A 72,089-nucleotide genomic window follows, 5' to 3' on the forward strand; every position below is an offset into this window, starting at 1 on the left:
TTATAATTGCTTCATTTGTCCTTAAAAAAGAAAGATGAATAAATGCATTTTAAAGGAACCACTAATGAGTAAAACAGCATTTTAATTAATGTGACTTTAATTAAAAAAATAAATTTATTCACAAGATCCTAAGTGACTTTTTCCTACCTCCTCAAGGCTACAGAGCAGTATTAAATATTTCAGCCCATTAGGTTTTAAAGTTTAAAGTGACTAAAATGTTGGATTCATGAGTCCATATTACATTTCACCCACAATGGGAAATTAATAGCTCATAAATAAACCTTCTGTTAAAAACAAATCACATCAAACATTCCCCTGGAGTAAGCATATTTAAAAATAGAACTTATTCAGTCTCTGTTCTCTGTCCCAGGTGAACACAGCCCAATAAAGGAACAAAGCAGGTGCTATGGGCCAGAGCAACTTGGGAACCAAAGGTACATGCACTGGCAGCTTCGACTTCTCATTCACTGTATTAGTTTTTATCCTAGCCCAGGGCATAAAGTCTTGCCTGAGCAAATGTGACATGATTCCACAAAATTGGATGAGAAAAATACAATTTAAGAAAAGTGACAAATAATAAGCAAATAATAGTTTCAAAGAAGATATTTCTGTGAAATGGGACTAAGTCAAGTTTCTCTTTCTGCAGATAAAGCCAGAACATGTACTGTAAGAATATTGTAATAAGCCCTAGCCAGTTTGGCTCAGTAGATAAAATATTGGCCTGCGGACTTAAGAGTCTCGGGTGCAATTCCTGCCTAGGGCACATGCCTGGGTTTCGGTCTGTACACAAGTTTCAGTGTGTAGGGCCTCTTCTTTGATAACTCAATTCCATAGTCTATCCTCGACACATAAAATAATAAACATAGTTATTGTCAGGGAGACTATTGCTCAGGTTGAAGGAAATTGGTGTGCAGCAACTGATATCACAAATAGCCTTTGCATTATCTGTCTTCACCCTAATTATAATGATCAATTTGAATTTATGTGTAATGGCTTACAATATACAATATGCTTCAATGTCTTCCCATAGACTATCTCAAATAGCCTGGTTATCTGTCATCAATAAATAGACAATAACCTGGGAAAAGTTTCATTATCAGAGAGAACTGTAGCCTTTCACTATATGACATCTGCTAGCGGGCCCAGTCAAGGCCATCACCTCTTAAGGACTAGATGCCATCTTTACCCACATGCAATGATATGACTAGATCATTAATATAGATAAGGTTCAAGAACCAAGAACCCAAATGAAATTCATGGGCATAATCTGGGAAGAGGCACAATGACTCTTCCAGAAAAAACAAGCATTTGGCTCTTCCTGCTCCCACAAATAAAAAAGGAGAAGAGCCCCCAGTGGACCATCTAAATTGCTCCCCTGCCCAGGCCCTATCAATGATCAATTTCTATTTGAGTTACAGCTTTCAGTGATGTCTCGGTTTGCCAGTTGAAGCTTATGGCAGAAGTACACTGCCACAGGTTAGACTGAAGTGCTTTAGGAGTTGTATATTTTCAGAGTCTGTTTAAAGGTACACATTCTTTGATAGACACTTCTTGGCCTATTACTGTACTGTGGTGAATACTAAGTTCATAATCAATGGCTATGAAGTAACCTGGCAACCAGAAATCCCAATCATGTTGTAGTTCCAAACAGAATCCTCAGATCTCTGGTAGGGCAACTAAGAAATTCTCTCTCATGAAATGAAACTGGTACATGAAGAAATGAGTGACATCCAGACTGGGCTGGGGTCTCACAACATCCAGAATGTCCCTCTGCTTCCAAGCACATCGCTCAAAAGGACCTGCACCCTCCCTAGCTTAGTGGAAACTTTCTAGACCACATATTGTCTGGTTGACTGATGTCTCTTCAAGATTAACTTCTACTAGGAGGGCAAAGAATACAAGTGTCATCCAACTGAGCAAGACCATTCCCTTACTTAGAACAGTAAAAGATGCTCCGCACAATGTCAGAACCTTATGAGGTATGGATGGGTCCCAATAAATAAGATGTGCTCTATTTCACTGGCCCCTGAGGCTGTGGCTGATGGTCTGGCTGTTTGGTCAAGCCACTATCAAGTCTCAGACTGCTATATAAATAAGTCCTCCAAATCCTGTGGGGATAAGAGATCTGGATAAAAATTAGCTTTGTTTCTAAAAAGCTTTTTGTTACCTGTGTATATGCTCACTAGAGAAGCTCTGTCAAAGGGCAACATAATCAATGTGCAAGCCATGTTTGTATTAACCCAGAAGAAGCAGGTGTGAGAACTATTGTCTCTTAGATCCATGAGAGTTCATGGAGATCCAGACACCATCCTAGAATGGCCTGTCATTGTGGTCTGCATGTCAAACAGCATGAAAAAACAGTTTCTCTGTGGAAAGAGCTAAAAAATATTGACCAGGGACAAATCTCTGAAGTCAATTCTTGACAAATATGTCACATTGGGCTTTATCCTATCCAGAGCATTCCACCAGATCTTCACTACATCTAATACTTTCTCCAGGTTTGGCCGAGGCATCCTGTGCATTCCAATGACTTGAGTTACACACGATCATATTTGTTTCTTGTTCATCCTGAGCACAATGTATCTCATAATGGCCCCAAATTATAGGGCAAGTTACACATCAGTGGGTCCAATCACAGGGGATACAATCAATTCTTCATGTTCTCTATCACCTCAAGTTGCAGAGGTGACTGAGCATTTTAATGTTCAATTAAAAGAGGTGCTTACGTGGTGAATGGGAGGGATAAAGATAATTCCAGCCTGGACTACAAATCTCAGGCAATCAGTCTGGAGTCTCAGTGCACCAATTCCCTGAAAGGGTGCTTCTCATTTATGCTCTATGATTTACCAGGTTTCCTGACCTCTTCCTGCAATTGTACATCCTTCTTTTATAATTATTGACAGCTTGGTCTCTGTAGGGAAGCCTGCAAGAACCCTTTGACCCCTACCTGAAGATTCAAATCAATGGGATATTACAATGGCTATTAAACAATGAGGAGTGTGAGACAGTAACCTCCTACTCCATTTATCACCCAGGTGCAGAGGATGAATTCTTGCCAAGGACTTCAAAAGTAATGATCATCAATTTGAGGTCTCTAGTTCCACATTCTTCTTAAGGTATCCCTGACACTTTGCTCCATGGAGTCCCATGAGATCAATATCAGTATATAAAATAGAAGTATTTATTGAACCTCGTAATCATTCAAGCCAGAAAATTTGGAGACATCACTCCAGAGGATAGATTAAGAGTGCTATCCTTGCCAATGGTAAGGATATGTTATCCACGACCCAACTCCACAAATAAACATTTGATTGCTGTGCCACTGAACACCTGGAACAGGCATTTCTCTAACCACCGACCTGATACTTCAGGTGCCCCAACCTTATTAAACTGCACTGATGCTTTACCACCACTAGACTCTGACACTGCAAAAGTGACATGCTTCTCTAAATATCCCTAGTAACAAATTTTTCCTATCAGAGGTAGGAGCAATTGGAACATCTAGGAAAGGGAGCCTAAATTTCGCTGTTGAAGTTGTTTAGGTACAGAGAATGTCAGTTTTCTCCTGCACTCACTCCAGCTCTACACAGACACCTCAATTTCACTCAAGAATTCTGCCTTCCGGGGGGGAGGGGGGAGTTTTTAACTGGTTTATCCTCATAGTAGTCACTGGTTCTACCCTTTCAACATACCCTCTTGGGATATTATTTTGTTTGCAAAACAAAACAAAAAAACAGACCTTCGCCTGTCTTCCTCTTATCAATGTAATATGTACAAATGAGGCATTAGTAGGAGACATCCAAGTATTAAAAAAAGTTCTCCACTGTGCTGAATTAGGTGGGAGCTCCAAAAGCAGACAGATCCCAATTATTTGAGGGAATTGAAAGGTAACATTTAGCAACTCTTTGATTACAGGTGTGCTCTATATGGTTATCCTCATTGTCAGGATCCTTCACTTAAAAAAATGTTTTGCAAACTTGTCCCTGACCCTTGCTGAGGTCATTAATGATACTATTTCAGCAGTGGCCAGCCAAGGATGGGTGGTCTATGTAATTTACAGCACCTCATTTTTCACCTGGATTTATAAAACTGGCAAACTCTTATGAAACTTTCATGGGCATCTCTCCCTGACTTGGGAATGTTTGGGGTTCATGACTATTTGCACTCCTCCAGGAATGTCTGATCATTCTGTTTCAAGAGGTCCTGATCATGGCCCTGGCCCACTGATGCCTCAGAATAATTAACCAATTATTGTCACACCTGCTTAAAGTCCAACCTACTTGGGCTCATAATGGGACAATCTATCTTTCTTGCTCTGACCCAGAAAAATCAAGGGTGAAGTTGAAGAGTCTGGCTCCAAGCCAAAATCCTGTGTCATTGTTAAGGCCCGACTTTCAGGTTTTGTTATGTTTTTACCAATGGCACTAAGAATATTCCTAAATTGAGGATGATATCTAGTGTATCAGCTGATATCCATAGGCTCCAAACATATTTCAATTGGGGGTAGAGGTGAACATTTTCCAGGTCATTACTTCTTCAACTAGGTTATCATAAAGCAAACTTATAAATATTGAAGTTCCAAGAAAAGTTTTAGGCTGTAACTCTGACCTGAGGCTGGTTGACATTGTTAACAATCTGTCTTTATCTCCATTGCTGCCAGACCTATTAGCTATCCTGAAAGTTTTTCCTCTACCTATATGTTAGGAGTTGTGTTTGACTTCAAAAGGCTCTGATAAAGTTCTGCTTCTTAAATGAGACCACGAGAAACTCCATGGATCTGGTAGTTTCCAGTGAAACTGATGAAAATTAATTTTAAGACCAATTATTTGAAATCTTTTAACAGTACAAAAGACAGCAAATTAAATTTTTTTCAAGACAATCTACTAAAACTTGGTAAGAATTTTGAGGGTTTGTGGCAGTTGAACTGAGATCTGTATCATTGTTTCCCATCATGTTTAGTAAGATGGAAACTCCTTTTAAGATGGTGCAGCCAAGAGGTCTATGACCCTACATATTTGAGATTAAGACGTTTATTACTATACTAGATGCCTGATATATGAAATTCATGCACTTCAAATGTCAGTCAGACATCCCCTGAGGGACGCAAGCCTAAGCCGGCAGTCAAACATACTTAGAACTGCCACAGAGTCAGAAGAGGCTCCTGTCACCACTGCTGCACACATGACCCATAAGCCCAGTTCAGGGCTTCTGGCTGAGCAGCGCACCCTATGTGGAAGCACATTGACCACCAGGGGGGCAGCTCCTGCATTGAGCATGTGAACCCTGGTGGTCAGTGTGCATCTTAGTGACCAGCCCTTCCACCATTCAGTCGATTTACATAGTAGCCTTTTATTATATAGGATAATATAATGGGAAAATTATATAAGATAATAGGTATCTCATTTAATGTTTTAGTCTGAACATTCTATTTTTTCCTCATTTTACTATTATTTTTAACTCTTATTTGTCAACACTTACCTACTACATCTTTCACATCATTCTTTTCAATTAAAAAAATTATCTTAAGTGTGTTCTATTAAATAGCATATGTCTTCAAGATGGGATAAATTTTAAGAGTTTAGACAGAAGAATGGATCCTACTTAGATCTATATTCTGTGCTCCAGCTGCTCACTCTAACCTCTCTGGCTAATATATAAATGTTTTAAAATGTTCTGGTCTGCTAATGGTGCCCTGTCTTGTTTCTGGCCCCATAATGGGTTTATTCTAGAAGGATAAAAAGACAAGCAGATAAAAATATGTTCTTCCTTGATATCCTATATAATAAAAAAAAAAGCCTAAAATACAAATTGACCAAACAGTGGAACAACTGGTTGCTATGAAGTGCACTGACCACCAGGGGGCAGATGCTCAACCTAGGAGCTTCCCCTAGCCTGAAGGCCCTAGGCCAGCCAAGGCAGGTGCCAGTGGGTGCCCCCTGATTGCCCCACCAGTCACCCCACAGATTGGCCCTGATCGCTGGCCAGGCTAGGGACACTATCTGTGCATGACTTTTGTGCATGGGACCCCTAGTAGATATATAAAGACCCAAATATTTTTTCTGTCGATTCAATACATTGAGAGGAGAAAAGAGAAAATAGAGGGACTTATTCTATCTTCTTGACCTACTCTCTTAGCTCTTCCTTGAAAAATTATGACCTTAGGTTCACAGAGAGAATAAATGATTGTCCAAATTTACAGAGCTAATTAATATTGGAAAGAAAACTAAAGCAATGGGCTTTTAATTTCTATCCAAGAGCCTTTCAAACTACAGTGTGCTTTTAATCTTACATCTTTAAAATGTATAGCACATAAAGAATTAAATAAAAACATAGTGGTTTTGAAAAAGCCTTTCTAAATGACTTGTGTAAGTAATTGAAATGTAGGAATTGTTATAAATGCTCTCTACTTACAAAAGTAGAAATGGCTCCCTCTTAATAAAACCAATGCATTAGAAAGTCAATATATGTCCTATTGATGTGCTCGTTAGAAGTAGAGACTGAGTTACAAAGATCAATCAGCAACTATTCAATGCAGGGTCTCAAGTGGACATCATTAGCCCAGCTTCAGCACACCAATCTATAGGTCCTCTGCCTCTAAATCACCCACAATGCTCAGACTTTTGTTTCTTCCTGAATTAGCTAAACTTTCCTCACTGTTTCATATTGTTTTTAATCAAACTTCACTTCTATTTATCTCTAACCTGTTTATTGACCCTGAGTTTATAGGAAGGACTCAAATATGACTGAAATTGAAAGCCACAGGAGGCGGCAAAGTTGGATCATTTTTATTGAAGCACTCAGAAGATTAACCACATGACCCTATGATTTATAATAGCAGTTTGTAAGCCAAGGAGTTTCATACAATTGGATAGATTTCACAAATGTCCTCCATGTCAGAATTCACAAAAGCTGTCTTTTTCTACTAATCATTTTTACTAGTGTAGTTATTGTTAATGGACAAATAAAATGAAAATTACATTGAGATTAACATGCCAGATTTTAGCTCTAAACTTTTTATGTTCCAGAGACTAAACTCTCAGTAGAAAAAATCAGTTCAGCTTTAAAGTATAAACTGAACATGGCAAATAAATAAATATCCTGAGTAATTTTTTCTAAGGAAAGAAGTAAAATTAAAATGACCTTGTGAGATTGGAAAATGTCCCACAAAAGAAGGATGCACTTAAAAGGAAAAAAAAAAATGTCAAGAGATGTTTCTAGAAGCAAAGAAAATAACAAAATATTGTATATATAAAATATAACCTAGAAAAAAATGCGAGTCGGTCCTTTTTTCATACACTACTGATGTCCAAAATATATAGAGAAGAAAAAAATATATATTTTTTCATGGAGTAATATTACATATGATTCTTATGTCCCATGTCAATTCACAAACAAAGCCAAAGTTACTGTGGGACTCACAATAAAGCCAAAGTTACTTTGTGCATACATACAAAGTAACAAACATGGAATATTTACAAAGTTATTTTTACTCTTTAAATATTAAAAAACTGACTCAAATTTACAATGTATCTAAGAAAAGGAAAATGAACATACAAAATTTCAAATGAATAGTTGTTTTTGTTTATACTTGTCAATTAATATCCTTCCTATTTACTAAAGAACTGAAAAACCTAAGCTGCCCAATAAATCATATGTAACAAAAAATTGTAAAATACTGGTGGAATTCTTTTTTTTCTCAACCCTCTCCTCCCACCCTTGCCAGAGATATTCACCCTCCTGTAGCACAGGAGTTGCACAGTTGGTGCACTGGATAGTGCAGGGACAGAAAAATGTTTATAATAGAGCATCTATATTCCCAACCCCAGAGTGTGAGGAAGCCCACTGATTCCATGAGACACTCAGCATGCTTCTAGGCTCTGTGGAGGCTACATTAGATATTTATTTTTACTACTAGAGGCTCAGTTCACGAAATACGTGCACAGGTAGGTTCCCTAGACCTAGCCTGCAATCAGGGCGGATCAGGGCCTTCTCGCTGCCTGCTTGGGCCTTCCTTCCCTGGCTGCTGGCTGCCAGCCAGGGCCTTCCTTCATTCTGCAAGCGATCAAACTACAGGTCTGCTGGTCAAACTCTTGAGGAGACACTTTGCATATTATATATATATATAATATATATATATATATATATATATATATATATATATATATATATACACACACACACACACACATATATATGTATTATAAAGGGAGGAAAATAAGAAAAGATTTTGAAAAGAAAGGCTACTGTTAGGAGCTGGAAGTATAGTTCTTAGTCCTCTCTTGCCTCCATTCCATCTCCCTGCAGAATGGGAAAACGGCATCAGCTCTATGTCTCCTGATAAATGGGGTGAAGTTGAATATAGAGAGTGGGGTCTGATTCCTCTGTTGGGATTCCTGAAGGCTGACAATGTATTACTCCATGGGAGGTAGGAGAGAACATAGTACTGGCCAGGTGGCTACTGAGCCAAGCACAAAAGACCAACTCAGAGAAAATTTTTAAGGGTATGTTGCTGGCAGGGTCCAAAAGTAGACACAGCTGTCTCTTTATCTTTCTGTAATAGAGAGGAGGGCCAAGACAAAGCTGCCCAAGGAGACACCAACAAATGCCTAAACCAAGACCACACCAAACGAGACTGAGTCAGAGGATCTCTTTCCTCACCCACTGCCCATCACATGAGCAGATACTTCTTTCATTCTGCCGTCCTTCCTATAAGCAAGATGAAAGTGACACCAGGCGTATAGAGACTCAGAATAAAGACATGCCAAAGTTCAGGAAAGAGAGACGTTGAAATCTGAAGAGCGAGAAAAGTAATAATTATATCAAACATATTACTATACACGTAAGAGAAACATAAATTTTAATAACTGAATTAATTGTGGCTGTTGTTGCCATGGAAAAAGTAAATTATATAGTGATAAAGGCTGTGGATAAAATATAAACTAGAGCAGGATAAGTTGAATAGATGTCGAGAAGGGGAGGGGAAGTGGCATACCAAAGTTTTGCTTTCAGAACTATTTTCCTTGATAAAAAGTTTCAAAGTAAGGCTATTTCAGACATTAAAAAAATACTAAACTTCTTTCTTTCTCACTCCTTTCACTATCCTAATTTTCCTCAAGCAATATACTGCCTATGCCTGCTGAAGGGAATTTTACAAAGAGGTGTGGAAAAGAAAACCCCACAGATTAATATTTCAGCATGCACTATATCAATATTACACTTTATACCAAAGAAGTAGATCTCTCACAAGTGTTAATTCCATCATTCATGCTCACTGACATACTATTATTTTTAAAAAACTCTCTCCAATAAAGATAGAAAAACTGTATGTGTGTGTGTGTGTGTGTGTGTGTGTGTGTGTGTCTAGTGACCATGAGACATTTGGAAATGACAGCCAGCCTTGTTAGTAAGGTGACTGTATATCTACATTAACACCATCACTTGATATAGCATCAATGCTAAATATAATGGCATCAACCTAAGGAAAGATCTGTAAGAGAGATCTGAAACCTGCCCTGAGCATCTGCCATAGAATCATTCCAGAAAATAAGCAAAATAAAACTTGGAGCCCGGAAATATCTTGAGCAATAAAGGAATCAAATGGCTGTTTTTGAAATGCAGCACTTTCTTTACAGATTATTGTAAACTAGAGTGCTACCCTGGAAAAATGTATTGAAATGGAAACGTTGCCCTCACTCTCATACCCCTCCCCATTTCTACTTTGTAAGCCTTTGCCTCAGAGGTGTGGTGTGACAGAAAAGCATAAAGTCTGTGCTGTGTTTCAAAATTCCCTTAGCCTTTGACAAGAAAAAACTAACGGTGTGTGCATGCATGTGTGTGTGAGTGGGTGTGCACATATGTGCTTGGGTATGAGTACAGGAAGGCGATGGGAAGGCTTTGTGATGGGGGTCGGGGGGAGAGAGATTAATCCAGCCAGTAATGAAGTGGGCAGCGATGCAAGAGTAATGAGGACCCAGGTTCTGATAAAGGACAGAAGTCAGAGGGAATTGCTGTGTGATGTACATAGGAGTCAAACTTAAGGGGGAAAAGTCTCAGTATCATCAAATATTTTATTCCACTAATGTAAAGTGTGTCAAAATATAATTTTTAGATGTTAAGAAATATAAATCTCACACGTGTGTCAACTCATTATTAATAAGGTTGTCATCAGAATGATATAGCTGGTTCAAAGTATGTTAAAGAAACTCGTGCACACATAGTCAATGAAGAAATGGAGAATTCCAGAATAAAATTGCTGAATTACAAAACCACTTAATGTTGGCTCGCAGGACATTGAAGAGCCATCTGTAGAATTGCCTTCTTTATGAAACAGAAATACTTTCTATCTCTTTACAATAGAATATTTTCATCTTACTGGATATTTTATATTTTATATCTATTCTTATGAAGTTGTAAAAGGTCCTATTCAGTAGAAAATGCTGCATCAAATAAATGTACTTCCTTCTGGAGAATCAAAAAACCCTTTTTAAAGGGTGGTGAACACACTATACAATATACAGATGATCTATTGTCAAACTGTATACCTGCAAGCTATATCATTTTATTGACCAACATTACTCCCAATAAATTCAATAAGAAATACATTTTAAAAATATATATTTTATTGATTTTTTTTTTACAGAGAAGAAGGGAGAGGGAGTTAGAAACATTGATGAGAAACATCGATCAGCTGCCTCCTGCATACCCCCTACTGGGGATGTGCCTGCAACCAAGGTACACGCCCTTGACCAGAATCGAACCTGGACCCTTCAATCCGCAGGCCAACACTCTATGCACTGGGGCAAACTGGTTAGGGCTCGATAAGAAATGGATTTTAAAAAAAAAAAAGAAAGAAAGAAAACCCTTTTTATAAAAAGCCCTAGCATGACAATGAAGGTCATGTAGTCATCAACTTCTTTGCCTTATTTCCAAGTTTTGTACAGGTAGTAGTTATAGACCCCCTCGTTGCTATGGAAATGGCTACCATGGGCTGTAGCTATAGTGGGCAGGTCAGCAGAAGGCACTTTAATTAAATACGTTTGGATGGATAGCTAGAAGCCTTGGCACGATCCCAGGAGCTGGACTGAAAAAATAACCAACCGACCGCTGTTAATTTTTTTTACAAGTCCGGCAAGATAGGATTTGGATATAAACTTAGCAAAGGGTAATAACAAGTAAATGTGATACTTTCTACAACCTACTCTTATGTCTGAAATATATTCTCAATAACCCAATTAAATGCCAAAGGTGTGCAAGAGAAACATAAGGACTGAGAAGAAAATCAATATAAAATTTTTACTTTCTTAAAAATGATGGTATTTACTATAGATTGTGGTTGTTACTATTACAATGTGGACTGAGTGGGAATGAATTGGAGAACACATCATGATATGATAAAAGCAGTCCAGCCTATCAGAGGTTGTGAAAAGTCTGCTTCTTTGATTTTGGCTCACAGCATAACAGCCTGACACTATGACAATGGCATTCATCAGCTTGACAAACATTTTCCACGTTTCCGCTGGCCAGGCCAGCTTATGCCAATTTTAATTCTACAAAGTGAAATTAAATCAAATATTTGAAAGCATACTTTTGAAGAAACCAAAGCTTGTTTGGAAAAAATAAAATAATGTCTATAGTCTTAGAAAAAAACCATTAAATCATGGGGGAAATGTTTTAAAAACACATTACACACACGCACACACGCGCACACACACACGCACACATGCATGCACAAATCTCATCTAAAAACTCATTTAAAGAAAAATGGATGGCCCTAACTAGTGTCGCTCAGTGGATAGAGCGTCAGCCTGCAGACTGAAGGGTCCTGGGTTCAATTCCAGCCAAGGGCATATGCCAAAGTTGCAGTCTCGATCCCCAGTAGGGGGTATGCAAGAGGCAGCCTGTCCATGATTCTCTCTCATGATGGATGTTTCCTTCTCTCTCTCCTGCTTCCTTCTTCTCTGGAATCAATATATATATATATATATATATATATATATATATATATATATATATATATATATATATTAATGAAAGTAAAATACATGAACTAGGCAAAAATCAAAAAAGAGGGAGGAAAGGCACATGTGTCAGTTTTGCCCAGAAATATTTGGATGCAACAAAGGAAATTCCAGCTCAACCCAGACCGATGGGTAAATGAGGAGAATTGGAATGTTCCAGTCCTGCCTGACTTGACTCGCTCATGTCCCTGGTGCTGGGCCATCATAGATTTCTCTAGAAAGCACCCCCCACCAAACGTGCTACTTCATTTGCAGTAAATATACATCCTCATCCCTTTGGGATTTGGGAGGTAAGGAGTGAGAGCCTGGTCACCTTTCAATATTCCTGACTGCAGAGGATATTCGGTAAACATGAAAAGAAAACATGGCACAGCATCCGGCAAAAATAAATAAATGATGATAATACACAAAGAAGCTCACGCATATTCTGCAACACTGGAAGAATTTCCAAGGCCCAGGTGATGTCAGTCATCAGAGAGAGTGCAGGCCTATCGGGCAAGACCGCAGGGGTGCACACCTGCCTTGAGGGAACTTAAAATTACGCGATAGCTTTCCACAGACATGGGAGCTCTGAAAGACTCTGCAAGTGCAGAAATGTATTAATTCTTGGGGGGATGTTTTCAATGCAGTTTGCAAGCAATTCAGCTGCTGGAATCCCACAGATGCTAATGGTGGCTATGCAGTTAAATTCTAATCCGCCACTTTCGACCTGGACCCTACAGCTTTCTTTTCTTTCTTTTCATTTATGGCTGATGGACAGAATAATAAAATAAAATAAAAGAAACCATTTGGCTTGCAGCATCAGACACTGATACATGCAACTGAGACCTATTTTTTTTTTAACTTAGAAATAGCTGTCTGTGATTTGCTGAGGCCAAACTGTGTAAAAGATTTTTAAAGTATATATGTTTTGGCCTGGCTGATGTGGGTTAGTGATTGAGCATTGACCTATGAACCAGGAGGTCACGGTTTGATTCCCAGTTAGGGCACATGCCCAGGTTGTAGGCTTGATGATCCCCAGTAGGGAGCATGTGGGAGGCAGCAAATCAATGATTCTCTCTTATCATTGATTTTTCTAGCTCTCTCTCCCTATCCCTTCCTCTCTGAAATCAATAAAAATATATTAGACCAATGAGCATAATGTTTATTTATTTTCCTAGAATCACAGAATTTTAGAAATCTATTTTCTAATACTAATCCACTGGTGGTTTCAGCAGCATCAGTATTAAATACACATATTAGTGCATTTTCCATTAATACTTGAGTTCCTTGCTTTTTCTATGTCTACAAAGAGCAGTTAACTCTGTTCCAAGAAAAAAGCATATAATCCAAATTTGATAACAGAGTTTCATAGAATTCACAAATTCCCCCAAACCCATTCATAGATATAAATCCCAATTTAAGAGTCCCTAATCTATGAGGTCCACATACTATATAATAAAAGCATAACATGCAAATCAACTGAATGGTGGAACGACCAGTCACTATGATGCACACTGACCACCAGGGGGCAGATGCTCAATGCAAGAGCTGCCCCCTGGTGGTTAGTGCAATCCCACAGGGGGAGCACTGCTCAGCCAGAAGCCAGGCTCACAGCTGACAAGTACAGTGGCGGGAAGGAGTGTAGCAATCCAGACTGTGAGAGCCCCAGACTGTGAGAGGGATGTCTGACTGCAGGCTCAGGCCCGATCCCTAAGGAGATCAGGCCTAAGCAGGCGGGCAGACATCCCCCAAGAGATTCTAGACTGTGAGAGGGTGCAGGCCAGGCTGAGGGACCCCCACCGCAGTGAATGAATCTCATGCACTGGGCTTCTAGTAATATTATAAAGTTGCTCTCTGAGTTTGCAACATAAGAGCAGTAAATGTGATTTGTTGTATTTGAAGGAATGGTGCTAAATAATGCTATTGTATTTTTTCTTACAATTGCTTTCTACACATCACTAAGAGGACACCCCAATGCCGCTATGTTGCCTTTGGTGTAGCATATGGTATATTCTTTTTTTTTTTTTTAATCTTTATTGTTCATATTATTACAAATGTTCCTCTTTTTTCCCCACAGCCTCTGTTGCTCCCCTCCACCAGGTTCCCACCCCACCCTCTGTCCTTCCCCCCCCCCAACATTGTCCTCATCTATAGGTGCACAGTTTATGTTCAGTCTCTTCCCACACCTCCCTCTTCCCTTTTCCCCGAGAATCGTCAGTCCACTTCCCTTCCATACCTCTGATTCTATTATATTCACCAGTTAATATTATTCATCAGATTTTTTAATTCCGTTGGTTTTTAGATTCATTTGTTGATAGTTACGTATTTGTTGTTCATAGTTTTTATCTTTATTTACTTTCTCTTCCAAATGAACCCCCTTCAGCAATTCATATAATTCTGGTTTGATGGTGATGAACTCCTTTAGCTTTTTTATTTTTATTGGTGAAGCTCTTTATCTGGCCTTCGATTCTGAGTGATAGCTTTGCTGGGTAGATTATTTTGGGCTGTTGGTTCTTACTATTCATCACCTTGAATATTTCTTGCCATTCCCATCTGGCCTGCATGATTTCTGTTGAGAAATCAGCTGACAATCATATGGGTGCTCCTTTATAGGTAACTACCTGCTTTGCTCTTGCTGCTTTTAATATTCTCTCTTTGTCTTTTGCTCTTGGAATTTTAATTATGATTTGTCTTGGTGTGGTCTTCTTTGGATTCCTTTTGTTTGGAGTTCTGTGCACTTCCTAGACTTGTAAGTCTAATTCTTTCACCTGGTGGGGGAAGTTTTCTGTCACTATTTCTTTCAGTATGTTTTCGATATCTTGCTCTCTCTCATCTTCTGGGACTCCCATAATTCTGATGTTGGTTCGCTTGAAGTTGTCCCAGAGTTTTCTTACATTATCTTCAATTTTCTGGATTCTCTTGCCTTCTTGCTTCTGCAGAGGAGTATTTTCTGTTCCAAATCTTTGACTTGATTCTTGCAATCTTCCATTCTGTTTTTAGGACTCTGTATAATATATTTTATTTCAGACAATATATTCTTTATTTCTTGTTGATCCCTTATTATTTCTTGTTGATCCCTTAGTATTTTTAGTTGATCCCTTTTCATATCCTCATAGGACTCGTTTATTTTATCGGCCTTTTCTAGGGGATTCTTGAACAACCTTATAAGTGTGGTTTTGAACTCTATATCCAGTCGCTTTTTGTCCTCCATTTCTTTCGTTTGTGATCTATTTCCTAGTCGCGGCATTTTCACAGCTTCCCTAATGGGGCGGAGTTTCAGGGTGGAGCCTACAGGCCTGGCTTCCGTCAGCCACGCCCTATGTGGCTCCTGAGTCTCAGGGTCCTTCAGTACTCGCTGCAAGCACCTCTGAGAGAAAGGTGCCCTCGAGTTTCGCCTGCTACCCAACTGTCTAGTCTCTCCCCCAATAGGCCTGGAACTGGGGTTCAGTTCAGTTGGAAGTGGGATTGGAGGTGGTGTTCAGAGCAGTCTGGAGCCCCTGTCTCCTTCCCGCCCGGGCAATCCCGCGGCACAGCCAAGCATCCCTTCTCTGCGCGCAATGTGCGCACCGCCAGGACCTCCTTTCGCTGCTCCTCTGGGGTTGCGCCTCACAGCCCAGCTTCCTCTGGATGAGCCTGGGTCCCTGTGATCTGGCCCAGAACTGGGGTTCAGAGCAGTCGGGTCTGGGATTCAGCACAGTCGGAGCTTTTATCTCCTTCCTGCTAGGGAACACCAGCCAGGCACTCAGCTGCCCCCTCCTCTCCGGCTCCGTCCTCTCCTCGCGAGAGCCGCGTGTCTCCGTACCTTGGGCTTTTACAGCTCCTCCGCTCTTCCTTCTGGTTTTCTCCTTGCTTCTCATTGTAGAATCTCCAGTCAATCGACTTTCCTGTAGTTCTGGGTAATGTCCATTTTATATTTTAGTTGTATTTTATTGAAATTATTGTGTACGGCTGCAGTTAAGTATTTAGCTGTGCAGCCATCTTGGATCCTCCAGCAATACCCATGGTATATTCTTATATAAGAAATGTGGCCACTATAATAAAATTGATGCCTGCCAGTGAGTTCAGTAAATCAGCAAACAGAGAGTTAGCAACAATTCATTTTATTCAATTAACTCACCAAAGATCATTGTTCATTGTTAAAACCAATTCATAGTCTCTGTCAGATCACTGCCAAAAATCATGCTCGTCACTCTAATTTCTTATGTAACAAGAAACAGGCCGCAATCCCCTTCAGCATCTCCAGTAACAAGCCACTTACCGAAATGACAATAGCAATAAAGCACACACCTTCCGGCTGGTATAGTACGTTATGTCAAAGGCAAGGCCTTAATACCTGGTTAACATTTGCTTTTGATTGAATTCCTACCATGTTCAAGGCAGCCATGGAGCTAGAAAAGGAAGTAGAAGACTTTATTTCTGCCCCTCAGCATTTTCACAATCAGGGATGGAGAAAACCAGCAGGAATGTAAACACACATCTACAAATGCAGAAAAGCAGTTGCAGTCTACACAACTGTGCAGAGTGTTACACAAAGATTAAGCAGCAGGGGGTCTGGGAATGACAGCAGAAAAAGACATCGCAAACAGGGAACTTTGGAGAGGGTAAAAGGCCTGATTCAGAGAAGAGCAGTTTTAAAAGAATCTCACTTAAAATGTTACCCCAAACTTCTCAAAGTTAAGAAAGTTACTGTTTGAGCAACATACTATTTGAGTAACATTGAGAGTGTAATTGAGGAGGACACTAGAAATTAGGACATTTTAAGTCCATCAATGTGGAGGGACCCATATCCAACCAATCACAGTGCCACCCCGGTACCACCCTTCCATGGTGTTTGTTCTGCCCTCCCTGACCATGAGGACAGCAAACCATTGATTACCAGGTCTTTTAGGTGAAATACTTTCACTAAAATCAGAAGAAAAATCTTCTTAAAACTTATATAAACAACCAAATGATTAGGAAGTCATAGCTTGGCCCACATTATTCACCATATATATATATATATATTACTTTTTAAGATATGTTAACAGTAACAGAGACATACCGTTTTATAGACATAAACATATATTTGGTCATGGTTTCCAATTCACATTCACTAGACTGTTGGTGATACTCTTAACGAGATATGGCTCAACAACATTTTAATTCTGATTCTAAATTAGAAGGTGTGAGGTTCCCAAATTTGAAAGATTCTAATAAAAGTAACTGAGAACTTCCTTCCTCTCTGAACCCTTTTCTGAACACCGAGAATATTTCATCAACCCAGAGCTACTTCTTGCTCTTAATATGTTACTTTCTTTGCTCACTGAAGCCACCAAAAGACAAAAGGAAGCCTGTTCTAAGGTATGAGATAGGGCCGCAAGGGAGAGGTTCTGTGTGATAGGAGCCAGCTGCTAACAGGTAGTTGGCATCATACCTCATTGTTCCTTTTGGTGGTCAGGGCTACATCCATGTTAAGTAATAACCACTGTATAAACAAGTATAGCAAAGAGCTTGAATTCTCAGCAGCTATAATGTTCTCAAGAGGAGAAATGCTTAAAGTAAGGAAATAATTTTTTATTACCCTACTATATATGTGCTTTGTTTTTTACTACCGTGTTTCCCCGAAAATAAGACATCCTCCGAAAATAAGACCTACTTACAGGTTTCCTTCTGAGTGAAATATAAGGCATCCCCCGAAAATAAGGCCCCCTTCCCCAAGGCTAACCATGAGAGATTTGGTCCACTGATTCTGAAAGAAATGGAGTCACAAGAAATTCACCAGGAAATTCAGGAATTGGATTGTTATGATGATGTTCCAGAAGATGATGGCATGATTGTCATTGAATAAATGAGTAAATTCTTGATACTGTAGGATTCACAGTTTGTCTGGTTTGTGTTGACAACTACCATACTACCGTACCATATACAGGTAATAAATTTCCTTTATTTTCATTTAACAATAAATGTGTACCATATTCTTCTTCATGGAAAAATAAGACATCCCTGAAAATAAGACCTAGCGCATCTTTGGGAGCAAAAATTAATATAAGACACTGTCTTATTTTCGGGAAAACAGGGTATTTGGATAAATATTAATTCTTAGCTCTGAAAATAATCTTGTTAAAAAATATATATTTTATTGATTTTTTTTTACAGAGAGGAAGGGAGAGAGATAGAGAGTTAGAAATATCCATGAAAGAGAAACATCGATCAGCTGCCTCCTACACACCTCCTACTGAGGATGTGCCTGCAACCAAGGTACATGCCCTTGACCGGAATCAAACTCGGGACCTTTCAGTCAGCAGGCTGACACTCTATCCACCACTTTTCAACTGGTTTCGGCTGAAAAGAATCTTAATATCGGCACAAATGACACCACCATCAAAGGTATGTGTTAATAATATCATTATGAGAATCAGATGAGTAAAGAAAATTATAATTTGCCGGGACCGGTTTGGCTCAGTGGATAGAGCCTCGGCCTGCGGACTAAAAGGTCCCAGGTTCGATTCCGGTCAAGGGCATGTACCTTGGTTGCGGGCACATCCCCAGTAGGGGGTGTGCAAGAGGCAGCTGATCGATGATTCCCTCTCATCGATGTTTCTAACTCTCTCTCCCTCTCTCTTCTTCTCTGTGAAAAATCAATAAAATATATTTAAAAAAAAAAAAAAAAGAAAATTATAATTTTATTATTATGTGAAACACCCACAATAATTTTCCAAAGATAAATGAGTCACTCATTTTTTCAACAATGGTGATAACACGTTTCATACCACTTCCAGATTTGTGTTATAAGATGAAGCAATACCTTTCTCTCTGCTTAGGAACCAATGCCCCGTTCATTCTCTCTTTTGGAATTTGTCCTGCTTTGGTCCTACCTCAACAGAAGTAAGACATATAGGAATTTGACCTACCAAGTTTATTCATCAGAATATAAATTGCCTCATAAATGCTCTAAGTGATTTTTTGATTGGCAGCTAGTATCATGCAAAGTGGTAGGAACTGGTGATCATCAAATGTCAGGGAGTTGAATAATATTTGATAAAGATTAAAGTCTTTCATTTTATTAAATTTCCAGAAGGCAAAGACCATATTTTATTTATCTCTTAAGGAACCTATCTCTGTCCTTTGACCCTTAAATATTTATTTAATAGTTTTATTCTCATGGAAGGCTAACCAGAATAACCAGTTTTTAGATCCTATTTCCAATGAAAGTAACATAACTTTATCTCAAGAAAGCAAGGAAGCCAGCTCTCCATTTAAAAATAAACATAATCAGAGCTATTAAAGTGAATACTTACAATGATAATAATGATTAAATGGCTGCCATGGAAGTCAAGATTTATTTGGCTGCACATAGAATCCCAGAACAGTTTGAATAGGGAAAGAAAGGGACAAACCGTAATCCACTGATCATTAATAAACGCAAAATGTTAAGTTTTAGCCTTGACTCAAATTTACTATCTACCATTTTTTCCCACTGGAATTAGAGGATTATACATTATTAAAACCTAATTAGAATTTTTATCCTCCTCTGACCTATGTTTCCATACTTGTTTCCTGGTGGACTATTGACTGAAGCTAATTGGCAAGTATTTCAATGAAGACAAATCCTTTACAAACCCTAATATCCATGCAGTCATTCGAGGCTACATACTAGGGGCCTGTGAAGAATATGGTTTGCTGAGCTCCATAATCAGATATTTTGATGCAGGTGTCTAAAATGTAGGTCTAGAAAAAAAAAATTGAGCAATCCCTTTTAAATAAGTTTCCATGTCAAATACATTGAGAAATATTTCACGAAGAGCATTTCTTAGGGACTGGCTCTTTGTAAATACAGACAATGCAGAAAAATGCCATTAGCCATATCTCAGGATTTCCTAGCCTTACACTGTCTCTAAATCTCCACCATCTCCTCAATGCTGGGAGAAGACAGAGATAAATTCCATTCTGTAGAAGAATCTATATACAATTATCCTTATTTGCCATGAACAAATTTTGCATTGGATTTGCCCTGTTAAATACACTGCCCAAAAGTGGCAATTTGATTGATATCACCATGAAAACCTTCTCTGGAAAAGCAGATGAAGCCATGACCATCATGGAGCTTCAAGGACACTTCCCATCATGCTGCACCCACCCCAATAGGAAAGATGGTGTCCTTCAGATAAAGTGGAGCCATGGGTTTTAAGAAAATCTAGGATTAAAATTGCCCCATAATGTCCACTGTCTAGTAGATCATAAAAAGCAGTTAAATAAAAAGAATGTTATATTTAAATTTACATAAAACAGTAGGTAATAATATCCTTAAAAGATCCAATGTAAAGACAATGACAATCCAAACAGACAGCCAAGGAATAAAAGCTATAAATACGATTTGTGCAGCGGAACTTATACATGACCTTATTCAAGTCTGGGAATAGTTCTGTGGTGATGGAAATATTTGCATCTTATTCTATGACAAATTGAAGCTCACAGAGATCAAGGAATTTACTCATGAATACATAATTAGTAAGTAGAACAGGAAATTGCATCGAGGTTGCCTAGCTAAATATTTTCCTGCAAATGCCCAATTCAAGGTCTTGAAATGTCTATCTAAAGCAATTGTTCTTAAGTTCAAAGGTGCAGACCACCAGTAAGAATAAATTTCATAAATAATTTGTGAACAACTTTTAAAATATATTATGTAAGATTCAACATTCATTGTGTTATAATGGCAGTCTCAATTCCACACATGGGTGTGTTTCCTTTATTTGCAGAAGCAAATATGGATATATATATTAAGAGTGGAGGGAATTACAGATACCCACAACTATGTAGAGTACAGTTTCCCTGATATAGCCTCACATGTCCACTTAATGTTTAAACTAAGCACTTTAAAAATAACCACAAAAATAGCTCAAATCTATACCTTTTTTTATATAAGAAATAAGTAACATCAGCCAATAACAATAATAAACCTAGTTAATGAGGGCATGATCCCCCCAAAGTTTTCTCCCCTAAATTTTCAATAAGCAGAGCATCTGGAAGAATATTTTCTATATAGTAGGTGTTCAATAAATATTGGTTACATTCTTGAGTGAAAGATTTGATTGACATCTTAAGAGATAGAAAGAGAAAAGTGAGAAGATAAGTGTTATTAATAGATTCAATTTACATATGAGGATCTGAGGCTTGAGGAAGGTGAGTAAAGTCACACAGCTTTAAGTGATGGAATCTGAACCCAGATGACCGGACCCCAAAGTCTGCATCCTAAACTACTGCTTACATGGACTTGTGGCTGTTTTCCTTGCTTGCTGAATTGTTTAAGCTGACATAATATTCTCTAAAGGGAAAAATATGAAGGATAGCTCTGCATCTTTTTCAAAGAACAGTCTAGTCAGAAAAGAATGTTGAAAATGATCTGAGGTATCATCTAGTCCAGACCCACCAATATCCATTTGAGAGCCACTATGCCAAAGAGAAAATAGCTTCAGAAAAGTTAAGCTGCTTATTTATTATGATAGAGCAGTGATTTGCAACAGGTTATGTCCTGGCACACTGGTGTGCTGCAAGAATTTTAAAAACATGCAATACCTGACTCTTTAGTCAGGAGCACTGACCTCTTTTCCCTGAGATTGTCAAATAAGAAATGACAACACAATAGCCACCTACATGAATGAGTCAAAATTATACCTATTTTCTGTTAGTTCAGCAAATATATACCGGTATACATTTTTTTTTTTTTGGTGTACCACAGAATTTGAGCAATTAGTTTATGTGTGCCATGAGATGAAAAGGTTGAAAATTGCTGTCCTAGAGCAAGTCATTGGTTCCATTGGAACTCTGAACCAAGGGCAGCTGACAGTTCATTTAATCACTATTTCCAACCCTCCATGGGCCTTTATTTATAGACTAGCTGTGCAGAATTCAATGACCCTGAGGCTCCTAAACTAATCTTTAGCTGCTTCTATTGGCTGTGATGTTGAAAGAATTTTTACAATATAGAATCACAGACCTAGTCCCATACTGTGAGGGATCCCTAGAGGGCTTGATATCCATGTCCCTGTTTCTAATAACCAAAGCAAGGCTTGATCCTACAAAACACTCTCTACTCTGGACAACTACGTAGTAGACACATACAGGGGTCTGAAAATTTTAACACACTACCCTTTGATGTCCAAGGAAAATGTAGCATCTGTGTTTCTTTTTCATTTCATCCATCTCCAAATCCCTAACCCCTTGGGCAACCATCAGCTTGTTCTCTACATCTATGAGTTTGTGTCTGTCTTATTTTGTTTATTCTTTGGTTGTGTTTATATTAGATTCCACACATAAGAGAAATTGTATGGTATTTACCTTTCTCTGACTCACTGTTTCTTACTAATTGATCTAATCTTCATCCTGAGCCTTAGACACAACGGAGTAGGGGGTGGGGGTGGGGGACACAGAAGGAAAACAAAACAATAAATGTGCTGGAAAAAAACATATCATCTGTCCCAGTTTAAATAATCTCCTCTATTCAGTCACCTTTTGGTCAATTATTAGTCTTTTTGTTTTCTTCCCTTTCCTCTATCATTCTCCAAAATGGTATACAATGGTATTTAGACCGTGAAACACTCTGTGCCGTCACAGATGCTGGAGTGAAGTGGCCACTTGGTCTATGTTGTGCTTTCTGGACCCTTAGCAATCTGAACTACAGAGTGGTTGGTCTGTTCTGGTCCAAGAACTGGCTCTTTTAAGTCTGTGCCTCTGGTAGTCACCACAGGTAGCCTCGACCTTGAGTCGAGGAGTCTGCAACATGTTGACACTTTGATCCCCACCCCACACAATATGGGACTGTAGATTCTCCCAGCTGTCCTGCATGGCCCACCTGGTCACAAGGAAACTTCAGAATTCCCCATTTCTCACATAGTCATATAGCAGAAGAGGAGTCCTGCTTTGGGGTCACTATCCTCAGTTACCTAACCACCTCCACTCCCCAGTGCTGTGTTCTCACTCTTGCACCTGCTGTAGATTATATCCTCCTGATCCTCGGGAGGATCCAGAAGCTTGAAGTCTCTCCCAGATTGTGACAGGAGAAAGCAGAGCCATTAACTCCTGCTCCCATCTATATACCTCGCTGTCCTTCTGCTCACAGTCCCCTGGGACCAAACTCTTACAATGAAACTCTCACCCGTTCTTACGATGAAAAATTCCTAAGACATAGTCTCCGTTCTTTCCACCCCTGGTTCATGGTCTCTCTGGGATTGTTCTTGATATCCTCGTGAACGCTAAATTAAATTAGAAACGTCCTCCTCTCTCCCCAGTTCAGTGGACTTTCATGATTATCACTTTTGCAGACTCAAAATGCTACTCTGGATGTTAAGGGCTAAATATTGACTTTACTTAGCATCCTTGCTAATACAATCCCAGTCAGTCTCAAAGTTAAGCATATGCCTCTGGCTGAAGAGAGGAAGATCAGGAACAAAGAAATGGAAGAAAGAAAAAAAGAAAGAAAGAAAAAAAAAAAAAAGGACTTTGATGTATTTTAGAAATAATATTGCCTTTACCACAAGGGATGAGTTTCAATTTCAGGCTGTTAGTCAATTTGAGGAGAAATCTTAGCTTACTCTAAAACTTTATACACCTTTCTCTAAAAAGAAGCCATGAACTAACTTAACAGCTAATTTTCCAATGTCTGAGAAAGTGTAAATTTCAAGACCAGCTGGCATTCCCCGGCCTCCGGACCGCAATGGTCCTCAGCTAACAAGAAACGGAACCTTTCACTGGAATCTGGGCTGAATCTCCTAGAGCCAAAAGAGGCTTCACAACTAGGTCCCAGATTTAATCATTGGCAGGTAGCATATTTGTCACTCTTGAAATGTAAAATGTCCACTCTTGTCCTACAAAAGATAAATATGCATAGGTGCATAAGTCCCTTTATGAAAGATCCTCATTAGCCAGACTCTGTGTGGTATCCACAAGCATGTTTCAAACAGAATACTTGAAGTTTAATGAGTCTGATCATCGAAAATTTTCATCACCTCATTAATAGAAACAACTTCCATATTTTGTGTCATTTCAAAATGAAGAGTAAAGGAGATGTGTCTTTTGTTTTGTACTAAAACAGAGCAGGTTAAGGACTTTATTTTGCCCAATCTTGCCCTTGAGAAAAATCACTGCAGCCCCCTTTTCTTTAATAAAATTAATTTATTTCTACAAAATCAATTTTTGAAATAAAAAAATGAAGTATGTGAGTTTTTCCTATAGCAAAGTCTTTTTAGTTAGAAGGATACACTTAATAAAATTTTTGTACTGACACTGTTAAATGTTTGAGCTCAAGGTTACGACTGCTAGTAGTGAAGGCTAGTGCAGAACTGCTGACCCAACGTTTGAGACCTAATGTATGTGCTCAGCATTGAACAAAGGTAACACCAAGCCAATTTAAAAATAAATGGTCTTTCATATATTTGTAGCAAACAATTTTGAAACATTATTGTATCTTTTTATTGTAACAACAATACCCCTTGTAGAAAAACATATAAAAATGAGAAACTAATTGAAATCCTACCTCTATGCGATAAGGGCTTATATATTTTGATACATAGCCTTTGAGACTATACATAATATGTGTTTATATGTAAATAGTGTTTAAATTACATAATACCATACCAAATTTATTAGCTCTGGAGTGTTCATGGCTCACTCTCCACTCCACACTCCACCAACATCAATAGAAGTTAGTGATCACAGATACTAAACTTTCTCAGTCTTTTGGAGCCTTTTATGACACAGAACCAGGAAAATGAGTAGGAAGAAGCAAAGTTGAAAGAAAACAAACAAACAAACAAACAAACAAAAAACAACAACAGGTGATGAGCTGCAAAGAAGTCCCAAACATAAATGTGAGGCTGAAAGGAGCTGAGAAGCCAGCCATCCTCCTGGACCAGTGGCCAGGTACCATTCTGTGGGGGATATTATGAGTGCTGAGACAGGACTTTGGAGGTATGTTGCTGTACATTGAGTATGTGCATTCCACCTTGTAATAAAATTGTAAGTCTTCTATTGGGTTTCTCTACTTTGAAGCAAGAGGGCTCAAAACACAATAAAATGGGACCCATCTATTTATATTACTTTGAATGTTATTTTTTTTCAGTAAGCAACATATGATGACAGCTTGCCAATAAACATAATCTTTATCATCTTTATAATTTGCATAGTATTCTATCATATACATATTAAGAATTGTTTAAACACCCCTCTTTTGACACAATTGTAAGATATTTCCAATTTTCAAAAAGTATACATGATGAATGGTTTTATATATAAACCGGTATGGTATTCCAATGTTTCTATTAGAGCGGTTTCCTAGAAGTACCATTTGTGGGTTACAGGTAATAAATGTATTTGATCATTTGACACACAGTGACTAGTATATCTAGTCCAAAAAGATGGTATATCTCCATAAACCATGAGTGAGAAGGTTAAGTTGCTCACATCCACATCAACACAATTACCATCAATTTTGTCTTTAATCTGTTTGTAGGATTGGAAAACAACAGCAGTGATAGCTATTTTTAAATGTCATTGCTTAATAATGACACAGTATATCTTATTATAATTTTATTGACCAAGAAATATCATTGGCATTAAAATGCACTGAAAAGGCCAATAGTTCTCATTGCAAGGATAGAAATTATTCTTATTTGTATCATTTGCTTAAGTAGTTTAAATTAAAACATGGCTAAAATAACATTGTTAAAAGAATGTACTACAGAGCACACAAAAAAAATCTAATTGAATGCTAACCTTTCCAGATGAATAGCTCTTTTAGGAGGATGCTTTTTTATGCATTAAATCATTTTTACCCAAATAATAAAAACACCTAAATGAGTATTTATGAAGGAAAAATAGTATAGTAATCACTATCAAAGTAGATTTCCTTGAAGTTAAAATAACTATATTTTGAAAAGAACCTACTTTTTCACAGAGCACCAAATAAATGCTTCTAATATATCCTTTTAACAATTGGCTCTATTTTATTAGAGGTTTTAAAGTTCACTTTTTTTTTTATATGGCAATTACATAAAAGTAAATACTTTTCTAATAGTTTTCTCTATAAAAACAAGTCATCTACTTTTTCCTTTCCTAGAACTTTCAAGCCTTCATGCAGTTTTGGCAAAATGTGTTAAAGAACACCCATTTTGACAATTTTGTCTGCATATAATGACATATCCTCAAGTATATCATTATTTCAAGAAGTGGAGAGAAAACATTGTTCCTCTGCTGTTTCAAAAGCCTTATTGCTTGTTTCGCTTTTTGTTTCCAGGAAAAATGATAGTTGTACATGTAACATGTCTATTTTCTAGGAGTTAAAACAATACAGAATTCTTAACAACTGCAGCTGTCCCTTAAATGTCGATGCTATCTAGGATTCCATTCTTAACTCTCTGTTTCTCTTCTCTGTCGTGATCTTATTTATATTTCACCAGCACAAACTCAGTGTGTTCAAAGTAAATTCATACTCTCTGTATCCCCATTACACATACACCCCAGTCTTCTCCAAAAATTGTTTCTTGAACAGTTGCCCTGTTACAAACTATAAAGTCATCTTAGACTTTCTACTTCCCACATTGAATCCCTCACCAAGTCCTATTGATTGTACTCCCTAGTGTCCCTTTAATCCATCGTTCCCCATTCCCTTCCACAACCCTTAATTTAGACCTTGATTACCATAACAGCACTCCAAACTGTTTTTCCTGCTTCTAATCTTCTGATCTACACTCTAGCCCTCCGTTAATCAATCCTCCTTAAAGCTCTCAGAAGGATCACTCTAAAATTTAGATCTGATCTTATCATCAAACTCCTAAAAAGCCTCACCATAGATTTTTGAAACTTTTTAGCTCAACATGCAAGTCTCCATAAATTCTGATGCCTGCCTATTGGACAGTTTCACCTCCCAACTCTCACGCACAGACATTCTATATGCCATCAATTCAAAGCAACTAGATATTCCCTGAATTCACCTCACTGTTTCTCCTGTCCATTTTTCTATACATATTATTCCCCTCTTCTTTCACTATTCTCTTGATCCCTTTCTTGATAATGCACATCCTTCAATATTCAATTAAAGATTTACATATCCCAAATAAGATTTTCCTAAAGCAGCAGTGAATTTGATTCCTTTATTAAAGGGAAATCTTGAAAAAAGAACCTCCTTCTTCCATACATGTGTCTCTAGCACTTAATACAATATCCAGTCAAAATAAGCCCTCAAAAAATGAATGTGAAAGATAAGGTATTGCTGCCTTACAGGCTTTAAGCTGGGGCTGAGTTTCCACCTGGAAAAGACTGAACAGGATCCAATCTGTTTAGAACATTTGAATTCTATCCTATCTAATAAAAGAGTAATATGCAAATTGACCATATATCAACTACCCACAAGCCACGCCCACCAGCCAATCAGGAGCGAGTATGCAAATTAACTCAATCAAGATGGCTGTGCCCACAGAGAGAGCAGGAGGCTTGGGTTTCCCTGGCAATGGTGGGAGGCAAGTTTTCCACCTGGTCTGTCTTGGCCTCTGCTGAAGGCTACAAAGTTTCAATTGTAAAAGATAAATAAATCCCAATTACCAAAGCCTTTGCTTGGGCCACCGGGGGCGTGACCAGCCTGCAAACCACCACAGGTTCCTTGCCCGGGCCACCCCATACCCCAAGGGAACCGCCACCCTGATCTGGGACACCTTTCAGGGCAAACCAGCTGGCCCCCACCCATGCACCAGGCCTCTATCCTATCTAATAAAGATAAATATGCAAATTGACTATTACTCCAACATACAAGATGGCTGCCCCCATCTGATCAAAGATGGCTGTCCTCATGTGGACACAAGATGGCCACCACAAGATGGCCAGCAGGAGAGGACAGTTGGGAAGGACCAGGTGTACAAGGGAGGGCAATTGTGGGTGATCTGGCCAGCAGAGGAGGACAGTTGGGGGGGACCCAGGCATGCAGGGGAGAGAAGTTCGGGGGGACCAGACCTGCATGGGAGGGCAGCAGTTAGGGGCAAACAAGCTGCAGGGGAGCAGTTAGGCATCAATCAGGCTGGCAGGGGAGTGGTTGGGGATGATCAGGAAAGCAGGCAGATGAGCAGTTGGGAGCCAGCAATCCTGGATTGTAAAAGGGATGTCTGACTGCCCATTTAGGCCTGATCCTTATCCTAAACAGGCAGTCAGACATCCCTAGTGGGGTCTCAGATTGGAGAGGGTGCAGGCTGGGCTGAGGGACATACCCTCCCATGTACAAATTTTGTGCACCTGGCCTCTAGTTGTATATATAATTCAATTAACAAAATTACTGAAACAGTGTGAATGTATTTCGTTATTGTCAGTGCTAACTATTTGCTCGGTGGGGGAGAACTTTACTCCTGTCCATACCATTAGTCCCTCAAAATCATCCTAAAGCAAATATAGACTAAGTGAAAATATGATGCTTTATAAAAAGTACAGCTGTTGGAAGACAATTCTCTGAGGGTCTCTCTCTTGTTTTTACATTTCTTGTGAGCAGAGGCACTGACAATCTTTGCTCCCAGCGCTCTTTCCGGGGACGTTTGTGTTATGAACAGTTGTGGAAGACAGAGATAGTGCACCCCTCTGTAGGCAAAGGGTAAGTTTGTCTACTGCCCACTATAATTAACTTAACATCTGCCTTCAGAACAAAAGCAGGTTTTCTTGTGGTCCATTATAAAAATATCTGAATTCCTTTAACTTGAGGTTCTTCAGGTGTGATGAAATCCACCACATACTAGTAGCATCTTTCGGGCTCTTTCCCATCACCTCCATGAAGGGGGAGGGGTGGGCAAGAAGAAATCATACAAATACACATTTCATGTGGCTTGCTGAACAGTGGGTAACAAAGCCCTTTGTCTTACGCTAGGTGTCTTGTTCTCTCTTCTAGCATCCATGAAACTTATTCACATTCAGCCTAACTGGTTGATTGCAATAGAACTTCCTTTCTTCTGTCTTCTCAAGAATACTTACAAGTAGCAGCCTGGGCTCTTGGAGGACACAGTTGATTAGGCCTACAAACTGTCAATCATATTCAGCATTTGTGCTTTATAGTCTTCAACTCTGACTTGATTAAATTATTTTTGGAACCTGCCTATAGCTCCTTGATGCCAAAAGCACACATCAGCTAACTCTTTATTTGCTACAGCGCATAACAACACTTTATTATTAGAAAGTTACTAAATAAGTCTTTGTTTAAAATAACAAGCAACTTAAACCAAGGTCATTTTCTCTTCACTGAAGAGAACATTAGCTTCGTTAGGATGAGAAGTAAGTCTTCTTTGCAAACAGTGTGGTTTTATATAGAAAGTGAATGCCTACTGATTAACCAATGCACAGGAGTTACCACACTTAGATAGACAACACAATTACTCAAAATGCTACCCTTATTAATCAGAATCCCTGGAATCAGGGCAGAGTAATCTCTGGTTCAAAACCTCTCCCTTAACAGAAACTTACAAGTAATAATATTGATAATTTGAATTTGTTGCCATATGATTGTGGAAACTGTTAGGAAATAATCATAATTATACAGCCTATATTTAGTTAAAATATTTTCTAAACAAAAGATGCTTTAGATGGTGGTAACTGATTTCTGAAGTAAACATTAAAGTTTTGAACTATGGTTTTCATGCATAAAAGCCCCTTCTTAATGTCAAAATGTTTGACTGACCCTAATAGTTGGTCACCAAATTACATGTAATAACCAAGTTATTATTAATAGAGTAACATTTTAAAAGTTTTACTTGGCTCCACAATACCTATATATACTTAAAAAAGTGTATGTGAGTATATATGAGTGATGTGAGAGAAAAGAGTATCTATTCAATCGTAGTTTACACTTGATCCATCTAGAAATTCTCTGAGTATTTCTTCCTGCTTCTTCGCAGGTATCTGAAGACACACACTGAGCCACTTCTCAGGAGAATGTGGTCCAAGTTGAAAAATCTAATCTTTAGTGTCAATTCCAAGAAATCGTTAGGACTTTAGCTGAAAAGTCATTATATAGGAATACACTCTGCTTACTACAACATTTAAATACTCAAACTTTGCACAACATCTTTTGGTTTGTCTTTATCATACAACCTCTCCGATAGATACTCGTTACCCTCATTTTCTAAATACGGATATGAGATACAGGGAGGTTAAGTGATCTGCTTTTGGCTTTCAGAAAAGAGAGCTGAAAATTCCAAATCCCCTGACTGGCAGTTTCTGGTCTGATATGCGAGACAGCACTGCCCCTGCAAGGCGGCTGGAAGAACACAGGGAGAAATGTTGCAGGCTGGCGAGAGCTTGGCTTTTGACAGTGGGGTTTGTGCTTCGTGACTCTCTCGGGGTGGTAATATTGATCTCTTACTGGGCTGGGCATTTAAGAGCGTAGATAAAAGTAAATTGTATTCAGAAGAAAACGGTATTTGGGAGTGAAGGCCTAAAGATCAAAATTGTCAGACACTTGCTATAAGAGCTATGAAAAAGAAGCATGAGAAGAGCAAAAATTATATTATACATTTTGGGGGACTGTCAAATTAATCCACCTGTTGTGGGCTGGATTGTGTCCCATTAAAATATATCTGTTGAAGCCCTGACCCACAAACCTTCAGAGTGTGACAGTACAGTATTTGCAAATAGGGCCTCTAAGGAGGTGATTAAGTAAAAACAAAACAAAACAAAACAAACAAACAAACAAAAATGCCTTCAGGGAGAGCCTTAATCTAATCTGACTGAGATTCCCCATAAGGAAGAGGACATTTGGACACACTGTGCATACACAGAGGGACAGCCATGTAAAGAGGCAGCAAGAGAATGGCCATCTGTATGCCATGGAGAGAGGCCTCTGAGGGCAGCTACCCTGCCAGCTGTTAAACCTCCAGAACTGTGAGAAAATAAGATTCTATTGTGTAAGCCACCCAGTCTGAGGTATTTTATTATGGCGACCCTCACAGACTGAGACATTATCCATTTTATAAATTCATCCAGAAAAGTGAAGGGATATGCCTAAGGCCACATACTGGTGCACTTGCTCGTTGCTGCACTTCTGGGGTGACTTCCTGGGCCACCCACTTGTAGCAGCCAGTGCCTCACCCCTTGCCTCCTGGGATTCACCTCCACACAGCAGAGCCGACACCCGAGGTTCTGGGTAAGGGCTTGCAGTTCAGGCTCAGCCGCACAGAGAGCATGCACAAAGCGTGCTCTGGGAAGGGCTTGCAATAACTAATGGGTGAGGATTGAGGATTTGCTGGGTAAACACTCCAGCTTCCTCACTTCTGGGTTGAGATAAAGAATGAGGCTTCTTTGTATATTATCTCCCATCATTTTCCAGTGGAGTTAAGCTCCAATTGTCCACAGAAATACTAGCTTACTTGATAATGCACATCTCAGGGGAGTTCCTGCCCTTTCTGTTAAACTTTTTCCGCTTCCCTATCCATTATTTCTAGGATTATCTCCCAAATTATCTTCTTTCACTCAAATCCTTGCTTAAGACCCACTTCTGGAAAAACCCAAACCAAAATACTATCTCCATGTTCTCTGGCCTAAATCATCACTCCTATGGATAGACTCAAGATAGGGCAGCAGAGAATTCCAAAGAGCCCTGAACAACCCCTACTGCCTCTGCTAAGCAAAGTCCGCTACCCACAAGCAGATATTCTTCTCAATGATGTATAGTTCTGACATTTAAGTTATCTTTCAAGGTATGTTTATTCTGCCATTTTCTCTGTGCTGACCTTTCCCTTTTATTCAATAAATGTATGCATGTTTGTCCCCTTCAAAAATTTAACCCTTCCTTCCCTCCATGGCCTCCTCTAATTTGCTGAATTCACTGAAACTTCTCTGGCAAAAAACAAAACAAAACAAACAAACAAAAAAACCCAATAAACACACTGTCAGATCTAACAGAAAATTTTAATTTTTACCTGAAGCTTTAATGAAGTCTAATTATTTTGAGGTGTTTTCTTTTTATTATTTAGGGTTTTCTACGTCCTTTCTCCACTATTTTGTTAGAGCATTAAGATTTGGTTTTTACACTTAGATTCTATTCTGGCTGAAATTTATTTTGTTTATGACATAAAGGTCTTCATATACATGAAGAAGTTGCACATTTCCTTCTGAAACACCTCCACCCCAGCTTCTTTGAATGTTCTTGCATCTGACTCACCTTCTAATTTTTTATCACTCAATCACGTCTGAGTTCTGTGCTCTTTTGCCTACTCTGGGAATTCCTCTAAGGCCTGATTTGTGGTCCACTCTACTGTTCACATCAAATTCTCCTTTTTGACAATCTAGTCCCAGTTTTATATTTATCCTCTTCTTTTGTATTTATACACTTCCTGCTGTACAGGTACCTTAAAATCAACAAGTTCAAAAGTAAAAACAGCCGGGACCGGTTTGGCTTAGTGGATAGAGCGTCGGCCTGCGGACTGAAAGGTCCCGGGTTCGATTCCGGACAAGGGCATGTACCTTGGTTGCGGGCACATCCCCTGTGGGGGGTGCGCAGGAGGCGGCTGGTCGGTGTTTCTCTCTCATCAACGTTTCTAACTCTCTGTCCCTCTCAATTCCTCTCTGTGTAAAATCAATAAAATATATTTAAAAAAAAAAAAAAAAAAAAAAAAAAAAAAAAAGTAAAAACACTTTTTCCCAGCCCACTTATGAAGCTTCCTATTTCTTCAGTATTCTATTCTAGTCTGATCAATTGACTATTAGTTACCCAATTACACATGTCAAAAATCCAAGGGTAGTCTTACACTAGTCATTTTTGCTTCAAATCACATTTTAATAATTTGTTCAAGTTCTGATTACTTTAAATCACTAATATTTTTATATCACTCTCCTTACCCCCAATGACATCTTGACTAATCTGATCAATGTATTCAAAATATTTTGCCTAGATCATTTAGAATAGATGCTTTCTGGTTTCAGTTCTGTAGTTCTCAAACCCATCCTCCTGACTGCCTCCGGAGTGATGCAATTGTAGTAAAAAAGAGCTATTGCTCCCAATATTTCAAGTTCTTTTTCCAGGATGAACATACACAAAAGTGAAATATGGTAGCAATCATACTTGGGTAAAAACTGCTGTTTGAATTTTAACCTTGCTATCTGACTTCGACCTTCGATTACTTGCTTAAACAATAGGGTAGTTATAGGAGATTGACTCTCACTGACTCAGTAGCTTCAGGGGTAGAAACTATAGATAACCTTTAGAGATTAACCTCTGAGTTCTGCTTTTGTATTATGGGCAAGATAGGGCCACGTTCTAATGTCCAGCAGGGTGTGACTGGGAACCAACTCTGTGGGCTGTCCCCAGTCTTTAGAATTTAGTCTTTAGGATTTAGGAACAGATAAGGACGGCCAGTTCTTTGTCCTGAGGGGCCAATCAGGGTTAGCCTAGGCAGTGACATCACCACCGACCGGAGTAAAACCCCTGCACTGGGCGAAATTCGCTCTCTTCCACCATGCTGCATGCGTGAGTGGGACAGAGCCCATGCTAGCATGGAAAAGGCTCTTTTGTTTATTGCATCGGACTCGGCTCCCTGGTGGTCCTTGGGGATCATGAATTCGTCTGGGATCCCCAGCCAGGACCATTAGGGACCACGATTCAGAGAGCCTGACTGGCCGCAGTAGGTGTGTGTTTGTCTGTGTTTTTGTGTGAGTGCTCTGGAGGGACTGCCACTCCATCGGGACTCTTACCTGGGTGTTTGCCGGCTGCTGCATCAGCCACGGTTTGAGCCCAGATTCGAATCTGTAATAAATTCCTGCTGGCTTAATCAAATTGGCTTCGGTGGTCCATCTCTTGGGGACTCGCTCCGTAACAAAAAGAAAAAACCCTCCAGTCTTTACAGACCTGTTACAGTTGAGTAGGGCCACATGACTTCTTTGGGCAGTGGTTCTATGCAGGTGAAGGTGATGAAAAGCCCATGTATGAATTTCCAATCTATAATCACCCGAATTAGCAACCAAAAGGATGGTAAGCACCTGTTAGCCAGGGTTCCTCTGTGAATATTTAGGTATGAATGCCCAGTTCCTCCAGCCACAAAGATTTAGGGATTGATTTGTTAGCTTGGCTTAATAGCCTACCAAGACTGATAGAATATCTTAAACAAAATTTTGATCATATCACTCTCCTATAGAAAATCCTGAAAAAGTTTTCTGATGGTTCTTGAAGTATGGTCTAAACACCTTACATAACAAAAGGACTTTCAAATGTGTCCTCTGCTCAGCCTCATCACTTATGCTCAGTATCTTCACTCTATATACTAATATACTGAGCACATTTAAAAAAAAATTAATCCTTACTCAAGCACCCAAGGATATGTGTGGGTTTTTTTTTTAACTGATTTTAGAGAGAGGAACAGAGAGAGGGACATCAAAACATCAATTGTTTTTCTCCCATATATTCCCCGACTGAGGATCAAACCCAAAACCTGGGTAAATGTACTGACAGGGAATCAAACATGTCACCTATCTGTGTATAGGATGACACTCCAACCAAGTGAATCACACCAGCCAGGGACTGAATGCTTATTTTTTTTATAGCCATACAATGTATGCCTATACATACAGTTAGCTCTATCTTGAGTTCTCAGTCTTCTATTTAATTGAATAACTTCTATTCAAACTTTAAAATTTTATTCAGGTGTCAGTATCTCCAAGGTGTTTCAAACTTTCAGGCTGATTACAAACTTTTCCAGAAAATGTTTGATATTTATCTTTTTTTTACCTTCAGGTTCTTGCACACTTAATAGACACTCAATCGACGTTTCTGGAACTCATCTCACAAAATTATTTCAAGACAAAATAATTCTAAATGACAGGTTTAATCCTTTAATGAGACCTACTTTCTCCACAAGGACAAAACGTGTCATTTTTTTATTCATAAATGGATCGAATTGATCAGATTTTTAAATAAAATTTATGCCATTTATTTATTCAACCATTCATTAATTCTATACACATTAGAAAGAAAAGATAATCTTTAATGAACCTTAGAAACCATTGGGAAAAATTTAATATCTTGATTCAAGCAACCACAGATATTTCTTGTAGTGACTTCTATATTTATTCCTTGTTTCTATCTTTAACCTCTTACATGTTATCTTCTAAGCAGCAAAAAATTGATCATGTCTCTCCTCACTTAAAACAAAATGTTCAATGGTTTTGCATTTTCTTGGAAGCAAAATCTAATATCTTTATTATATTGCATCATACTACACATGATTTTAACTTGCTCCCTTTCTGATCTCATCTCTTTACATCTCTCCTTTGCTCACTCTTATCCAGCAACATCCTTTTTTTGAAATTTCTCAAACATACTGTTATGAACTGAATTGTGTCCCCTCCAAAATTCATATGTGGAAGGCTTAGCTAATTAAGCCCCAAAGAGGTCAGACAGGCAGGTCCCTAATCCAGTAAGACTTGTGTCTTTTTAAGAGATACAATGGGATGTGCACTCAGGAGAAAAACCTGCCAACATCTTGATCTTAGACTTCTAGCCTCTAGAATTGTGAGAACATAAATTTTTGTATTTAAGCCACCCAGTCTATGGTCTATTTTTATGGCATCCATAACTAACTCACACCCATAACATGGACACTGACACCTTTATAGTTGACTTTTCTAATGTCTAGAACAATCTTATTCAAATTATCTGCAGGGCTTTCCATTTTTGTTCTTCTTCTTTGTTCAGATATGAACTTATCATATGGACGTTCCCTGACAAACATCTATAAAAGTATATCCCTACCATTCTTTATGTCCTTGAGCCTGTTTTATAGATCTCACTTTATACATACTTATTTGTTTATTTTTACTCTTTTCCTACTGGAATATAAGGTCATTTCCCACTAGAATATGATGCTTTTCTATGATAGCAGCATTGTATCTTTTTTCGCTACTGTATCTTCAGGCCTTAAAGCAAAATCTTGCATATAATAGGAACTAAATAAATATATGTTAAAAGAGAGAATGCATGAATTAATTAACTAATAAGACTTTTTTGTCAGAAAATTTAACTTAATGAAGGGGATAAGTGCATAATTACAGTGAAAATTTCTTTTATGAATATCTTACATGGATATAAGCCAAGTATTATGATAGTAAAGAATAATAATCTGTATATTCTAACTAGCAGATTGAATTACTAGCTACTAACACTATGGATATAAACTGGGAACGAATTCCTCTCACTTAGTTATTTTCTTTTTGTAATCTGACTACAATTGTATCTCATTTTGCATAATTTCCCATTATATTACTGATGTGCTTTTGGATTATGTATGATAATTTTACTCTGTAAATGTAATCTCCTATGTGCATAATAATTAGAATGGGAGAAAACAGTTCCTCTTTCAAAGTTGTCTATCATGCTCAGTTACAATTTTTAGCTTCTGAATGATACATAGAATCATGGCATTTTAGACCAAAGGAGATCTTAGGCACCCTCTCATTTCACTAAGGAATTTTTCTGTATCAAGCATCATGATAAGGACCTAATATACACATTTCAGTTATTAATCCTCATGACAACTATATAGTATCATGTGAATCCTTCCAGAATTTCTCCTATTGGGTTACCAAAACAAGATACAAAGAAACAAGAGGTTTCACATAATGCACTTTATTTTAGGTGTATCCTTCTGTACCACGCAGAAGTAGGTTTTACAGTGTCCCAGAGCCTGTCTCCTCAGCTTGGCTGCTGTAACAGAATACATAGATTGAATGGCTTATAAACAACATTTATTTCTCATAGTTCTGGAGGCTGGGAAGTCCAAGATCAGGGACCAGCAGATCCAGTGTCTGGTGAGAGCTCTCTTCCTGACTAGCAGAAGGCAGACCACTTGTTGTACCCTCAGGTGGCAGAGAGCAGATAGAGGAAAAGCTCTCATGTCTCTTGTTATCAGAGTACTACTTCCTTTCAGGAGGGCTCCATCTTCATGACTAATTACTCCTAAATGCCTCACCTCCAATTGTAGTTAGGATTTGAACATATTAATAGGGGGATGTGGGGAAGCAGGACACAAAAATTTGGTCTATAACAGCAACTCTCAAACTTGATGCCGAAATTTTATTTCCCTGTATTCCCCTACTGAGTTGATTTTCCCCCCCTCTAGTTGTAACCAGAGTTCCTAGAATCTACACATCTCTTCTCTATAAATCCAGCTATCCCAAGACACTGCAGATACTTGGGCTATGGAACAGTGGGCACTGGACTAGAGCAGACACTGAACTCCTTTCCTGGGGTACAGCACAGCCCACCTGCCTCCCCACCCCCTTCCTGAGGGACATGTGCAGTTTATCTAACTGTTTACCTTTGGTTTATCTTTCAACCTTCTTAGTGGGCATTTGTGGTTTAATATAGCCCCATCCTACTTGACTAAACATTTTTCTAAATATTATATATTGTTTCTTCCACTAGGTTCCAATTCTGTAAACACACACACACACACACACACACACACACACACACACACTAAATAAATAAATAAATTTAAAATAAATAAATAAATAAATAAATAAATAAATAAATAAATAAATGAGTAAATCCTGAGACTCTGAGGACTAAGTATCTCAAATCACCCAATTTTTTAACATGGCAGATTTTTTGACTCTATGCCTGACTTCATACTAATTTACTCTGTCTAAGATTAGAGACAGAAGCTCAATTTTAGCTCAGGTTCCCCGGATGCCAAATCAGAGAAAAGAGTTTCATCCACCCTCAAATGACTCACAACAAACTAAACAAAGAATTATGTTTACCCAGTCTAGCCATCCAATGTTAATTTCACAAGGTTCTAAGCATTATTGGACATAACTAAAAACAGAGCAAATGAATAAACCTCTTTTGCTTTCTGACTTTGTGAAAGGACTGTATTTTAAATTGTTGATATGTCCATTTATAAATCTGACTTTAGCAATCAATCACAAGTTGGTATGTGTTGAAATATGATATTTAAAAAAAAAAAAAACACTTATTAGATAATGGAAATTTGACATTGTTATTTTATCCCTGTATTTTTCCCAGATCATTTCCCAAAAATATTGGATTTTTCTATTGAAGATTATGAATAAGACTTTTTAAATTACAGTGATCTATTTATAATCATCCCAGTATCTAATTTATCATGAAGCTATCTTGCTATTTCAAAGTAACATTGAAAACATCCTTTTAACTGCTCTGCTGTCACCCTGATTGGAGTTCTCATTATGGTCTATGGAAGCCATCAGGCTTGGAGTTATTGCAGAAGCCAAATATATATATATAGTTATCACTAATCCTGATACTGATACAAGCTTATCCAAACCATTACTTAATTTATAAAGTCTTGACATTGTGTATTTGCAACATATATTAAAAGACCGAGTATAATCACACGTGAGGCAGTTTCTCAGAATGAAAAGGTATACATCCAAGAGATTTGGAATGACTAATGAATATCATTTGCTTCATTCCAAAGTGAGCTCTTTACAATTCCCCATTCAAATTCAAAAAAATTAGTGACAGTCCAAAAGCTTATCAACTACAGAATGAATAAATAAATTGTGACATATTTATATAATGAAACAAATACACAAACAAGCTCTATGAACAACAGAGATGAATATCACAAACATGATGCTGAGAGGAGGATGCATGACAGAAAGTTATTCTGCTGCAAGATTCCAACTCTCTAGAGGTTTGGATTCTGGTCTCCTTAATGGAGAGGGAAGAACTAGGGTGATGGCAAGAAGAGGCCTTCTGGAGAGGTAAGAAGTTCTAGTTTTTGTGATGGGTACCAGTTACCCAGGTGTGTCCTTATCAATAGTCATATTCTTATTACCTGTGTAGGTGTTTTAAGTTTTAATTGAAAGAGCTTACAAAAGTCACTGGCTGCTCTAAACTTCACAGAGTACCTGTTTGATCATCTGTTTATTTTTATTTTTTTTTAATTTAGGGAGTCCAGTTAACTAATCATCCAAATCAGAATACATTTGAGAGTGAATGAGAATGCTATGAATAATTACAAGAGGATATGTGGTTGTCTTATTAAAAAGCCTGAATGGTTCTTTCTTTAATTCTGACATAGTTATTTGTGAACATGACTTGCCAACATTTTTCTCACTTATTTTAAGCTTTTTGAGGCCTGAAGTGTGGTCATAGCTACTCTAGATGCCCCAGAATAGCTAGAAGAGTAAAATTGATGGTATCAGTGTAACAATTTAAAACAACAATTTTTTTGCTCTGTTAAGATCAAAGCCTTTGATTCACTTTATATGCTTTTCCAGCTCCATTTCAGTTTACAAATATCTGTTATGTGACTTTCTTCAATGACAAATCTCCAGGGGATGTCAGAGAAGGAAGAGAACAACCAAAAGGCCTCTTGAAGGCAGAGAAGCTTGAATGAGGCCTTGAATGTAGGAAGGAATTTGAATAGAAAGATGGGTGAATTAGGACAGGGCAGGGTTCATCTGATGGAAATGTAATGTGAGCCACAAATACAAGCCACATATATACTTTCAAGTTTTAATAGCCACATCTTTAAAAAAACAAAATGAAAAGGTGAATTAAAAAAAAAAAATCAAAGACTTTGACACCCAAGAATATTCAAAACCAAGAAGCCCAGCCCAAATTGAGGGTGATATTTAAGAATACTGACAATATGCAGAGTGAGGTCAAGACAGAAAGCCCACAAAACCCACAGAGGAAAAGGGCCCACAGCAGAAGACAAAGGGCAGTCCCATTGGAAAAGTATAAAACCGCTTCCAAAGGAAAAATATGAAACCATTTCTTTGCATGTGATTTTCTAAGAATAAATGAGCCTGTGAAAAGTTATACATATTTTAGAAGACCATTAGTTCTCAAGGAGAAGACCATTAGTTGCTAAGGTACTGTGTTCACTCTTTCAGCTTTCCTGCTAATCACCCTAAAGGTAGCAGGTTATGTAAAGTCACAGGAGAGAACAATTTTTGTATCAAATTTTCAATTATTAATTTCTCAAGCACCCTTATAACAGGGGAGAGGTGATAATTGAAAGAAAAAGTAAAAGAATGACTTTATAGTGGTCTAACAGGCTAAGTCTACAAAACAAAAGACAATAAAAAGATTAAAATGCATCTAGTTTTCTACAATATTATCTGGCTAATGTGCTTTGTTAGGATTAAAGGGGAGAAGGGACTAGAAGTCATCAGGAGCAGATGGCAGCTTTGGCAGGGTGGGTGGCTCAGTTGGTTGGAACATCGTCCCATATTCCAAAAACAGGTGCAGTTTCGAACCTAGTCAGAGCACATACTTAGGTTACAGGTTCAATCCCTAGTTGGGGCACATAAGGGAGCAACAGATTGATGTCTCTCTCTCTCTCTCTCTCTCACTCTCTCTCTCGCTCGCTCTCGCTCTCGCTCTCGCTCTCGCTCTCTCTTTCTCCCCCCCCTCTCTAAAATCAATGAAAACATATCCTCAGCTAAGGATTAAAAAATAATCTATACATATAAAAGCCTAAGCAACCAGCCGACCAGCCAACCAGCCAACCAGCTGACTGGCCAATAGCTATGATGCACACTGACCACTAGGGGGCAGATGCTCAATGCAGGAGCAGAAACCACAGGCATGGAAACTGATGACTCTCAAAGGGAAGGAGGGAGAGGGGAGGGTAGGAAGAGATTAACTAAAGATCTTATATGTATACTAGAGGCCTGGTGCACACATTCGTGCACCAGTGGGGTCCCTCGGCCTGGCCTGCACCCTTTCACAATCTGGGACCCTTTGGGGAATATTGGACTGCTAGTTTAGACCCAATCCCCACAGGCCAGACTGAAGGACCCCATTGGTGCACAAATCCATGTACTGGGCCTCTAGTAAATAAGTAAAAGGGAAGAAGACAGCGTTTTCATTTTGGGTAGCACACGAACAACTAACTCATTACAGGGAGAAGGCAGCATGAGGACAGGAGCTGGCTACGTAAGGTTTTACGTCCTCATTCTTCCTCCACATCTCACTGCAGCCCACAATGCTGCTCCTATCACTGGCTCCCAATCAGATCAGCTTCCGGAGAAAGCTTCCTTCTGCCTCAGCAGCCTCAGCCTTCGCACCCTCAGCCCTGAGACTCGTGGGGGACAGCCTTGAACAAAGCAATGGTTCAACTGATGGCTTACCAGCTGGTGAGATACCTTCCGCGGGCGCTGTACATCACTGCAATGCTCAGCTCCTGCCCACTCCCGACCTGCAGAGCTACCGCATCTCATAGATTTTCACCATTTTTGACGTAATTGGAGCAAAACTGAGTCCAGCATTGAGCAAAAGCCCGCTCTCAAGAGCAGCTTTCCAGGCCTCTGCTTACGGCTCACCCGCACAAAGGCCAGATTGGAATCTGCTGATGAAGAATCAGGAAAATCCCTTCCCTTTGTAACACGTCCCCCAAACAAATAAAACTTCCAACCGGGCCTCACTTGTTCTCACAAACTCTTATCTCCATTGATCCCAGGCTCAGGTACAGTGGAATATTTTACTTTGGAGACATCACTTATCATTCCTTCCAGCATGAAAATCATGTAGGAAGCGAGCACCTGAGCGGTGCCCTGGAGCAATATTAAACATTCTCTTTCCCACTAAATGATTTTCTGTCAGCCCATGCGCTTGGCACCCTTGGGAAAAGCAGAGATTCATTTACAAAGAATTATGCTGCACAGTCATAAATTTAATCCACCAAATCAATAGCATTTAGATTTTTAAAAAAGATAACCAAGGTGCTATCAATAAGGAGGGGGGGTGGGATCTCTGTTCTTTAAGGTCGGATCATTTCCAGAAATCTAATTATTTGGCCATTGAAAAACCACAGCGTTAAACTCCCAACTGGATATGCTAAAACATTGCAATGCAAAAGCCTCAGAAACTGTCAGTCAGAAAACTTCCAAGAACCATTCATCACCACTTTCAGGGGTATGGTGTCGAAGATAGTTTATCTCTCTACACCAGACACGAAAGAACGCAGATAAGTGGCTCTAAACTGGCTGCAGTGATGATCAGATAATGCGGTACATTCACTCCTCTCTGTCATGAATCACGGGGTTTTATGCCATCCACTTAAGACCCTCCTGCGTTTTACAGCCTAATGCAGGCATGTCAAACATTTTAATTCACCGAAGGACAAATGAGTTATAGACGCGGCGAGCAGACACAGGCCTGGCTGTTTATAGACGTGCTGAGGTGGCAGGGACACGCCTTCCTTTCAAAGGAGAATTGGGTTTCTGATGGATGCCGCTTTTGAAGGAGAACTCGCATCCCTCTGTGCTGCGGATGAAAAACGGTTTCTGTCACAGGTGGTTGGGAATGGCCACTTGCAGAGACCTATCTTTAAAGGCTATTTCTTCATCCCCCAAGGTTTCTGGGCCGGTTGGGTTCTCAATCTCAGCACTATTGATCCGGACACGTTAGGGTCCATTTGGGCATCCTGACAAAGAGTGAGGGAAAAAATGTTTTTTAGCTGTCAGTGAAGAAATTCCTTTCTGAGTCTCCGGCCTCAAGTTCCACCCGGAGATTTGCGGCCTCTGCAGAGGCATTCAGAGTTGGGGTGAGGGAGATGAATGGTGCCATTAGAGGAGTGTAGGCAGGGGCCCAGATTACAGATTAAGCGAAGGGGATGTCTGCGCAGCCATCTTTAGGTGTGAAGGGTGATAGCAGTCTGGGAGATTCACAATTTATAGCCTCTGCCGGAGCCAGACAGCTGTGTCTCCTCCTCAGAAAACCGGAGATAACATGATCATCTGTTTCAAAATATGTATGAGAGTTAAAGAAGGCAATGTTGAAAAGGGCTTACCTAAAACGAGAACCCAGCACACTTTGTCACAGGAGAAACGGAAGTTGTGATCACTGCCATCACTAGAGGCATTAGCCAGCTCAGATCCCAATTATCCAATCTCTTCTTCTCACCTCATCTGCTGCTTCTCACGGTGCTGTGTTAATAGAACAAGTGCCGGCAGCAGGCACACAGCACCAAGGCTCTGGCCAAGAATTCCCATTTCCACTGCAAGTGGAAATCGCGAGCTATGATTGAAGTGTGATGGAGAAAACATCATTTCTCACTAACCATCCAAGGAGCCTGCCAGATCCATGTGAAGAAACTGTTTTAGAGATGAAGCGAGCTCCGCTCTCGTTTAATTTGAGAGCAGAGATAGAAGTGGAACTTGAGGAGAGAGCCCAGGATGCCAAACCCTCATTAAACCTAAACGTAGTGAACTTCTTTTAGCCTGTGTTCTAGCAGAAGCAGTTTGTGACGAAAACGAAAACTAAAATAAAGCATCTTAACTACAAAGATTCTAATTGGAGTTTAAAAGAGAGAGAAAAGAGAAGAGGAGTTTACAAGAAACTTGGAAATAGACCTGGAGACAAAGTGACAAGATGGCACCAATTATTGCTGCCACTATTGGTCACTCACTGTCTTATATGTGTGTGCTGTGTAGCCATAAGCTTCATACTCTGTGCTAAGCTTTACTGAAAAGAAAATGAGAGATACCACTCTTGTGTCAAGGAGTCAACGTTTAGACAGGAATATTTTTTAAAATGTATTTTTATTGATTTCAGAGACGAAGAGAGAAGGAGAAAATAGAATCATCAATGATGAGAGAGCATCATTGATGGGCTGCCTCCTGCAAGCCCCTCACAGGGGATTGAGCCTGCAACCCAGGCATGTGCCCTGACTGGGAATCAAACCATGACCTCCTGATTCCTGGGTTGTGACGCTCAGCCACTGAGCCACACGGGCCAGGCTGGACAGGAATATTTAAACAGTATAAAAGCATATAGAAGCATATTGCTGGGAAAATGCAAAGTGAGAGATATCACTCTGCATTCAGAAGTCAAGTAAAGTTTCCTACATGGAGGGAAGGTTTGAAAGGCAAATGAGGGTTCACTAGGAAGGAAAAAAATGAGTGGGAAAGAGGGAGAGATGGATAATTAGACTCCAAGCAGCTGTGAAAGAGCAGTGTGCCAAGCAGAACAAGGAGTTATTTGGTGCAGTTGTACAGCATTGGGCATGAAAGAAAGAAGGGGCAATGGTGAGAGCAGAAAGAGGTGAAGCTAGAAGGAAAAAAAGGGCTCAGGTCACAGCAAACCCCAGCGGAAGATACAAACAAGTCCACGCCCGAGGAAAGAAGGATGGCAATAGCTAGGAGAGAGTGGAAATTATCCAGCCATATCACTCTCATTATGTGGCTCAGCTTCACTGCAGACACAGAAATCTCTGTGATCAGGCAGCATAGAACAGCAAACTATTATCTGTCCAATATTTACATAAAGAGGAGATGTGTAGTAATGAAAACATCTCAAGGATAATCCAGTTTGAGAGCAAAGATTGCCAAACTAAGTATTATGTAGGTTTCTGTCAAACAGAGATGTGGGTCCCGGCACATCTCCTAATCTCCTCATATGCACGCGATCAATCTTTCATAACCAGCTCCATCAGCCAAACCACATCAGCACATTATGAAGAAGCAGTGCTTTAAAAAGGAAATAAAGTAAAACTCAAGTTGTCACCGATGGTTACATAAAATGAATAATTCTAGGGAGAAAAATTAAATTTCTCCCCAAGCATACACTTTCAGAGAAAGCTTCTGCTATTACCAATTTAAAATACCTCTTCTTCTTTCAGCTTTCAGTTCTGACATGTAAAGAGCTTGGAAGTCATCCTGCCCATTCTTAAAACATGAAACGGCTGGGCAAAATGAAAATCGATGATTATGTGGATCTATTGGAGAATGAGGTCACAGGATCAAAAAATAAACACCCAAAATTTAGAGAGACAGGCATATCTAGAGAGATATAGCAATCAAAAATTGCTTTCCTAGAATAGAAATCACTGAAGTAATAAATTAATCAAAACTTTAATTGAAGCCATCTATATAGTATACCCTAGATAATAAAAGGCTAATATGTGAATGGACAGAACAGCAGAATGACCAGTGGTTATGATGCCCAATAACCACCAGGGGCCAGATGTTCGATGCAGGAGCTGCCCCCTGGTGGTCAGTGTGCTCCTGCAGTGGTGGTGGCAGGAGCCTCTTCTGCCTCTATGGCAGTCAGACATCCCCCAAGGGCATCTGGACTGTGAGAGGGCACAGGCTGAGCTGAGGGACACCCCACTGAGTGCATGAATTTCATGCACCGGGCCTCTAGTATATATATAAAAGCCTAAATGACCCAATGACCAAATAACTGAACAACTGGTTAACTGGTCACTATGATGGAGCACTGACCACCAAGGGGAAGACACTCAACACAGGAGCTGACCCTGTTAGTCAGTGCATTCCCACAGCCAACGTCCAGCAATGGGTCAACTTCCCACAGTCCCTCCCCCCAACCATCCAGCTCCGATCAGCCCTAATAGGGCTGGCTGGCCAACCTTTTGAGGACCCTCCCCATGGCAGGCCAACCTCCCTAAGCCCCTCCCCCTGGCCAGCCAGCCCTGATGGCCCAGGTAGATGTGGCCAGCCAACCTCTCACAGCCCCTCCCCTGGCTGGCCAACCTCCTGTTCCCCCTGGCTGGACAGACAAACTCCCACTGCTCCTCCCTCCCCTGGCCGGCAGGCCCAATAGCCCCAATCAGAACCTCCCACTGCCTGTCCCCACCAACAGGCCAATCTCCCCCCACCAGCCAACCTGTTATAGTCCTGATTGGCCCCGATCACCAACCAGGCCAAAGGACCCCACCTGTGCCCGAATTTAGGCACTGGACCTCTAGTAAATTAATAAATTCTAGGAAGCTGAGTGTGGACCCGCATGAGTGAGAAGATTCATGGGGTATAGGCTTTGGGGCACCTCCACCAGGTTCCCATGGTGAAAACCCAAGGAAGTGTGCCTCTGGGCCACAGCAAGGGAAAAGAAAGAATATGCTTTGTAAGATATGACAAGTGCTTTTTTCATAACAAAAGCCTAATCTCCACGGAAAAATATTTTTCCAGAACACAATTTTGATATGTTATTCCAATTAAGGGAAAGGAATTCCTCCCCACAAGAGAGCCCTCTAGCCTCCTTGTCCCCTCTAAGGGGAAAAACACAGTCAATAAGAGACTAGGTTTCAAAGAAATGGATTAGGAACACAGAACCTGAGAAAGAGAATAGGAAGCAAGGAGGAGTGAAGGGAGATATACCAAATGCAGAAAACATTATAAGGGTTTCACTTCCAAGACACGGATCTACTAAACAGCTGAAACATAATCAAAGAATATAAAAATATTCCTTTCCCCCTATATTCTTACATTTTCTTAACAAGTATACTGTAACTGTATAGTAACAGTGCTTTAAAGTTGATAAAAGACAGACACCCTCTAAAAAGGATTTAGTTATTGTTCAATTTATTTATTTATTTATTTGGTCACTATTTTTTATTGTGATAAAATTGGTATGCAAAAATTTGAGGTGTACAACATTATAATTCAATATTTGTATAAACTACACCTTACTCACCACTATAAGTCTAGTTACCATCCATAACCATACTAATGATCACTTTAACTTATTTAATCCTTCCCCCAATGCCATTTCCCTCTGAAGCCACCAATCTGTTCTCTAGAGTTTCTTTGTTTTGTTTTATTTATTTGGTTTACGTTCCACATAGAAGTAGTCATATGGAATTTATTTTTCTCTTTCTGACTTTTTTTACTTAGCATTATATCCATCCATGTTGTTATAAATGGCGAAATTTCCTTCTTTTTAGATAGTTGAGTAGGAATTCAATTGTGTATATACATAGCACACCATTATTATTACTGACAAAAATCACCTTAGTAGTAATAGGTCTATTCAGATTTACTATTTTATCATGGTTCAGTCTTGGAAGATTGTATGTAGAGGGCCCCTTGGGAATGCACATGGATCACCCTTAAATTAAAGTCCGAGGTGACTGGCATGGCCATCCCCCAGAAACAGCCTCCCAAAATGTCAGAGACAGTTATCAGTACTGATTTCTTATCTTTATCCATGTGCTTGGGGAACAAATAGGACCTTGACTTACTCAGGTCTTAATATGCTAAATCCCAGGAATGAGGGAATAAATAGGACCTGGGCCCACCCAAAACTCCTTTGATTCTAAGTTTTTCTGGGAAACCTCCCTTTATTCTTTTGGAAATAAAAAAACGCGCTGTGTTGTCTGTGGTGGTTGTTGACTGTTCCTCTGTCAGAGTGACTGCATCCACCCGGCACCTAGCTTTTGGATCTATTTCTGACTCTTGTCTTTTTCTTTCTTTTATTTCTTAATCTCTAACTCCTCTACTCAGGAACCTCTTTCTCCCTTTCCGTGCGTGACGCGGAAAAAGGAGAAGCACCCACCGCAATTGTATGTTTCTAGGAATTTATCTATTGATATTTCTTCTAGGTTGCCCTATTTGTTGTTGCATAATTATTATAGCAGCCTCGTGAACTTTTGTATTTCTGTGGTATCAGTTGCAACTTCTCTTTAATTTCTGATTTTATCTACTTGAGTTGTCTTTCTTGGTGAGCCTAGATAAATGTTTGTCTATTTTGTTTTTCTTTTCAAAGAAGCAGCTCTTGATTTCATTGATCTTTTCTATTTTTCGCCTTTATTTAATTTATTTTTATTCTGATCTTTATTACTTTTATCCTTCTACTATCTTTGGTCTTCTTTCTCTAGTTTCTTTGGTGCAATATTAGATTGTTTATTTGAGATTTTTCCACGTATACAAGACTGTTTCAATATTTAAAAAAAAACAAAAAAAAAAACAAAAAAAACAATGTGATCCACCACATCAATAAAGAAGAAAAAACATATGAACATTTCAATCATCTGCAGAAAAAAATATGGCATCCATTTGTGTTTTTTAAAAAACTCTCAACAAGTTAGACATAGAACTTGCCCAACTTGATAAATAAACACAACAATTCTCTAGCTAATGTCAGACTTAGTGGTGAGATACTAGACGCTTTCCTCTCAAGAGCAAGGCAAGAGTATGCTCTCTAAAGGTTCCTATCCAAACTATTGGAAAGCCTAAGTAGTAAAATAAGACCAAAAAGAAGGAAATTAGAACATACAGACTGGAAAAATAAATCAAACAGTTTTTGTTTGCAGACAAAATTATTATTTATAGGGAAAATCCCTAAAAATTGAGGGGGAGAAGAATTGGAAAAATACTCAATTATAGCAAAGTTGCTGTAAGGATACAAGTTAATATATACTAGTAAAAGTTCATTGCTTTCCAATAAAATTAGAATTTAAATTAAAAAAATTACAACATGAAAAAATGAAATATGGTATCAATTTAAAAAATATAGTATCTAATGCCAAAAATTATAAAACTCTGATGAAAAATAAAATATTTAAGTAGAGAAATACTCCATGTTCATAGATTGTAATAGCCAAATTGTTAGGATGCCAATTCTTCCCATATGATATATAGATTCAATACAGCCTCAAACAAAATCTCAGCAGACTATTTTATAGGTATCAGCAAACTGCTTTTCAAGTTTACATGGGAAGACAAAAAGCCAAGATAAGCAATCCAATACTAAAGAAGAACAACAAAATTTAGAGGCTCAAATTACATGATTTTTAAGACTCACTATAAAGCTGAGTAATAAAGGCAGTGTGGTATTTATGGAAAAACAGACACATAGTTCCTAAAAAAAAAAGCCCAGAAATAGACCCACATGGAGATAGCCAACTGATTGTTGAAAAATAGGACAAGGCAAGTCAGTACGTAGTTATTTCAACCAATGGGTTGGAACAACTGAATGCCTATATGTGTGGCAAATAAAATAATCCCCCCTAAAAATGTTATTGTTCTAATCCTCAGAGCCTATAGATTGATTACCTTATTGATGAAAGCAATTTTGCAAATGTGATTAAGTTAAGGATCTTGACTTGGTGAGATTACCCTGGATTATGCAAGTGAGGCCAAGTAAGTCAAAAGTATCTTTAGGAAGAAGGGGAGGGAAAAGAAAGAAACCTGACAGCAGAGGTAGAGATCATATTTGCTGTTGCTTTGAAATTGGAGGAATTGTCCATGAGGCAAGGAGTTCTGGTGGCCTCCAAAAGATAGAAAGAGAAGGACACAGATTTCTCCTAGAGCCTCCGGAAGTAACACAGCCCATTTTGGATTTCTGATCTTAAGAAATGTAAGAAAATGACTTTGTGTTGTTTTAAGCCACTAAATTTGTGGTAATTTGTTACAGCAGCAATAAGAAACTAATAATGCAAAATAATTGATCTTGATATAAACTTTACACCTTTCACAAAATATATAAAAAATGGATTATTTTCTCTTTCTCTCTTCTCCCCCTCCCTCCCTCCTTCCACTCTCTCTAAAAATCAATGAAAAAAACATTCTTGGATGAGGATTAAAACACACACACAAAACATAAAACCTTTAAAATTAGTGGAATCTGTAAGATTAAAAGCAAAAGGAGCAATACTTAGATAGTGTAATATAGTTAATACAGTTTTTTTTTTTCCTATTGTTAAGGGTTAAAAATTCTAAGACAGCTATAACTTTAGATTGGAACTGACGTAATTAAGTAATTAGATGGGAGATGGTCCAAGCCATGTTTCTTACTGTTGGAGTGAGAGTTTACAGATGAGAAAGAGCAGGGGGGCACAAATAATCTGTACAGTACTGGATTCCAGTTGGAGACACTCTGAACTAATAATTAGTCTAATGTAGATACAGATGATACATACAGAAATAATAATAGATAGGTGTATACACACTGGTTAGTATACACATATATATTTTCAGGATCTGTCAGCTAGAAGATCTAGAAGTAATGATATCCCATTAGCAAGTAGCACAGGGAGAACCTGAGTCATTGTCTCTAATACTATCTATACATGAAAAGAGGTAAAATGCTGATTTGTCCATTACAGCGTCCCAATCATGACCACTCTGTGGGCAGGGATCCCCTCCCTGCCCAGCGCTGAGGTGAAGCTGCCTGCCTGCATCCCTGGCTAGGGACATCACACTGCCTGCGTGTGACCCCATTCAGTGATTCAGCGCTGACATGACACTGTGGGGGGAGGGGGCCAGCCTAGGCTTGATGGGGGAACCTCAGGCCATGCCCAAGCCTGGCACCAGCCAGTAGAACTCAGACCATGCCCCCTCCCCCAGCTCCTAGCCTGGGGACCTCATGCTGTGCCCCCTATACCAGCACGGGGCCAGGACCTCAGGTCACATGACCCGCCCAGCAGGGCTTGACAGGGGACCTGAAGCTGTGCCCCCTACCCAGAAGGGCTTGATGGGGATGGGGCCAGCTGGGTCTGGGTCTCACCCAATGGGAGTGGGACCCGCCGGGTCTGGGTCTCCTTTGTGCAGGTGGTATGTGGGGACTTGACTCTAGGTCCCACAACATGCCCCAGACTCTGACAGGAGGGATATTTTATATACTTTTTTACTAATTTTATTTCATCTGTGACACTTCTATTATAGAAAAAGGGCAAATAACAATATTAAAATATTTCTTCTAATTAATTCTCTTTTAATGTGCATGAATTTCATGCACTGGGCCTCTAGTTCTCTAATAAAAGGAACCAGGACTTCCTGAAGAATTGGCTGATTTCAGATTAGAGGCAAGAAAAACAAGATATCCCAGAGCATCTATTAGTAAGAAAGTGCTCAGGAACCAAAATGATGTGAGAAATGAAAGAGACAAAGGAGTCAATGGAAAGTGATCCCCATGTGCAACGTTGGAACAATTTGAGCACCAGGACAATTAGCATGGCATTAGGTGATAGCGCAAAGAACATAATAAATATCGTGTAACAGTCTAATCATGAGAAAAACATCAGAGTAAACAACACGGCTAACTATTACACAATGTCTGAATACTACTCAACACTGGCAGGGTCTTCAGAAACAAGGTGAGTCTGAGAAATTTTCAGAGTCTAGGTAAGCCTGAAGAGACATGACTAATCACAATGTTGTGTCCTTGATAAAAAGGTAGGCACATACACAAGCACACATTTCAAATGGTTAGCATTACATTTAACCGTAAATTGAACTAAAACCACTATTAAATTCTCAACAAAACAATAAAATTTTAAAACAAAAAGGGAGTATAATTATTTACAAAAACTATATCTAAGCAATTTAAACAAAACCATTAAAGTTATTTTATAAGCCACTGAAGTATCAGGATATAAAAATATGACTAATTTATGCTGTATCAAAGATCAGAAAATATATGTGGAAGACCTTCCAACCACATAAGAATATGTAGTATGATCCTACTAAGATATTTTTTGATCAAGGTGAATAAAGAAAAGAGAGAAGAGGTTTTCACATAAAATACATCTGCTGAGCACTATAGTGGGAATTTCACCTGTAATATCCTCAAAATGATCCAGTGAGGTAGGTAATATTGTCTGTCCTTTACAGACACAGAGGTGAGGACCTGAGTAACTAATTTGTGTAAGAAGAGTACACTATCTGAAAATCTTTGAACAGGATTCAAATCTTGGAGGGACAGATTCCAAGGTCCATGCTGTTTCACTGCATTGTGCTTTCTAATTAAAGTTTTCACAGAGTCTTCTTATGTTAAACTAACTATTGAAATGAATAACAAATTGTTCAATTTTTACTAAGTTGGTGGAAAATAAGGATGCCAGTGCTTCTGTGAACCCCTTCTTTTCAAATTGTGTGGGGGGGAAAATTTTTTTTTTTTTGCAGTTAAAATCCTAATATTTTCTTTACCATTTTTCACATAATGAAATTTTAAGAATATTATTTTAATACTAAAAGACCAGCAACCATAAAGGCATAACAACTGGAATGGCCGATCGACCAGTAGCTATGAGGTGCATTGACCGCCTCTTGGTCCCTCCCCACATCCCACAGGCTAGATGGCCAACAGGGAACCACGGGGAACCAGGATGGGTGGCGGTAGGGCAGGACAGGGGACTGGCAAGCAAACAGAAGGCAGAGCTCTTGGTTCCCTCCCACACACCCCCCCCCACCCCCACCCCTGGCCTGCGGGCTGATTGCCTGATGGAGAACTGGGAACCACAGGGAACTGGGGTGGGTGTCGGTGACAGGATGGGACTGGGGACTGGGGACTGGCAAAAGAACTGAAGATGGCCCTGACTGCAAGCTAGGCCTAGGGAACCCTAGCTGTACACAATTTCGTGTGCTGGGCCTCTAGTTATTTTAATAATTAAATGTATATTCATTTAACCCACTAATTACCTCATTGTCCTGGTACCTCTGGTTTTGTGGAGTTTTTTTACACACAGCAAAATGGGTTTTTAAATAATGTTTAAACAACCTGTGTCTTGCACATGTGTTTTTAAGTACTTCTCCATGCTTTCCAACGTGGCTATCACACCCATTCCCTGAAATAGCACTCTCCTCCACGTAGCATTTGCAGAGCACTCAGAACCATCTCCATTACGTATGCAGTAAAACACGCCTCTCCAGGCATCACTGAATGCATATCACACCCATAACCTTTAAAAGCCACTGTTCTCACTGTAGAAAGCAGGAATGACTCTTAAAAACACCGTCATGACATGTGTTTTTAAACTGTACTCTCCAACATTACTGTTTGCCGCTTCTGTTCAATTTTTTTCTTTAGGTCCGATTCCAGTGAGAATATCTTTCTTTTGATTTTTGCACTTAATACAAGGTTTAGAAATTTTAAGTTACAATCATTGTCCTAAACAGCTTTTTGTGTCTTTTATTCATCTAACATTTAATGTCCTCAAAGAGTCAGAGGATGAATTGGCTTTTGTTTCTTTGTGTTTCACATGGATTTATGCTTGAAGAATTTACTTTGTTTTAATTTATGCTTGAATTCTTATCCACTTGAAGAATTACTAGATTATACCTGATGGTTGTTATTTTCTTTTAATTTGCTTTACCTTTCTTTTACTTATTATGTTAATGGATTAATTATTTGTGAACTTTATTTTTATTATTTTATTTAATTAATCTATTTAGCCTTTATTTTTATTTAGAATTTTTTTTGTTAAGTGTTTGGCACACTGACAGCAGAACAAGAAAAATGAAAGAAAAGTGGAAAAAGAGGAAAACAAGAAAAATAAAAGAACAAGGGAGTTATTGCCAGTTATGAGTGAGAAGTTCAGATTCCTGCTCAGCTATACAATAGGAATATGGTTTAGGATAGTGGTCGACAAATCGCGGCTCTCAAGCCACATGTGGCTCTTTGGCCCCTTGAATGTGGCTCTTCCACAGAATACTACGGCCTGGGCGAGTCTATTTTGAAGAAGTGCATTAGAAGAAGTTTAAGTTTAAAAAATTTGGCTCTCAAAAGAAATTACAATCATTGTACTGTTGATATTTGGCTCTGTTGACAAATGAGTTTGCCAACCACTGTTTTAGGACAAATCATATAATCTCTAAAATTGACTTGCCTTGTCTATAAGTGATTATTATAATCCCTGCTTTATAATTTATGTGAATTAAGGAGGACACTAGATATGATTGCATTCAGCACATTGCCAGGTCTGAACCATTAAGGAAAAGAAGGAGAAAAGACATTCTGAGCACCAGTCACTATATAAGCAAAGAATTTTACACTGGGAATGTCTTGCTCTTAGAAGATGGCTGACAAGTCCTTGAGAAATACTGTATTAACATACTTTGAAAAATCCAAACTTTATTCTGCTGTTTAAGACCATCTCTTATTTTGTTCTCTGAGATTTTGTTTAGTATTTGACCATAATTTGCCCTCACACTTCAATTATTATATAAGCAATTGTTAAAAGCATGTCTGCCTATTTAATAAGGGAATATAGTTATTTTCTTTTCTGTGAAATGTAAATTCCAGTGTCCTTCAAGCCTTAAACGTACTGTCCTGATTCAGATCCCATTGCATTCTTATCTGTTTACAACCTGTTTACACTTTTTAAAAGGCAAAGCTCTTTTTTTTTCTCATTGATTTTTTTTTAGAAAGAGATAGGGAAAGTGGGAGAGAGAGGTAAGGAGTGAGAGAGAGACAAGCACAGAAAGAGAGGAACATCGATTTGTTGTTCTACTTATTTATGCATTCATTGGTAGATGCTTGTAAGTGCCTTGACTGGGAGTTGAATCAGCTGCCTTGGAGTATCAGGACAATGCTGAGTCTAGACAACTGAGCTACCCAGCCATGGCAGCAGCAACAAACACACCAACACTGATATCTGGTGCTGTCATTTTACAATGCTGTAGTCTGAATGCATTGTCATTTAATAGCACCAACAAAATTGAACTCCATTTTTATAAGTCAAAAAAAATTATACTAACAGGGCTTGAAGCCATGAAGAATTATAGTTTGTAATGACCAATTTTAACATGTTTTATAAAACATCAAAATGGGAATATTACCTTAGGGTACAATTTATTTTTTCTTATCATAAAATTCTACCATAGTTAGAACACTCATATAAATAAAAAAAATGAGTCTATCGCAGAGGTAATGAAAGGAAACCCGTTCAATCTTCCTTCCGATGTTTCATTCTGGCTTTCTGACAGCTGAAGACACCAAAGAGCAATCAAATGCATTTAGCACAGTGATGAAAAATGTAAGCATTAAGCAGATTTGTCCACATGAAATAATTGACAGTGGTATAAAGAGATTCAATTCAGTGGTTTATAAAATATCAGAATCTGATCTGAATGAATTTGGAATTACAACAACTGAGAAGCATATGCTAGTTGGCAAACTAAGGAAATGGATTCATGTGTTTTCTTTTTGTATTTATATTACCTATATTTATTTAAAATAAGAAAACAAAATAAAAACACAAAGCATGTTATAATTTTTAAAGAATGTTATTAGCCCCCCTTCTCTGGTGTTCTGTAGAAAGGTATAAATAACACAAACAACTTCATACATAAGAAGCAGGAGGCCAAGGAGGAATGAAAAACAAAAAAGCACAGAATATTGATTTACTGAACCACTGGATTCAAATCAGCTTTGCCTGGATGTCCCTTAATTACAACTCAACACAAAGGCTTATTTGTGCAAAGGCAAACAGTGGTTTGAATGTAATCACCTTTATGGAATAAAAGGTCTCTTTTTCCTTAATAGTAATTTCTAAAATTTACTGATACAATAACAGAATGCAGATTTTTAAAACAATGTATCAATAGATATATGTACTCGATAACTAACAGCCTGCAAATGAAAATCACTCTTTCCAGGTTAGGACTCAGTGTGATGAAAACAACAGAAGTTTGCACCAGGGGATTTTAGGCACAATAAATATACTTAGACTTTGTACACCGACGGGATTATGTTCTGTGGATTAAGATAACTAATTCCTCTGTCTGCCTAAAATTATACTCACTCTAAAAGCACAAAAAATTTTTTAAGCAATTCATGAAACACTATAAGTGATTTCTGCTTATTTGAACATGACTTAAAAAAAAAAAAGACAATTATTGGTCATGATGATTAAAAATCTGTCTTTTTTAAATAAAATGTAAAAATCAAGAGATCACACTTTATTTGAAATGGAAAATAAAACACCTAGTTATTTTCATTATTCACTGTTGATATAACAGTAGGTGTCTGCTAGAAAACTCAGATGTTTTGTTCCAGTAACCCATACATCTATAGTGAAGCTTTTGCATTGCCTTTTTTTTTTTTTTTGACATTATACATCAATGATAAATATATTTAAGGAGTACTTAAGATTTCATTACAACAAAGTTTCCCCCAATTTTTGTTATTTGAAATCTTTTGTTTTTATCATTTGTATAACTTCTTAATGTTAGTAGCTCAGGGGTGTAACAGATGGTTTTTGTTGTTTTTATTTGTTTCCTTTGAGTTCCTTTTGGAATTTATCTAACAAAACAGAATATTGTGAATATTTGCTTAGCATTAAACCCACCAATTTTTTAAAAATTTTTTTGTACTTTTTAATATGTTCTTATTGATTTCAGAGAGAGGAAGGGAAAGGGAGAAAGAGAAAATATCAATGAGAGAAGCATTCATTGATTGCCTCCGCACACCCCCCACTGGCTATTGAGCCTGCCTCCTAGGCATGTGCTCTGATTAGGGATCAACCAGGCACCTCCTGGTACATGGAACCAAGCTCAACCAACTGAGCCACACCAGCCAGCAAGCCCATAAAAAAAAAATTAAATAGCTTTTTACTTCAGGTCATCAACAAAATATGAGAAAAGGTGAATTAATTTACTGAATTAGAAATTTTTAAGGGAATTAGAGTTTTATGTGCATTGTAATTTATTTGCCACAATTGTCAGCAAAGTTTATATTTTATCCCAAATTTACAGATGATGAAACTGAGATTAAGAAACTTGCCCCCAAGATTATATTCAAGTAAAGATAGGAACCAGGTTCATTGCCCAAATTACCAGCTTTGAAGATTAAACTTTAATGTAAGAACTGCCTTAACTGATTGGGGGGGTGGGGGAGTGGGGGGGAGAGCCAGGGAGAGAGAGAACATAAGGATTTTGAATTTTAATAGGATAAAAATATTCAGCAATTACTACTTATAAATTTTTTAAAGTCACTATTAAGAAGACTAGAAATAGAGATTTTCCTTAACTTCACAAAGTGTATTTACTATAAGACTAAGGCAAGCATTATATCGAATGGTCAACTATAGACTCTCTTTTAGAAATCAAGAATAAGTCAAGAATGTTTATTATCAGCATTTTTATTAAACTTTGCCCAAAAAGTAATAGCTAGAGCATTAAAAAAATAATAAGATTTTTATTTTGATGTTGTCTCACTTGTTCATTTTTTATTTTAGGTGTCATATACAAAAAATTGTTGCCAAGGCCTAGGCCAAAGAGCTTTGCACCTATGTTTTCTTCTAATAGTTTTATGGTTTCAGGTCTTATGTTCAAGTCATTCCTCCATTTTAAGTTAATTTTTATGAATTGTATAAAATAGAGTCTAGCTTCATTTTTTTTTGAATGTGCATATCCATTTTTCCAAATGCTTTTTTTTATTGAAGACTGTGTCTGTTCTCCATTGAGTAGTCTTGGCTTCCTTATCAAATATTACTTGATCATGTATTCATGAATTTATTTCTGTTCCATTGGTCTATAGGTCTGTTTTTATGCCAGTGTCATACTATCCTGATTATAGTAGCTGTGTAATATAGACTGAAATCAAAATGTTTTATACCACAGCATTATTTGTCTTTCTCAGGATTACTTTGGTTTTGGGGCGGAATTTTGTGAGTACATACAAATTTTAAGATATTTTTTCAACTTTTTAAAAAATATCATTGGAGTCTTGATAAGGATTATATTGAATCTATAGATGACTTTATTTTTATTTTTTTAAATATATTTTATTGATTTTTTACAGAGAGGAAAGGAGAGAGATAGAGAGCTAGAAATGTCGATGAGAGAGAAACATCGACCAGCTGCCTCCAGCACCCCCCAAACCGGGGACATGCCCGCAACCAATGTACGTATATGCCCTTGACCGGAATCGAACCTGGGACCTTTTAGTCCGCAGACTAACGCTCTACCACTGAGCCAAACCGGTTTTGGCTATAGATGACTTTAGGTAGACATTTTAACAATATGAATTCTTCTAATCCACAAACTCAAGATATCTTTCCATTTATTAGAGTATTTTCAATTTCTTTCATCAGGACCTTATAGTTTTCTTTGTAGAGATCTTTCATGTCCTTGGCTAAATTGATCATATCTAAACAATTAGCAATTTTTTTAAAAGTTAAAGTTAAAAAATAATTACACTATTAAAGAAAACAGGTGAAATCATTTATTTTTAAAAAAGTAAGTGTGAAAAATGACTTATTTGTTGTAAAGATTATTCAAGAATTAGGGGCCAAAATTCAAAGATTTCTTTCAAGTCGTATTCCAAGCTTTTATGCCTTTGCTACAATAGTTAATCTAAGATATCACAGCTGAAAATGTTGCCTTGCATTTAATACTACATAATGTAATTGCTTTATTAGTACTCTTCAAAAAGAGTCACTTGGTATTTCTAAGAGGTTTGGAATCTTATGGTCCTCTAAATGTAAAGTGCACTAAGTTGAAAACATATTGGGTTGGATAAGCAAGAGTACAGTCAAGTGTAGGGAGTAGAAAAAAATGAAATCATTCTTTGAGCATCTAAAATCTCTAATTTGGGCCCATAATCTCCCCCTACTAGCTCTGTGGCTTTGAACAAATTTACTTAAATCTGCTGAACTCCCTTATCTCATGTTTAAATTGAAAGACAGTATTACCTTATTTACAAGAGAAGCTTGTTACTATTATATGAAGAGCTAATATATATGAATATATTTTTAATTCATATAAAGCTTTCAATAAGCATTGAAAATGCCATTGTAATACTAGAGGCCTGATGCATGACATTCATGCAAGAGTGGGCCTTCCTTTCCCTGGTGGCCGCACCAGCTTCCCTCACAGCCCTGGCTTCATATGAAAGGATATCAGGTCTAATTAGCATATTAAGTTTTTATTATTATAGATGAAAGGCTTAACTCACAGGACTTGTTGTAAATTTTAAATTACTTAATTGTGTGAAAATTCTATCATTCGTTCACGAACAAATATTCATTCAATCAGCAAATGCAACTGAGTAGCTGTAGTATATTAGATTTTATGTTAGAACTGAAAATGCATAAAATAGGGAAGTTTTGGTTTTTGAACTCAATGTCTAGCATGGGAGAAAGACAAGAAAGCAAATAATAAAAATGATTCGCTAGATGCACTGTGGCTTTAGAACCACTTACAACTGGGAGATTTCACATAAGAGGTAATATTTGACCTGGATATTAAAAAAGAAAGAAGTTCAGGCATAGAAATAGAGAAAGACCATTTCAGAAAATAATATATATATAAAGGCATGTGGCAAGAGAGATGTATCTTCTAAAGCAGTGGTCAGCAAACTGTGGCACGAGCCATGGTTTACCTCTCTATTGACTAATGAGTTTGCCAACCACTGACCTAGACTCTCAATTCCAATAATTACAGGCTGTTGTTGTTCCTTGTGATTAAGCCCCTATCCCAGTGGTCAGCAAACTCATTATTCAACAGAGCAGCAAACCGCAGCTCTCGAGCCGCAGTTTGCTGACCACTGTAAAGAAACTACATAGTCTGGCCGGTATGGCTCAGTGGTTGAACCAAGAGGTCACTGGTTTGAACCAGGTCAGAACACATGCTGGGATTGCTGGCTGAATCCCCAGTAGGGATCATGAAGGAGGTAGCCAGTTAATGTTTCTCTCTCTTCGATGCTTCTATCTATTCTCTCTCTTCCTCTCTCTCTAAAACCAATAAAAACATACTAAATATATAAACCACATAAAGTTTAGCAGAGAAAAAGGAAAAAAATAAGCAGAAACTAATTTGTGAGTCATCATGCATGTCACACAAAGAATTTGGAAATTTAACCAAGGAATGATCGGTTGTTACTGAACAATTCTAAAAAAGAAAATGAAAATTCAATTTATATTTTTAGTAATGGCACTCTATGTGAAGTACAAAGGATTGACTGCACAGGAAAACACCAGGAGTTGTAAAACCAGTTGAAAAGCTACTGCAATAAATAAAGTGAAGCACAATGAAGATCTAAACCAAGGCATTAGCATTGAGAGAAAAGAGAAGGGGTAAGATTACAGAAAAATCTGGCTGGAGAATCAATGGGGACTAATTGGATTTGGGGGAAGGAAGAATCAAGGATAATATTAAACCACCAATAAAAAGGATAAATGAGTATGTTTGAACCTATTTCAGTAGAATAAACCATGTTTAATTTACAGATCACCGGAAACCTAAAGGTAACTCATATATATATATGTGATACTATGCATTTTGTTCCCAACAATACCTTTTATTTCCTTTTTACTACAGATTAGTTATCCAGATTTATGAAAATTTCCCTGCCCTCATCCTATTAGATTCAGTGTACTGGTTGCTTTTGTACTCCTATTATACTTTATTCTTGATCTTTTTATTCTGCTTTGTGATTTCTAGTGATTTACATAATAGAATTTTTAAACATTTCTATTATACATGTTCAAATAAAGTTATGAAATATAGATGTTCTTTTCGGCAAGAAAATATTTCTGAGAAATATCAACTCTGCCACAGTCATCCAGAACAGGCTCCTCTGCTACCCAGGAAACCAGGTTTCTTCTGTGCCGCTTTCACACACAGTGTTTGCAATTTGCTTTATTTCACACCCTGAGTCTTGGCAGAAAAAGAATAATTTCTAGTTTGAGGATGACCTTTAAAAATCTCTGCCACATCACAAACAAAGCATCACAACTTAGCCAGCAATTTGATTTCAAATGTTCTTCCCAGAGACAGCCTCTTGGACTTTTGAAACTCAACAGGTTCCCACAATGTCGTATGGCAGTAGTATTCATATTCTTTTACTAGGGGCTCAGTGCACAAATTCCTGTACCTTGAAAGGAACTGTGGGTGTGAGGCTGTGGTGGGAACAGAGGCAAGTCTCAACCCATCCTCCATGCCCCTGCCAGCACTTCCCGCCATGGCCCATTGGTCCCCTGTCTGCCAGCAGCTCTGCTCCTTCCACCACCACTCTCACATGCTCATGGCGTCATCCCTGCTCACACCAACTGATGGAGTGGAGCAACTGGGCCCAGCACCAGCAGCTATGTGATCGTCCCTGATCGTCCCTCAGGAGCAGGGGAAGGTGGAGAAACCCTCAGGATGGTCAGGGCTGGCAGCCACCACTCACACCCGCTGATGGCTCAGAGCAATCGGGGACAGCTCTGGGCACCAGCAACAAGTGTGAGCAGCAGATCCAGTGCTGGATGCAGATGCAGGTAGGGCCAGTGCTGGCAGTGGGTGCAAATGGCAGCAGGTGTGAGTGCCAGGTGGGACCATGGCACGTGGAATCAAATAATTTTCAGTAACCACCAGAGGCTTGCCCTGATGACAGCGACCAGTGCCCTGCTCCACCTGCTCCCACCATCCTCCCACAGCCGATGTCTGCCATGTTCTGCACTCTACTACCTGCTGCCAACTCCCACCATGTTCCGTGTGCACATCTCATAGTGATCAGCACATATCATAGCTGACCACTATGTCTGGTTGTTCCCCCATTTGGTTTTATATATACACTAGAGACCCAGTGCATGCAATTTGTGCACTGGAGGGGTGTCCCCTCAATGCAGCCTGCACCCTCTCCAATCTGGGACCCCTCAGGGGATGTCCAACTGCCAGTTTAGCGGGATTGGACCTAAACCAGCAGTCAGACATCTTTCTCACAATCTGAGACTACTCACAATCAGGTTCCCAACTGATTGCCTGCCTGCCTGCCTGCCTGATTGATCCTAACTGCTTCTTCCTGCCAGCCTGATCACCCCTTAAATGCCCCCCTGCTGGCCTGATTGAAGTTTAACTTACTCCCCTGCCAATCTGATCATCCCCAATTGCCCTCCCCTGCTGGCCTGATCACCCAGTACTGCCCTCGCCTGCTGGCCATCTTGTGATGATGCAAGGGGAAGATGACACCTATGCTTGTATTAGTATAGATAGATTAGTTTTTGACACAAAAGCACTTTATTCAATCAGCACTGCTAAATATACTTAAGGCCACATTTCATTAACTTTTTCAATAGAGTTTATAGCTTGATAAAATAACTCACATAAGTGCATAAAACTATATAATTAGTTAATTAATGTCAATATTGTAAAACTATTCGTCATTTTTATTCAGGCAATTTGAGGCGAATTTGTCAAGTCAGTCCTTCCTGATGAGTAGCGGACAGCAACTCTGGTTGTCTTGCACAGTGTTTTCCCAATCAAAGGCAGGGTTGGCAAAGGAGAAGGAACTAAGGACAACTTTGGGGTGAGCCAACAGGAAGAGTATCCTATCAGTCTACATAATTCCTGTGCTGTTCACCATTGTCACTGCTTGGCACAGCCACTGCCTCTAGACACCACTGGAGTATCCAAGCCTGCTATTGCAGCCTATCCCTAAATTTCGCTTTGTAACACTCACTCACATTACAAGCTTAGATGGAAGAGAAAGGGAGGATTATCTGAAAAGAATATGACTGGTCATGTGCCTTGGCGTACAGAATGTCTGCTCTCAGGTTCTCTGGTGAGAGGTGGTCACTGCATCCCACTAGCACACACAGTAGAGATTCTCCATAAATGGGAAGGAGATAATATTTTAGACTATAAGGAGAGAGTATGTAAGGGAGATAGTAGTTATAGGGTGCCCTGTTCACATCAAGTTCCTACAAGTTGAGTTCTAGGAAACTTACAGAATGGTAAACCATTACTAGAGCTTGTTTTATCATAACAGTTATCATAGTAAGTCATATTAAGGAATGTCTCTGTTTCTTCAAGAGACTTCCTTTAGGTCGGAAAAGATATATGGATTCTTTCAAGAGTGATACTAATTATATTAATTAGTATTAATCAATAATAAAATAGCACATTACTCTTCTACTTGATTCATAATGTATATCTAATTTTATATAATTCATAGAGCCCTAGCTGGTTTTGCTCAGTGGATAGAGCATCGTCTTGTGGGCTGAAGGGTCCCAGGTTCAATTCTGGTCAAAGGCACATGCCTGGGTTGTGGGCTCGATCCCCAGTGTGGGGCATGCAGGAGGTGGCCAATCAATGATTCTCTTTTATCATTGATGTTTCTATTTTTCTCTCCCTCTCCTTTGCTCTCTGAAATCCATAAAAATATATTTAAAAATAAAGAATTCACATATATGTGATTTAAAGATACCCCTTTGGCATTTTCTAATTATTTTTAAAAGCCAAGAATGGTAATTCCGAATCAAAAGAGACAATTAAACAATGATTTTATTTTATTTGTTTTAAATAATCTGCATTCCCAAACATCTTTGGGTCATAAATTTCCACAAATCTCAACATGCCAACCTCATGTTTAAATTTTATACAAGAATCCTTTCCACTTTAACACCAAAAACAAATATTTTAGATTCCCAGGCCTAATAATTCGCAGGCTAGGGCCTTTCATTGTCTTCGTTGTTGTTTTTTAACAGAAATGCATCATCTTTATCTCTCTACCAATCTTTTTTAATTGTTGTTTTGTATTTATGATCTGTATAAAAATGAACAGTAGGACTCAACGCATATTTGAGATCTCAAAGTTCAGCTGAAAATTCAATTATGTAAATTAGAAAACAAATGCCAGAGAGAAGAAAGAAAGCTAACCGCTCAGTGTACCTCCTCTCAGGTAGGGGTGGGGGACTGCTGTAGATAAGGAGAGGAGAAGAGTTTTGCTGTAGCATGGGGAGGATAAATGTTTTGTACATCCTATCCCGTAGTCACATAAGGATTACCACCTACAGGACATTTCACTTTAAATATATCTGTAGCCATCATTTGAACCATTGATCTGTAAGGGTGCTTTATATTTCCGAGGTGGCTATGTTTCACAAAAGGCCCTATTCTCTCGCCTGTGTGGGGATAGATTTGTACTGCTGAACAAACAAAACAAGGCAGAAAGCAAGCAATCAATGAACCCTGTGGGGAGGGTTTAAAATACAGACACTGGATGATTCCTGGGCATTGGCACAGAGACTGGAAGGTTTATTTCTCTGATTTCACACTTCTGTTTGGGAAATAAATAAAAACAAATAAACAAACAAACAAAAGACACCTTTGGAAAACTGGTTTTGGAAGGAGCCTACTTTTTGGTGTTATTTTGGTTTAATCGGCTTCTATGGGTTTTATGAGATTCCATAGATGTATATAACGAGCTACTATATAGGTTAGACTAAGGCAGGGGTCCGCATCGCCTTACCTTCACCATCACAACATCTCTTGTATCTGTTGAACACATTAGTTTTCCACTTAACTGAAGAATAACTTCCTCTACTAAGAAATTATTATTAAAATCACCAGCCTCATTCAAGTGAATTCTTCATGTTACAGTTGAACCAAGAGAGGACAGAAAGTTTAAGGTAGTAGACCAATGACCACAGCTGGTATTCACAGAGCTGGGAGGAAAAGCCAACTCTCCTTTCCCATTCTGTGTGTGTACACCAGGTCAAGTTGCCCTTTTTTTCCTTTCCTTTTCTTTTCTTTTCTTTTCTTTTCTTTTCTTTTCTTTTCTTTTTTTTAATGGGAATTCCTGCCTCGCCTCTTTAGACATTTTAAGGTTTGCAACCAACTATAGTGTGGCTTGCACTTAAATGATATTTAGTCATTTTTGCCAGTTATTCTTAACTCTATGCTATTTCTTCTTTTTAACTAAGTCATTTTATTTTATTTTTTTATTGGTTCGCATTTTATTTTTTTAATTTAAATTATTTATTGTTTAAAGTATTACATATGTCTCCTCCCCTCCCCCTCATTGACCTCTCCCTGGCTGTTCCCAGCCCCCAGCACATGCCCTCACCCCTCTACTGTCCGTATCTATTGGCTATGTTTATATGCAGGTGTACAACTCCTTTGGTTGATCTCTTATCCCCTCGCCCCTGCCCTACCTTCCCTCTGCGGTTGGACAGTCTGTTCGATGCTTCTATGTCTCTGGATCTATTCTAGTTCATCAGTTTATGTTGTTCATTATATTCCACAAATGGGTGAGAACATGTGCTATTTATCTTTCTCCCACTGGCTTATTTCACTTACTGTATTTTCCGGCGTATAAGACGACCCCCCTAATTTTACAGTTAAAACATAGGTTTAGGCCTATATTCGCTGTATAAGACTACCCCCCACTTCCAAGGCAACACCAGTTCTTTTTTTTTTTTTTAATATATTTTATTGATTTATTCACAGAGAGGAAGAGAGAGGGATAGAGAGTTAGCTACATCGATGAGAGAGAATCATCGATCAGCTGCCTCTTGCACACCCCCTATTGGGGATGTGCCCACAACCAGGTACATGCCCTTGCCTGGAATCGAACCTGGGACCTTTCAGTCCGCAGGCCGAGGCTCTATCCACTGAGCCAAACCGGTTCTGGCCAGTTCTTTTTTTTAATAGACCACCTCTCTGGCCAATCTAAGCAGGCTTTTTTTCGTTTCAAAAGTCGTCTTATACGCCGGAAAATACGGGTAGGATAATTATCTCCAGGTCCAGGCCCATCCATGCTGTTGCAAATGGTAAATGTTCTTTCTTTTTTACGGCAGTGTAGTATCCCATTGTGTAGGTGTACCACAGTTGTTTTTGTTTTGTTTTGTTTTTAATTGCTTTTGTGTGATGAATAGTTGATTTCAAAGGTTAGCTAAGGTAGGATGAGCACTAATGTCTATTGAATGTCTATAATATACTAAACATTGCATTAGGCATCAATGTAAATTTTTAATAATGTTCTTTTTTAAAAAAATGTTTAAAGTATTACATATAGTAATACATATGTCTCCTTTTTCCCTCATTGACCTCTCCCTGGCCACTCCCACCCCCTAGCACATTCCCTCACACCCTTAGTGTCTGTGTCTATTGGTTATGCTTATATGCATGCATACAGTTCCTTTGGTTGATCTCATAACTGCTCCCTCCCCACTTGATGGTCTATTCAATGCTTCTCTGTCTCTGTATCTATTTTTGTTCATCAGCTTATGTTGTTCATAATATTCCACAAATGAGTGAGATCATGTGATATTTATCTTTCTCTGAATGGCTTATTTTGCTTCGCATAATGTCCTCCAGTTCCACCCATGATGTTGCAAATGGTAAGAATTCCTCTTTTTTTTTTTTTTTTTTTTTTAACAGCAGCACAGTAGATGTACCATAGTTTTCTAATCCAGTGATCTGCTGCTGGGCACCTAGGCTGTTTCCAAATCTTACAAGTAGCTATTGTATATTGTGCTGCTGTGATCATAGGGGTACATAGATCCTTTCAAATTGGTGTTTCTGATTTCTTTGGATATATTCCTAGAATGGAATTGCTGGGTCAAATGGGAGTTCCATTTTTAATTTTTTGAGGAAATGCTATACTGTTTTCCACAGTTGCTGCAGCAGTCTGCATTCCCACCAGCAGAGCAAGAGGGTTCCTTTATCTCCACATCCTCTTCAGCACTTGTCATTTGTTGATTTGATGATAGCAATCAAGTCCTATTATACTTCATTGTTGTTTAGATTTGTATCTCTCAGATGATCAATGATTTTGAGCATGTTTTCATATATCTCTTGGCCTTCTGTATGACCTAAATAAAATTGTCTATTTAGGTCCTTTGCCCATTTTTTGATTGGATTGTTTATCTTTTGTTTTGTTTTGTTTTGTTAGGTTGTATGAGTTCCCTGTAAATTTTGAAGATTAAACTCTTGTTGGAGATAATATTGGAAACTATAATCTCCCATGAAGTGGGCTTTTTTGTTGTTTTATTGATGGTTTATTTTGCTGTGAAGAAACATTTTATTTTGATGTAGTCCCATTTGTTTTTCTCTTTAGTTTCAATTGCCCTAGGAGCTGTATCAGTAAAGTTATTGCTAATACATATGTCTGCTATTTTGCTGGCCTATAGATTCTTCTAAGATTTTTATGGTTTCCTATCTTAACATTTAAGTCCTTTATCCATTTTGAGTTTACTTTTGTGTATGGTGTAAATTTATAGTCTAGTCTCATTTTTTTTGGTATGTATCTATCCAATTGTTCCAACACCATTTATTAAAGAGATTGTCTTGACTTCATTGTATGCTCTTGCCTCCTTTGTCAAATATTAATGGAGCATAATGTCTTGGGTCAATTTCTGGGTTCTCTGTGCTGTTCCATTGGTCTATATGTCTGTTCTTATGCCAGTACCAGGCAGTTTTGAGAACAGTGGCTTTGTAATACAGCTTGATATCTGGTATTGAGATCCCATCTACTTTGTTCTTCTTTCTCAGGATTGCTGCAGCTATTTGGGGACTTTTTTTGTTCCATATGAATTTTGGAGAGTTTGTTCTAGGTCTGTGAAATATGCCATTCGTATTTTAATGGGGATTGCATTGAATCTATAAATTGGGTAGTATGGGCATTTTAATGATGCTGATTTTAGCAATCCATGAACATGGTATATTCTTCCATTTGTTTATGTCTTCCTCTATCTCTGTTTTCAATGTCCTGTAGTTTTTCAAGTACAGGTCTTTTACCTCCTTAGTTAAGTTTATTCCTAGGTATCTTAATTTTCTGTTGCAATTGTAAATTGTTTTTGTTTTGTTTTGTTTTAGTTTCTCTTTCTGTAAATTCATTATTAGTGTATAAAAAAGACATAGATTTCTGGGTGTTAATTTTGTATCCTGCTACATTGCCAAATTCATGTATTATGTCTAGTAGTTTTTTGATGGAGTCTTTAGGGTTTTCTATGTACAATATGCCATCTGTAAATAATGACAGTTTTACTTCTTCTTTTCCAATTTGGATGCCTTTTATTTCTTCTTGTCTCTATAGCACTTCCAGTACTATATTGAACAGGATTGGTAAAAGTGGGCATCCCTGTCTTATTCCTGTTCTTAGGTAAAATGTTTTTCTAGTTTTAGCCCATTGAATATGATGTTGGCTGTAGATTTCTTATATAAGGCTTTTATTATGTTAAGGTATGATCCCTCTATTCCCATTTTGCTGAGAGTGTTTATCAAGAAAGTATGTTGGATTTTTCCAAATGCTTTTTCTACATCAATTGATATATTATGTAATTTTTGTCTCTCAGTTTGTTTATGTGATGTATAACGTTTATTGGTTTGTGGATATTATACCAGTTTTGCATCCCTAGAATAAATACTTTTATTCAATTCACTAAATTCTAGTCATTCCATCCTTGAGAGTCAACCAAAATACGCCCAGTGCATAGATTTTAGAAAGGATTTTGAACTCTGAGTTATTTAAAATAATATAATGAAAATAATCGATAACTGTAGAATTAACAATTTGTGAAATATATAGATAAGTATGAAACTCTTCCATTAAAATAAGCAGCCATCCACTCTCAAATTTGCCTCGGTTACACTTTAGGGAGAGCTCTCTAACAGAAGGAATATTTCTAAGTATAAAGAATAATAGCTAAGTAGAAAATGTTGCAGAGAAAAGAAAGAGCATTTAAAGATAGGAAAGTATGTTAAGTGCATCTGTGTGTATCCATGAGGAAAGAAATTATAGTCAATAATTGATTAAAATAATTGTGTCCAGATGATATTGACATATACTTTTTGGACTACAAGACATGATTCAACTTGTCATTGTAAAACTATTAACATATGAGGAAACGGTAAACTCCCAGAATGCTTTTTGTGTTCACAGGTTAATATCCGAGGTCTCGCTGTATAAGAAAAGTTTAAGTGAGCTTTTGTAGGCAGTTACTTCCTTACTATAACTCAAAGGACCCTAAGCCATTTACCAGCCAAGAAAACAGTTTACGCCTCTGCCCTCCCTAAATGGCATGCATATTTCACGGTGAGATCTTTCCAGTCTGCCTAGTTTGGCTCAGTAACTGATGTACCTCTGAGCCTCAGCAACCATGCCAGTCAATTTTAGTCAATCAGGTTCCATTCTTCACCCTGTTTTCAGGTCACATTTGGTTTATTTAAAGCAGCTGTGTTGAATCAGCTGCCACTCAAAGCGCTCAATGAAAGCCTTGAGCACGGGACTGCAGCTCACATAAATATCTCTGACCTGAAGCTTTCATATAAAGTGCCTCACATACACCCACGGTCAATCAGCACACAGTTCAGAAGCACTGCTTGAGTAGATAATGGTTGATTGTGCTGCAAATTAACACTGCAGGTCATTCTGAATAAGGTCAAACCAGAGAAGCCATAGTGTTTTATCACAGATCTTTAAAGTAAATGATTATAAACTAAAAAGTAATCCTAGTAATATTATACTAGTATTTTTAAAAGACACAACCTATCTTTGTTTTCCTAAATGTCTAAATATAAGATAGAGGAAGGGAAAGGGAGAGAGAGAGAAACCCATTTGGCGGACTAAACACAAACCTGGGTATGTGAGTTGATGGGAAATGGAACCAAAGACCTTTTAGTCAGTGCATGGGATGATGACCAACTGAGCCACACCAGCCAGGGCAAGAACCTACCTTTGGATTCCTCCATTTTTCTTTCACTATAATGAGACAAATCTAACTAATCATCTATAAAGTGACCAGGAAATGAACAAAACAAAACTACTGCTTATAAGGGTAGTCTAGTAACTTAATATATTTCAATTGTTTAAATTATTAACATCTTACCCCGAGAACATATATTGAAATTAAAAAGCATTGCCATGACATGAGTAGCTGCAAAAACAACATAGCATTGGAGATCTACAGGATACTGATTTTTTTTTTTTTTTAACAAAGTGGTTGGCATTATCAGCGTTTTGCTATCACACTGGGCATCACCATCAGCAAAGTGATTGTGACACAGACACGGAGCAAAGTCTAACAGAGTGCAAGGCAGACCCGAGCACAGGACTAACAGGGAATTAATTGAGTAATAGCCCAGAAGAAGAACAGCATCCAGGGACAGTGATAAATTTGATATATGTGTAAAAGACAGAGATAAGAGGGAACTTTCTGGTCTTTGCACCTTGTTATTGATCTGCTTGCTGGGCTATTTAATGTGTCTGGTAATAATACATTATTTCCCCAGATTCACACTTAAAATGTGATCGTAAAAATTAATAGGATAAAGACTATTTTTCTCCTTTCTTGTGTGCATTTTCACTATGCTATGTTCGTCATGGGAATAATAAGAAGTTAACACATTAAATAGCCTACTTATGAACTACGATGATTAGTAGTTTAAGCATCAGTAAGAAGGGTGTGGATGATCCTAGCAATTGAACAGAGAACCTCAGCCCACTCTCTTGAATTCTAAGTATCCTGGACTACATGATTTTGTGGAGTGAATATAGGATCTGGAGTCACACAGACCAAGTGTAGGCAAGTTATTTAACCTCATTGAATACATCATAAAATGGGAATAATAAGATGTAACTTATGGGTTACTGGGAGGATTATAACAATGAAATGTTGTAGAGAAAGTGCTTAACAAGTAAGTACCTGACACTCAGAGATGGTAATCATCATTATGCTTTAAAGAAGCAGACTATAGCCCTAACTGGTTTGTCTCAGTGGATAGGGCATCGGCCTGTGGACTGAAGGGTCCCAGGTTCAATTCCGGTCAAGGGCATGTACTTTGGTTGCCGGCATATCCCCAGTAGGAGGTGTGCAGGAGGCAGCTGATCTATGTTTCTCTCTCATCGATGTTTCTAACTCTCTCTCTGGAAAAAAAAAATCAATTATATATATTTGAATAAATACAGACATATCTCAGGAGGTATTATGGGTTCCATTCTAAACCACCATAATAGACCAACTATAGCAATAAAGCAAGTCATAGTCATTTTTCTGGTGGAGGTCTTGCCTTCAATTTGTAGGGGGGAAAAATCTGTGAAGTACAATAAGGGGAAGGGCAATAGAAGGACATAGCCTGTCTGTATAAATCAGTGTTCTAAATCCTAACTGTGCATCAGAATCACCTGTGGAACTATTTTTAATTACAGATGCCAAACCCATCCCAAGAGATATTTATTCAGTCAGCACAGTGTAGTCGTGTCTATTATTTTAAGAACTCCATGAGTGATCCCTCTGCTTGGCCAGGACAGATGGCCATTCGTATAAATGTATTTCCCAGAGTGAAAGAACTCAAAACATTAAAAGTGAAAAAGGCTTTCATAAAGAGTGCACAATTCTGTATTCCTGCCTATTGCCATCCACTAGTACATATATACTAAAGGCCCAGTGCACAAAATTCGTGTAAGGGTAGTGTCCCTGGCTGGCGATCAGGAACAATAGAGGTCTTCCAGCTGCCAACTGGGGACTTTCTTGCCCAGCTGCCAGCTGCTGGCTGGGGCCTTACTTTATTTCATTCCACTCCCTAGTGGTGAGCACACATTATAGCAAGCAAACTCCTGGTCTCCCAAACTCCTGAGGGGACATTTTGCATATTAGCTTTTTATATATACAGATTACATAGAAAAGGGTGTGTATGTACAGAGAAATACTGACTGCGATTCTACAACTGATACACAGTTGCATTAAGTAAAGGAGACTTTTCTAAAGTGGAATATAAGTGAACTACTTACAAGCCAACTAAGAAGGTTCATCTCTGTATCACTGAGCATGGCTAGTTCTGTTTGGACTGCAATCCAAGATACAAAAACAGGAGAGTGAACTCAGACCATCTGGCCTATACTTCTGCCTTGGATTCAAGAATTGCAGAGTACGATAGGTGCACATTACTCATGCTCCCTACACAACACTGCCTCTCTCCATCAGCCCACCTTCCTGTTATGTTTCAGAGCAGTAGCTGGAGCCTGACCAACTTCATAACCAGGAGCACAGTGAAGAGAAGCCAACATGGAAAGGAATCTAACTGCGAACCAATGTTAAGCTGAATGCCACCATGACTCAGACTAAAACAGTGTAACACATCAGAACTGAGTGCAGGATGGTGCATCCTGCACAGGACGGCACAGAGCAGCTTAGATCAGGGGTCTTCAAACTACGGCCTGCGGGCCACTTGCAGCCCCCAGGGGAGTCTGATCCTGCCCGCCAGGTTTTTTGGGCAGTGAGCGCAGCCAAGGTGTTACAGTAGGAATTAGTAGTTCATGTAGTCTGGCCCTCCAGCTCTCTGAGGGACCGTGATCTGGCCCCCACTTTAAAAAGTTTGAGGACCCCTGGTAGATCAACCCCATGGTTTAAGCCTGAATCAAGAGGTATGGCACACAGATTAGGGCAACATTTTGGCTTTTCTGCTTTTCTTTTTCCTCAGGAAAGGAAGGAAACATTTCAATTACATATGACTCTCTTTGGATGCTGTTAGAAACATTTGATTAAGCCACTACCATAAACATGTCAAAACAAATCTGTCTGGGCCTTATGCATGGTCTCCATTTAGTCATTAATAAGAAGAAAAAATGGCAGCAATCACTTATGGAATGCTGACTGTGTGCCAGGCACTGTTCTAAGGGATATTCACAGATTAAGTCATTTCATCTTAACAACTACCTTATGAAGTAAGCAACTCAGTATACCCTCATGTGGTGTGCCACTAGCTACTCCTTCCAGAAGGAAGGCCATATTTCCTCCATTGCTGGGATTGCCGCTGGAAAAAGGCCCTCAGCTGTGAGCTGCCTTCATAGGTTTCTTTGACAGAATACTCCCTCACCCAAAGTAACACTTCCTTCCAAGGAAGGCCTGATCTAATGATTCCTTTGCTTTGGAT

The sequence above is a fragment of the Pipistrellus hanaki genome (genome assembly GCF_964339955.1).
Source record: "Pipistrellus hanaki genome assembly, chromosome: 9".
In the NCBI taxonomy this organism is placed as follows: domain Eukaryota; kingdom Metazoa; phylum Chordata; class Mammalia; order Chiroptera; family Vespertilionidae; genus Pipistrellus; species Pipistrellus hanaki.